Source organism: Eutrigla gurnardus (genome assembly GCF_963514095.1).
Source record: "Eutrigla gurnardus genome assembly, chromosome: 21".
NCBI classification, from domain to species: Eukaryota; Metazoa; Chordata; class Actinopteri; order Perciformes; family Triglidae; genus Eutrigla; species Eutrigla gurnardus.
Window position 1 is genome coordinate 6597155 of NC_139932.1, and position 68230 is coordinate 6665384.

At 43.2% G+C, this 68230-nt stretch overlaps 2 protein-coding genes, 1 long non-coding RNA gene and 2 pseudogenes across 7 annotated transcripts; 3 read left to right on the plus strand and 2 right to left on the minus strand.

The window, feature by feature from the left end:
• The first annotated feature begins 8374 nt into the window (after positions 1–8374).
• Positions 8375–9550, plus strand: LOC311032200 (4-galactosyl-N-acetylglucosaminide 3-alpha-L-fucosyltransferase 9 pseudogene; annotated as a pseudogene). Its single transcript has one exon. The product of its transcript is annotated as a 4-galactosyl-N-acetylglucosaminide 3-alpha-L-fucosyltransferase 9 pseudogene (transcript).
• Positions 9551–21984: 12434 nt separating this feature from the next.
• LOC311032174 (4-galactosyl-N-acetylglucosaminide 3-alpha-L-fucosyltransferase 9 pseudogene) lies at positions 21985–23160 on the plus strand (annotated as a pseudogene). The gene has a single exon. The product of its transcript is annotated as a 4-galactosyl-N-acetylglucosaminide 3-alpha-L-fucosyltransferase 9 pseudogene (transcript).
• A 3609-nt stretch (positions 23161–26769) lies between these two features.
• Positions 26770–31164, plus strand: LOC311031811 (peroxisomal succinyl-coenzyme A thioesterase-like). 2 transcript variants are annotated; one of them, XM_084038319.1, is made up of 11 exons: positions 26770–26968; positions 27881–28086; positions 28161–28260; positions 28627–28817; positions 28959–29122; positions 29203–29322; positions 29479–29561; positions 29646–29739; positions 30058–30138; positions 30274–30415; positions 30706–31162. In XM_084038319.1, exons 2-11 carry the CDS (start codon positions 27894–27896, stop codon positions 30828–30830), a joined length of 1293 nt encoding a protein of 430 aa, XP_083894445.1. In that variant the 5' UTR covers positions 26770–26968; positions 27881–27893; the 3' UTR covers positions 30831–31162. The 2 variants fall into 2 exon arrangements, with proteins under 2 accessions (XP_083894445.1, XP_083894444.1); XM_084038318.1 differs by lacking the exon at positions 26770–26968 and adding an exon at positions 27141–27235 and having other exon boundaries at positions 30706–31164.
• A 140-nt stretch (positions 31165–31304) lies between these two features.
• Positions 31305–39490, minus strand: LOC311031810 (uncharacterized protein C12orf56-like). Of its 2 annotated transcripts, XM_084038316.1 has the most exons (14): positions 39093–39490; positions 37440–37632; positions 36702–36717; positions 35635–35836; positions 35383–35538; positions 34646–34731; positions 34113–34257; positions 33736–33830; positions 33417–33506; positions 33238–33325; positions 33092–33166; positions 32800–32877; positions 32331–32512; positions 31305–31970 (listed from the first exon to the last, which is right to left on the minus strand). In XM_084038316.1, exons 1-14 carry the CDS (start codon positions 39342–39344, stop codon positions 31859–31861), a joined length of 1770 nt encoding a protein of 589 aa, XP_083894442.1. In that variant the 5' UTR covers positions 39345–39490; the 3' UTR covers positions 31305–31858. The 2 variants fall into 2 exon arrangements, with proteins under 2 accessions (XP_083894442.1, XP_083894443.1); XM_084038317.1 differs by lacking the exons at positions 34646–34731; positions 35383–35538; positions 35635–35836 and having other exon boundaries at positions 31307–31970; positions 39093–39488.
• Positions 39491–40880: 1390 nt separating this feature from the next.
• LOC311032117 lies at positions 40881–42774 on the minus strand. Its single transcript, XR_014599159.1, has 3 exons — positions 42636–42774; positions 42344–42429; positions 40881–41150 (listed from the first exon to the last, which is right to left on the minus strand). It is a non-coding gene; the product is annotated as an uncharacterized lncRNA (long non-coding RNA).
• Positions 42775–68230: the final 25456 nt, after the last annotated feature.

A 68230-nucleotide genomic window follows, 5' to 3' on the forward strand; every position in this document is an offset into this window, starting at 1 on the left:
GGATTTAACTGCTTCCTTCATCTGACCACCAAGGTACCATTCTCCTTTTCCTCATGCCAGACGATTTACCAAGAACCTCCTCTGCTGACTCACACAATGTGTTTGTGATTATTGAATTTAACTCATCAACATCATAACTCATATCTGACCTTATTTCCATCAGCTTACTGTTTGCCTTCATGTTATATAGTCCCGAGTTTGCCTCTCATTTTCCATATTGGAAACCAGTTTTCCTCTAAACACAGACCTGTCTGATCTAGTAGTGTTCTTATGATGGGGCAGTCAAATTATACCACTATTAACTTACGCATTCACACAGTTCGGTCGGAGTTTTTGCGACTGGAGCAGATGTTCGTCACACGATGTTATTGATGAGAATTATTAATAACTGACCATTGGTCACTCAATATTTGTGATGTGACATATTGAGTTGTCTGGGGAGGGGTCATATTAATTCTGCCATGTTGATTGCATTGTCTTAAAATAAATAACGTACAGTCCCTAAATATATGTAATGTATGAACATAATGGGCCCTAGTTTCGTAGACCAGGCGCAGTCAGCTTTCAGCGCACCTGCGCCGCGCCGACGGGGTGTGTCCGCCTGGACTTTGCAAGTTTCGTGCACCGCGCAGCCTCGCGCAGGCACTCCTCCCGTCTCGCACACCGGCGCAAGTGGGAAAGAGGGAGGAGAAGAAGGCGTGTGTGGGAGACGAGGAGGAGACGAGGCGTGGACTGGTATTAATACAGCCGATTCAGATCTTCACCAATCAAATGAGCTCCTCTCCTCTCCTTTAATGCGTTAGGGGAGGTTCAGTGCAAGATCCGTCACTTGACAACCCAATGACAGAAGCAGCGCCGCCGCTCCCACCACGCGCATCACGCGCTGTGCGCGCGTATCATAATAATAGCAATGCCCATATTATAAAAAACAGGAGAGAGAGAGGGAGATGTTTTGGTCCGAGAGGCTGAGTTTCCGTTACGTGTGCCATCCGCCTTTGATCTGACGTCAGATGTGACGGGACAATCTATATAGATATAAATTCACGTGTTGATTCAATCAGTTGCATTAAATAGTGTTTGTTGTGATTATTTATTGCATTTAAATGTGCCTGGAACTGTGGAAACCTGCCTGTGAGGTCTCGGTGACGTGTGCGCACTGCGCGCCGGTCCGCCAAACTTCCGATCCGCCAGCTGTGATTCGCATTGAATCAATGGACTTTATTTACGCCTTGCGCCTTGCGCCGAAAGTAGACCAGGTCGGAGCTGGCGAGCTTTCAGCGCAGTCTCGGCGAGGCTTTTTGCCACGAAACTTCCGCTACGCCAAGCTGAATCTGTGACGCCTCCCCCTGCTGCGCCGCCACACCCATCTTGGCGCAGGCGATCTACCAAACTGCCAAACTGACGGTGCGCAAGGCTGCGCGGGTCGAAACTTGCACTGCGCCGGCTGCGCCACCCTGCGCCGCCCTGCGATGGTCTACGAAACTAGGGCCCAATGTATGTATAAAACACTATACGGAAAAGTAGTTTATCTGCTGTTGAGGTAGCAGTATCATAATCTGGTGCACATAAGTAATGTTTGACAGGTTTTATTGTACTATATAAAACGTGTGTGTGCTTCTGACAGGTTTTTTATTTTATGGCATGACGATAACCCACACCATCCCCATAACCATATTCCATTATTGTTCCCCTTTCAAAAAATAACCACCTGCAACAGGCCAAACACGAGAAAGGGCATCAGCAAAAACATTATCAGCGCCTTTCTTATGGCGGATTACTAAATTATAATTTTGCATAACCAGAGACCACCGCATTAAACGGCGGTTGTGGTTATACATTTGATGCAGGAAAACCAGTGGGTTGTGGTCTGTGTATACAACCACAGGCGACACACTAGACCCCACATATACCTCAAAGAACTGTAGTGCAAGCAGTAAGGCCAACGTCTCCTGCTCTATTGTAGAGTAGCGTGTCTGGCTGCTGTTGAACTTCTTTGAGAAGTACCCTACAGGATGGACCAAACCGTCGGAACCCATCTGGGTTAGAACTGCACCTGCCCCAATACAACTAGCATCAACTTCAATAGAAAAGGGTGCATCAAAATTAGGAGCGCTAAGGACTGGGGCATTGCACAAAAGGGCTTTACAGCTTTCAAAAGCTGTCTGAAACCTATCTGACCACACAAACGAGACTAAGGGACTGATCAGGTCAGTCAGAGGGGCTGCAACCGAGGAGAAGTTCCTACAGAACCCTCTGTAGTAACCGGTCATCCCGAGAAATCGGCGCAGCTCCCGCCGTGTGGTTGGTACTGGGAAAGATGTGATGGCTTCCACCTTGGCCTCAAGGAGACGCACTTTTCCACCGCCGACCTGTTTTCCCAAGTAGGTCACTGTTGCTTTCCCAAACTCACATTTGGCCAAGTTCAAGGTCAGAGAAGCGCTGCCAACCGCTGGAACACTGTTCTCAGTGAGCCCATGTGATCAGACCACTCTCTTGAGTGTACCACCACATCGTCAAGGTACGCTGTACAGTTGGGCACATCTCCCAGCACTATAGTTACTAGCCGTTGGAATGTTGCCGGAGCATTTCGCATTCCAAACGCCATAACTGAATATTGGAGGAAGGTATCAGGTGTAGCAAAGGCAGATATTTCTGAGGCTCTAGGTGAAAGTGGCACCTGCCAATAACCTTTTAAAAGATCCAGCTTGGTAACATAGGAGGCGGACCCAATGGTATCTATGCAGTCATCAATACGCGGCATGGGAAAAGAGTCAGGAACCGTGACCGCATTTACCTTGCGATAATCCGTGCAGAAACGGGGCGTGCTATCAGGCTTTGGAACCAACAGACATGGGGAGCTCCATGGACTTGAACTGTGGTGTGCCAAGTGATGCTCCAACAAATATGCAACCTCCTGCTTCATCAGTGATCTCTTCACTGTGTTCACTTGATAGGGATGCTGCTTTATCGGCTTTGCATCACCTACATCTATGTCATGTTGCAAAACAGTAGTGCGAGTTGGAACATCTCCAAATAGACAAGGAAAATTATGAATGAGCCCCACCATGTCAGCTTCCTGCTCTTTACTCAAGTGTGGCATTAAGGAAGGAAGGTTCAACAACATCTCAGAGTTGGATAACCGAGGAGTTTGTTGTTGGACCTTGCGACCGTTCAGCCCATCCTCATCACTCACTGTGAGCATAGAAGGACTAGAACTCACAGCTGCTGGCACCGCAGCTCCCACAGCGGCCACAGGGGGAGCACTGCGTATCTCAGCCTGCATGTCGCCTCTAGGATGGTACCGTTTTAACATGTTTATGTGACACACTCGTGTTTTCCTTCGCCTATCAGGGGTCCTGACAACATAGTCAGTATCACTTAACCTCCTCACAATAGAATAAGGACCAGAAAACCAAGCACACATAGAAGAGCCAGGGATGGGGAGTAAAACTAAAACCATATCATCTGACTGGAAAGAACATTGAAGTGCCTTTCTATCAAACTGACGTTTCATAGAGATCTGTGCAGCAGAGAGACTCTCCTTAGCGACACTGCAAGCCTCATGCAGCCGCTCTTTAAACCTGCTCACATAGGACAACACGTTTCGTTTGGCACGTGGAGACTCTTCCATAAGCTGCTCCTTTAACACCCTCAACGGGCCTCTTACTGCATGGCCAAACACCAGTTCAGCTGGGCTAAAACCCAGTGACTCTTGAACTGTTTCTCGGACTGCGAATAGAGCTAGGGGAACACCTTCATCCCAGTCTCTACCGTTCTCCAGACAGTACTTGCGCAAAACAGATTTGAAGGTCTGATGCCACCTTTCAAGGGCGCCCTGCGACTCAGGGTGATAAGCACTTGAGATTCTGTGCGAGATGGACAATGATTTTAACACCTGTTCGAATATACCTGAAAGGAAGTTAGTACCTTGATCGGTTTGTACTATCTTAGGCAGTCCAAACGTAGAGAAAAACTTGATCAGGGCTTTTACTACAGACTGAGATGTTATCTTCCTAAGAGGAATAGCCTCAGGGTACCGTGTAGCTACACACATAATCGTCAACAGGAACTGGTTACCAGACTTTGTTTTTGGCAGGGGACCAACACAATCTACCAGCACGTGCTCAAACGGCTCCCCCATAGCTGGAATCAGGTGAAGTGGGGCAGGTTTAATAACCTGGTTAGGCTTCCCTGTAACTTGGCACACATGACAGGTGCGACAAAACCTTTAAAGAAGTGCTTTCAAACTCGGTCATAGGTTTTTGTGATCCCTAAATGTCCAGACCAGGGATAATCATGAGCTAGAGATAAAACAGACTGTCGATATGAGGTAGGCACGACAACCTGAACCACATAACTCCACTCATTCTCGAAATCCACCCGAGATTTCCACCTGCGCATCAGGACATCATTATCCACAAAATATGACACTTCCTTGTTTCTAACCATCTCTGGAGCAAGAGCAGAGGCAAAACATCGGGCTAGACTAGCATCTTCCTTCTGAGCCATGATAAGATTATTATGAGACATAGGAAACTTAGATGTTGTCTCAGAGGTAAGCTTATCCCGCTGGAGCGTTACTGGGTCACTCGTTTCATCAGTAGGCTGATTGGAGACAAGTGGGAAAGCAGGTGTATCAGACAACTCTGTCACAAACAGTCTCTGACAGATCAACTACCTCCCCCAAACTACGTGCTTGAGCACGGGTGACTGCACAAACTGAAAACACTTCAGGAAACTTCTGAGCTAATACATCAGGCTGCAAAACCTCAGGGTGTTCCAAAACCTCTAAAACTGGCATAACTCTGCCACCAGCAATGTCATTCCCCAACAGAAAAGTGACACCTCTCACTGGTAATGATGGGCGCACGCCCACTTTGAACACTCCCTGTGCTAAACCGCAGTTTAAGTGTATCTGATGGAGAGGCACAGACATAAAACCCATCTCAATGCCTTGCACCAACACACTAGAACCAAGTGATGACTCATCAGAGAAAGGTAACACGTCTGACAATATAAAAGACTGTGCTGCCCCCGTATCTCTCAGTATGCGCACTGGACACTGGTCCAACTCACTGCCACTGAGAGAAACCCGACCATGCAACATGAATGGTTCATAACTGGAGTCTAGTTTGTCACTTACCTTGTCCGGAACCATTGACGTTGGATCAATGTCTGGACCAAACCAACCTCTTTTGGTTGATTAGTTGGCTGTGACTGCTTGCGTTTTAACAAAAAACAGTCATTCTTAATGTGCCCCATCTTATGACAATAGTAACACTCCCGTTCCTCATTGTAGCGTGGAGCTAACGGGCGGGGCGGACTAGCCTGCGTTTTAGGTGGAGTCTGAGCAAAGGAAAGAACAAGTCGACTATCATTTCAGGGAGTACCAAACGTTTGCATATGAGTTAACACAAACTCGTCAGCGAGCACCGCAGCCTGTACCAACGTCGCAACTTTTTGCTCATTGAGATACGTTACCAAGCGGTCAGACAGGCTATTTTTTAACTCTTCGAGTAACATCAACTCAGACAGAGAATTAAAATCCAACACGTTACTTGCTTTACACCAACGCTTAAACAAAGTCTCCTTCTCACTGGCGAACTCCACAAAAGTTTTGCCTGACAACTTTTTGTGAGCTCTAAACTTCTGTCTATAAGCCTCTGGCACTAGCTCGTAGGCTCGAAGCACAGCCGTCCTTGATAGCCTCATAAGACAAGCTGTCTTCTAGAGAGAGAGAGGATAAAACATCCTGGGCTTTCCCAGTCAACTTACATTGGAGCAATATAGCCCAGACCTCTGAAGGCCAGTCCAAAGAGGTAGCAACTCGCTCAAAAGCGCTAAAATAAGAGTCTACCTCAGCCTCACGAAACTGCGGTACTAGAGCTACATTCCTGCTCACCTCAAAACCTCTCATAGGCATGGGAGAAGGTTGAGTAGGACTCACAGCTTTAGCAGCAGCCTCTAGTTCTAGTTGCTTTATTTTAACCTCATTCGCCATCCGGCGGTTGGTTGGAGATCTCAGCCTCCATTTCCAGCTCCATCTCCGAACAGCCAGCCGATGACTGTATTCAGCATCTCTCTCCTTCGCCTCTGCCTCGAACTGCAACCGTGCTAGACGTACCCCAAGGCGGACATCCTCACTACTTCTACCAGGGGAGAGTGGAGTAAATTTGGGCACTGTACGAGGAGTCTTAAACTCTATCTCCGAGGTCCTAACCATAACTGACTCACCCCCTACAACCTCTTCAACCTCATCTTGGTCTTTCCCTTGGTAATAATGACATTTACATTTAGGTCATTTAGCAGACGCTTTTGTCCAAAGCGACTTACAATAAGTACATTTGTCAAAAGAAGGAAACAAGGAAACCACAACGAATCATTGCCGATAAAGTAAGAGCTAAAAGTAGAACAAGTGTTAGGTCCTCATCTGAGTAAACTAGTAGTTCAAGAGCAACAGTGCTACGATCAGAATAATGAGGGGAAGGGGGAGAAACAACAGATTCACCGTCACCCGTTATGAGCACATTCTTGTCCACCAACATACGCACCACAGCTTCTTTCAACTCAGCCTTTGCCATGCTTTTGGAAAAGCTCACACCAAAATGTGCCGCAATAGCAATCAGATCATCTTTCCTATAATGGTCAAGACGCTCAACCGAAGGATCACCAAGAAACTCCTCAATAGCAAAAACAGCCATATTTACTGAGGTAAAGAAACGACACAACCAACCTAACTAAATTAACACAACTAGCAGCCTATTTGACGTGCACCCTGCACACCAACACTCATATGTCTGTTGCTTAAATGGATTATTATACCGGACGAGCCCCCATTTATGTTACGCCCCTTGGTGGTGACTCGATAGAAGGGCGCAACATAAGGCAACAGACGTATGGTGAGGGTGCAATGACACAAAACCGAGAAGCAATCAAGTGGCAAACGGTAGTATTTATTGACTCAAAAAGACAAGCAGCACAGGGGGCAAGGAGGACTTAGTGTGGCACCAAAGTAAACAAAGGAAACAATAACCAACCCCCCCCCCCCCCCCCCGACAGGTGCTAAGCGCCATAAATACAGTGGGTGGTGCACACTCTAACCTAGGGTTTGTAACAGCAGGTAAACCTACGTGATGCAAGATGTATACTCCAGAGTATCTACCTGTCCTCGCTTGCTCCCCAAAAACAGCCGCCCCTGAACTCAACACAAAGGGGACTATATAAGGTGAGGGGAAGCTTGATTGCTGACTCGGAACAGGTGGGGTGAATGATGATGAGCCCAGGAGTAGATCTATGAAAAGTGACAGGAGGGAGACAAAAACACCACAGAACAGAACCAAACAAGACATGTCTGCAAAAGAGACATCATACTTAACCCCAGACGTAACAGGCAGATATAAATAACCTATTTTATTGTCTTTATTATGATTATTATCAACCACATGAGATATGTCTGTTAACAGACACACAATATGAGCCCACAGTCAAGGGTTAATATTCAACACATAATCTCTTTTACATTCTCCCACCTGAAGATCGTGAGCGACCAAAAACACAGTAAGACACTTTATTTGGTGGACATTTTTACATTTGATCCTTTTAGTTTGTGAAAAAATACATTGTATATATATATATATATAATCAGTAAGAGACACCGTGTTGATTTCACACAATTGTGAAATGTGAAACCCTCTGTCTAAACCCGAGAGCCAGTGGAATATCTCGGCCTCATGTAAAAAAATACAATCAAAAGTCTTAGTGGCAGGAATAGGGATATATATATATATATATATATATATATATATATATATATATATATGTGTGTGTGTGTGTATATATATAATTTATCTGCTTTTGTAAATCAGTCACTGGTTTGTGATGGGCTACAGGTTTAGCTGTAAATAAGGTGTGTCGAGGCTTTTAGTTATTCTGCTTGAGTAGAAGTTTATATTGTGTTATTACGGCACAGTTTGCTTGACCTTGACCAGAGTCTGAATCATGTGAGGCTGAACCATCCACATCCACACAGCAAAGTAGTGCCTGTCAGTCAGATTTGAGGGGAGCAAACGTCTCTTACTGCTGCAACACAATTAATGTATAGTTCACCGTCTTCATCTGATGGAATGAGTAGCAGGGTTAAGGGAACCCTCATTGTAGAACCACAGTTATTATAAAGAAACACGATGCGTTGTAAACACATTTATAAACATGTTCTTCACTCCACCCCGTGACCCGGCACCGGATAAGCGTTTGAAGATGCTATGCTATACTTCACTCCATAAATGCACTGGTAATTTAACATTGTGTCAATGCATTGTCCAGTCAAATGTTGTGTCCCAATAAAATGGCTCTATTTTCTCTCCAAAGGTGAGCCATGACCTGCTCAGCCTGCCACCGGACGTCTCTGCGGCTATTTCTCTTCAGCAGCCTGATGGTGTTGTGCTTGTTCATCATTTTTAATACGTACAACACCGACACGAAGTACCCCAATTTGGGCATTAACACGGAGAGAGGTCGCCAGTTCTGTCCTAAATTCCTGTGTGCAGAGAGAGCAGAGAACCAGGATTCAAACGCCAACAGTTCTACAGAGCTGCACATTGACCCACATCCCAGTCCCACCCAGAAGATCCAGGCGGCAGCAGAAGTGGACGCTGAGCCTGACACCATTTTACTGATCTGGATGTGGCCTTTTGGCTACAAATATGATCTCAGCTGCAGTGATTTCAATATCACAAGATGCCACTTGACGGACGACAAGGCACTTTTCCATAAAGCCCACGGAGTTCTCTTCCACCACAGGGACTTACATGGAGATCCATCAAACTTGCCGACTGTGCCGCGTCCTTTTTTTCAGAAATGGGTGTGGTTAAATATGGAGTCACCTGCAAACTCGGGTCGAATCCCTCAACTTGATGACGTATTCAACTTGACGTGCAATTATCGCCTTGATTCAAGTATTCCCGTGCCTTATGGGTATCTGTTGCCAGTGAAGTCTGAAGACCGAAGCTTCAAATTGCCAGCAAAGGACAAGTTGGTGTGTTGGATTGTGAGCAACTGGAAGTTGCAACATAGGAGAGTTCAGTTTTACAATAAACTGAAGGATCACATCAAGATTGATGCTTATGGAAACGCCTTTGGCCAACATATAAGTGACCAAGACTATTTAAAGATAGTTTCTAGTTGTAAATTCTACCTCTCCTTTGAAAACTCTGTCTACAAAGACTACATCACAGAGAAGTTATACAGCCCTATGATGGGAGGAAGTGTACCAATAGTTCTGGGCCCTCCAAGACAAAATTACGAGGACCATATCCCAGCTGACTCCTTCATTCATGTGGATGACTTTTCCACTCCAAAGCAGCTGGCTGAGAGGCTTCTCTACCTTGACCGAAATACTTCAGAGTACATGAGGTACTTTGACTGGAGAAGCAGATTTGAAGTCAAATTGTCTCACTTTGGATGGGAACATGCCTGCAAAACATGTAAATACTTACAAAACCACAGGGAGCACCAAGCTTTTCATGATCTCAACAAATGGTACTGGGGTTAAGTTGTTGTGATCGCTCACATCAAAATTCTACACATTGTGTCTTTAATTATTTCTTTGCTGAAGTTGTTAGGGGCGGCTGTGGCTCAACGCCAAATTGCCCCCGATGCTGAGCAATCGGGTGTGAATGTATGAGTTTGATCCTGACGTACATGTTTTCTGTAAGAAAAAAATCATGTAAAGACTTCCAATACAGCCAATAACATTTGCACCAAATTATATGTAATTATATGTAATAAACTGTCAAAATATGAAGTTGTATATATATATCCTATATGTCATCCTCAAGCTCGGGTCCTCTACCAGAGGCCTGGGAGTTTGAGGGTTCTGCGCAGTATCTTGGCTGTTCCTAGGACTGCACTCTTCTGGACTGATGTTGTTCCTGGGATCTGTTGGAGCCACTCTCCCAGTTTGGGGGTTACTGCCCCGAGTGCCCACGAGGACCACGCTAGCCTTGACCTTCCACATCTGTTCCAGCTGCTCTTTCAACCCTTGGTACTTCTCATTTTTCTCGTGTTCCTTCTTCCTGATGTTGGCGTCAGCTGGGATCGCCACATCTATCACCACCACTGTCTTCTGCTCTTTGTCCACCACCACTATGTCCGGTTGGTTAGCCAGGAGCTGTTTAGTCTGGAAGCTGAAGTCCCACAGAACCTTGGCCCTGTAGTTCTTATATAGATACACTCAACAAAAATATAAACGCAACACTTTTGTTTTTGCTCCCATTTTTCATGAGATGGACTTAAAGATCTAAAATTCATTCCAGATACACAATATTACCATTTCTCTCAAACATTGTTCACAAATCTGTCTAAATGTGTGATAGTGAGCACTTCTGCTTTGCTGAGATAATCCATCCCACCTCACAGGTGTACCTTATACTGCCCACAATAAAAGGCCACTCTGAAATGTGCAGTTTTGTCTCACAGCAAAATGCCACAGATGCCACAAGCATTGAGGGAGTGTGCAATTGGCATGCTGACAGCAGGAATGTCAACCAGATCTGTTGCTCGTGCATTGAATGTTCATTTCTCCACCATAAGCCGTCTCCAAAGGCTTTTCAGAGAATATGGCAGTACATCCAACCGGCCTTACAACCGCAGACCACGTGTAACCACACCAGCCCAGGACCTCCACATCCAGCAGGTTCACCTCCAAGATCGTCTGAGGCCAGCCACTCAGACAGCTGCTGAAACAATTGGTTTGCATAACCAAACAATTTCTGCACAAACTGTCAGAAACCGTCTCAGGGAAGCTCAACTGCATGCTCGTTGTCCACATCGGGGTCTTGACCTGACTCCAGCTCGTCGCCGTAACAGACTTGAGTGGGCAAATGCTCACATTCGATGGCGTCTGGCACGTTGGAGAGGTGTTCTCTTCACGGATGAATCTCGGTTTACATTGTTCAGGGCAGATGGCAGACAGCGTGTGTGGCGTCGTGTGGGTGAGCGCTTTGCTGATGTCAATGTTGTGGATTGAGTGGCCCATGGTGGTGGTGGGGTTATGGTATGGGCAGGCATCTGTTATGGACGAAGAACACAGGTGCATTTTATTGATGGCATTTTGAATGCACAGAGATACCGTGATGAGATCCTGAGGCCCATTGTTGTGCCATACATCCATGAACATCACCTCATGTTTCAGCAAGATAATGCACGGCCCCATGTTGCAAGGATCTGTACACAATTCTTGGAAGCTGAAAATGTCCCAGTTCTTGCATGGCCAGCATACTCACCGGACATGTCACCCATTGATGCCCAGGAAGCACCTGTTAATAAGCAAAGATAGTTTCAGTTTTAAATAGACTTGTGTATTGCAGGCAGCATTTATCAAGGTGTTCATCTGTGCTTTTTTCCATATCAAACCCTAATAGACTTAATGTTAAAATAATTTTCCCGTAAACGAATAAATTCACCCAAGGAGGAGATCGGAGACATAAGTAAAGTCGACGTCTGACTTTAATCTTGTACAAGAGGAGCAGTTACAATGCAACAACGTGTGAGGATGCTACAGAGGAAGTGCTCAAATCACTGTTGTGACTTGAGTCTTTTAAAGGCACAGGAGATAACGCGTCACTGACAGTTAACCTTCCAGTAGAACAAGACATCATGACTACCAGGCCTCTGATAACATTTAGGTCAGCCATGGGGATACTAAAGTAATAAACAGTTCAACACATAAAGCTGTAACCTGAACAAAGAAAACTTTAAGACATGAGGTTATACAAAATTCTTAGAACATTGGTAAACAGTATTCCTGCCCAATAATTGAAAAAGTCACAAGCAAAGACAGATCGCTCTTATTTACATAGATGTCAGCTAGCCAGCATTATCTATTAGCCGAAGAAGTCCGGACGGAGAAGCAATGTTCTGAACTAGCTCTGGTTACTGTACGACCAACAAAGTCAAACGCAAGCCCGGAGTTTTAATAGAACGGGCTTAATGACAACTTCCCAATAAACACCGAGGCTGATGCTAACGCTGAAGCTAACGTCGCCAGTAGTGTAAACAAACAGACTTGACACAGCACTCCCACAACGGGCATAATGCCCGACTACCCCCCCCAACACCCAGAAAAAAACACTGAACAAGCCACTAACTAACTAACAAAAACTAAACACTAAATAGATCACATACAAATAACGAGAAAATATAGAAATCACAGTCACTCAGAGAGAGCATGCAACAATACCACTGCATGAAAAGTCGGAATTTCGTCCCTGTAAACGCCCGGAAATGTCCCTAATTTTCGAGAGTTAACGACAGTATACAGGCTGCGAACGCCGCGTTCGTCTGTGCCGAAAATTGTCGAAAACGAACCACAGCGAAGGCTCTAATTAGCATATGAATAGCAGCGAAACCGCGCCTGGCCAGAGATGGCTTGAATTAGAGTCCTTAAGAGAGATATTAAAAACGGTTTCCCCATCTGCTCCAAGATTCCTGAAGAGAGTCCTTCTCTGACTGGAGTATATTTTGCACTGGAGTAGTACATGTTTCACTGTCTCACTATCTCCACACTCACATTTGCCATCAGGATGCTTACCAATCAGAGCCAACCCACTCCTCAGCCCACAGTGTCCAAGTCTCAATCTCGAGATTACTACAGAGTCTTTCCTACTGCACCTGTAAATGCACTTGTCTTTATTTACAGTTTCCTGCACTGAAAAATATGCCCTTCCTTTCCTTTCCTTCTCCCAAGACTTTTGCCACTTTTCTTTTAGATACCTGTTTATTATTTCACTATACTCTGGTGCCCCATATTGCAACTGAATTTGCACAATTTCCTCCATCACCGCCTGCTTTGCCATCTCATCCGCCTCCTCATTCCCTTTCACACCCATATGTGCCGGAACCCAAAGAAACCCCACCTCATACCCTGCCTTGTGGATTCTAAACAAAGATTGTAAAATTTCTACAACTAAATCAGGTCTGGACTTGGATTTAGCTTCTTTTATTGTAGTTAATGTTGCTGCTGAATCACTGCATATGATTGCATTTTCCTGTTTATTGTCCTCAACCCATCTTACTGCCAACAGAACTGCCACCATTTCTGCTGTGAAGACTGACATATGATTTGATATTCTGTATCTTTTTTATACCCGATTTCAGGTATGCTGATACCAACTGCCACTTTCCCACTCTCATGATCTTTTGACCCATTTGTATAAATTTGTAGGTGGTTTCCCCATTTTAGTTGCTGCCAGACTTTTACCTCCTTTACTACAACCTCTGACGTCCTTGATTTGCTTTTATTCAAAAGCTTTAGGTCAACAATGGGATCTGGAACCAACCATGAGGCCACAGCTGGACGACACACTGGAGGACACACACTTATATCCACAATTCCAATTTCCTGTGCCACAGATTTTAATTTTTCTGCAAGATTTGTTTTAGTCCTTTTTGATGTTCCCATAAACTCCCAATGTTCACTCAGAAGGTTCTTTGTTGGTAACATTTCTTTTTGTCCTTTGAGCTTCATTAAATATCTCAAACCAAGTTTATGTCTCCTGATTTCTAACGGCATCTCCCCCATTTCTATCAGTAATGCTGGTATTGGAGTTGTTCTGAATGCTCCACAGCACACTCTTAGGGCTTTTGCTTGGACGATGTCTAGTTTCCTGATCACTGACGGAGCTGCTGATCCATAAACCATACTTCCATAGTCAATAGCTGATCTTATCATTGCTCTGTAGATCATCATCATTGATTCTCTATCAGCCCCCCAGTCTGACCCAGCCACACACCTAAGGACATTAATTATTTTCCCACACTTCAATGAAACCATTTCAACTTGTTTTTTCCCTGTCATCCTTTCGTCCAGCCATATTCCTAAAAACTTAAAATACTTGACTTTTTCAAGATTCCAACACGGGTCCGACAAACCTACCGGAAGTCTTTGATCTTCTTCTTCTGTGATGTTTTTTTGGCAGTTTACAAGCAAGGTGTATTACCGCCATCTACTGGACAGACGTGAAATTCGATGGATATTTTCCAAAGAAGAATGACTCAAATCAAATAAAACATAAACAAATATATAGAAAACCAAATAAACAAACAAACAAATCAAAACAAAACAAAGAATACTAAATCCTGTTTGCTAACTGTGAGTCTTTGATAAAGGTTATTATGGAACTCGTGATATTTCCTGATCTAGGCTCATCCAACAACGTTTCCAGGGAAAAAACTCACTCACTGCCCTTTTCAGTTTTTCTCTTTGTCTAGAGAATCTTTCACAATTCAGCAAAACATGCTCCACATCTTCTCTCACTCCACAAAACTTGCATGTTCCAGATGTTTGTTCATGATTCATAAATACTGTTAAAACCAGTATGACCTATTCTCATTCGAGAGAACCAGACCTCCTCCTGTCTATTTATATAACTTGTTTTACTTCTTGACATATTTGGCTGTATTTTGTAAAGATGCCTGCCCCTTTTCTCCTTATCCCACTCAGTCTGCCACATTTTATTAACTTTCTGTTTGATGATAACCTTGATCTCTGATTAACTGATTATCCTCTTTTGCCAGCTTGTCTGCTTCCTTATTCCTCTCAACACCTTTATGCGCAGGGACCCACACGAATATCTCGCTCTCTACAGATTAGTTACTGCCTCCGCATCATTGTCTTCAATTACAGGTAAGAAAACTCCCTTCTAATGCCTCAATCTCTGTCTATAATGTAATGTCTAGTCCATACTGTATATATTCTGGAAATTGTCTATTATGTACACTATACATTCTACTCTATTTAACTCTCTTTATATAGTCTTAGTGTTAATCTTTTTTTTATATTGTACTTTTCTTGTTAGTGCATGTTTATTATATATAAAGGACTATCTTATCCCATCTTCTTAATCATATTCCAAACATCACCCACTTTTACTTCTGCAACTATCGTACTACAAGTCACGCCAATATTTCCTTTAAGCTTCTCTTACGACTCTTTTAACCTTTGACTAAGATTTTTTATATTCCATTAAATTGATATTTGATTTAACCTTTCTGAAAGCTTTATTTCTGGATTTAACTGCTTCCTTACAATCATCTGACCACCAAGGTAGCCTACCATTCTCCTTTTCCTCATGCCAGACGATTTACCAAGAACCTCCTCTGCTGACTCACACAATACGTTTGTGATTATTGAATTTAACTCATCAACATCATAACTCATATCTGACCTTATTTCCATCAGCTTACGGTTTGCCTACATGTTATATAGTCCCGAGTTTGCCTCTCATTTTCCATATTGGAAACCAGTTTTCCTCTAAACACAGACCTGTCAGATCTAGTAGTGTTCTTATGATGGGGCAGTCAAATTATACCACTATTAACTTAGGCATTCACACAGTTCGGTCGGAGTTTTTGCGACTGGAGCAGTTGTTCGTCACACGATGTTATTGATGAGAATTATTAATAACTGACCATTGGTCACTCAATATTTGTGATGTGACATATTGAGTTGTCTGGGGAGGGGTCATATTAATTCTGCCATGTTGATTGCATTGTCTTCAAATAAATAACGTACAGTCCCTAAATATATGTAATGTATGAACATAATGTATGTATAAAACACTATACGGAAAAGTAGTTTATCTGCTGTTGAGGTAGCAGTATCATAATCTGGTGCACATAAGTAATGTTTGACAGGTTTTATTGTATGATATAAAACGTGTGTGTGCTTCTGACAGGTTTTTTATTTTATGGCATGACGATAACCCACACCATCCCCATAACCATATTCCATTATTGTTCCCCTTTCAAAAAATAACCACCTGCAACAGGCCAAACACGAGAAAGGGCATCAGCAAAAACATTATCAGCGCCTTTCTTATGGCGGATTACTAAATTATAATTTTGCATAACCAGAGACCACCGCATTAAACGGCGGTTGTGGTTTTACATTTGATGCAGGAAAACCAGTGGGTTGTGGTCTGTGTATACAACCACAGGCTCCACACTAGACCCCACATATACCTCAAAGAACTGTAGTGCAAGCAGTAAGGCCAACGTCTCCTGCTCTATTGTAGAGTAGCGTGTCTGGCTGCTGTTGAACTTCTTTGAGAAGTACCCTACAGGATGGACCAAACCGTCGGAACCCATCTGGGTTAGAACTGCACCTGCCCCAATACAACTAGCATCAACTTCAATAGAAAAGGGTGCATCAAAATTAGGAGCGCTAAGGACTGGGGCATTGCACAAAAGGGCTTTACAGCTTTCAAAAGCTGTCTGAAACCTATCTGACCACACAAACGACACTAAGGGACTGATCAGGTCAGTCAGAGGGGCTGCAACCGAGGAGAAGTTCCTACAGAACCCTCTGTAGTAACCGGTCATCCCGAGAAATCGGCGCAGCTCCCGCCGTGTGGTTGGTACTGGGAAAGATGTGATGGCTTCCACCTTGGCCTCAAGGGGACGCACTTTTCCACCGCCAACCTGTTTTCCCAAGTAGGTCACTGTTGCTTTCCCAAACTCACATTTGGCCAAGTTCAAGGTCAGTGAAGCGCTGCTAACCGCTGGAACACTGTTCTCAGTGAGCCCATGTGATCAGACCACTCTCTTGAGTGTACCACCACATCGTCAAGGTACGCTGTACAGTTGGGCACATCTCCCAGCACTATAGTTACTAGCCGTTGGAATGTTGCCGGAGCATTTCGCATTCCAAACGCCATAACTGAATATTGGAGGAAGGTATCAGGTGTAGCAAAGGCAGATATTTCTGAGGTACTAGGTGAAAGTGGCACCTGCCAATAACCTTTTAAAAGATCCAGCTTGGTAACATAGGAGGCGGACCCAATGGTATCTATGCAGTCATCAATACGCGGCATGGGAAAAGAGTCAGGAACCGTGACCGCATTTACCTTGCGATAATCCGTGCAGAAACGGGGCGTGCTATCAGGCTTTGGAACCAACAGACATGGGGAGCTCCATGGACTTGAACTGTGGTGTGCCAAGTGATGCTCCAACAAATATGCAACCTCCTGCTTCATCAGTGATCTCTTCACTGTGTTCACTTGATAGGGATGCTGCTTTATCGGCTTTGCATCACCTACATCTATGTCATGTTGCAAAACAGTAGTGCGAGTTGGAACATCTCCAAATAGACAAGGAAAATTATGAATGAGCCCCACCATGTCAGCTTCCTGCTCTTTAGTCAAGTGTGGCATTAAGGAAGGAAGGTTCAACAACATCTCAGAGTTGGATAACCGAGGAGTTTGTTGTTGGACCTTGCGACCGTTCAGCCCATCCTCATCACTCACTGTGAGCATAGAAGGACTAGAACTCACAGCTGCTGGCACCGCAACTCCCACAGCGGCCACAGGGGGAGCACTGTGTATCTCAGCCTGCATGTCGCCTCTAGGATGGTACCGTTTTAACATGTTTATGTGACACACTCGTGTTTTCCTTCGCCTATCAGGGGTCCTGACAACATAGTCAGTATCACTTAACCTCCTCACAATAGAATAAGGACCAGAAAACCAAGCACACATAGAAGAGCCAGGGATGGGGAGTAAAACTAAAACCATATCATCTGACTGGAAAGAACATTGAAGTGCCTTTCTATCAAACTGACGTTTCATAGAGATCTGTGCAGCAGAGAGACTCTCCTTAGCGACACTGCAAGCCTCATGCAGCCGCTCTTTAAACCTGCTCACATAGGACAACACGTTTCGTTTGGCACGTGGAGACTCTTCCATAAGCTGCTCCTTTAACACCCTCAACGGGCCTCTTACTGCATGGCCAAACACCAGTTCAGCTGGGCTAAAACCCAGTGACTCTTGAACTGTTTCTCGGACTGCGAATAGAGCTAGGGGAACACCTTCATCCCAGTCTCTACCGCTCTCCAGACAGTACTTGCGCAAAACAGATTTGAAGGTCTGATGCCACCTTTCAAGGGCGCCCTGCGACTCAGGGTGATAAGCACTTGAGATTCTGTGCGAGATGGACAATGATTTTAACACCTGTTCGAATATACCTGAAAGGAAGTTAGTACCTTGATCGGTTTGTACTATCTTAGGCAGTCCAAACGTAGAGAAAAACTTGATCAGGGCTTTTACTACAGACTGAGATGTTATCTTCCTAAGAGGAATAGCCTCAGGGTACCGTGTAGCTACACACATAATCGTCAACAGGAACTGGTTACCAGACTTTGTTTTTGGCAGGGGACCAACACAATCTACCAGCATGTGCTCAAACGGCTCCCCCATAGCTGGAATCAGGTGAAGTGGGGCAGGTTTAATAACCTGGTTAGGCTTCCCTGTAACTTGGCACACATGACAGGTGCGACAAAACCTTTAAAGAAGTGCTTTCAAACTCGGTCATAGGTTTTTGTGATCCCTAAATGTCCAGACCAGGGATGATCATGAGCTAGAGACAAAACAGACTGTCGATATGAGGTAGGCACGACAACCTGAACCACATAACTCCACTCATTCTCGAAATCCCCCCGAGATTTCCACCTGCGCATCAGGACATCATTATCCACAAAATATGACACTTCCTTGTTTCTAACCATCTCTGGAGCAAGAGCAGAGGCAAAACATCGGGCTAGACTAGCATCTTCCTTCTGAGCCATGATAAGATTATTATGAGACATAGGCAACTTAGATGTTGTCTCAGAGGTAAGCTTATCCCGCTGGAGCGTTACTGGGTCACTCGTTTCATCAGTAGGCTGATTGGAGACAAGTGGGAAAGCAGGTGTATCAGACAACTCCGTCATAACTGGAGTCTAGTTTGTCACTTACCTTGTCCGGAACCATTGACGTTGGAGCTATCAATGTCTGGACCAAACCAACCTCTTTTGGTTGATTAGTTGGCTGTGACTGCTTGCGTTTTAACAAAAAACAGTCATTCTTAATGTGCCCCATCTTATGACAATAGTAACACTCCCGTTCCTCATTGTAGCGTGGAGCTAACGGGCGGGGCTGACTAGCCTGCGCAAAGGAAAGAACAAGTCGACTATCATTTCAGGGAGTACCAAACGTTTGCATATGAGTTAACACAAACTCGTCAGCGAGCACCGCAGCCTGTGCCAACGTCGCAACTTTTTGCTCATTGAGATACGTTACCAAGCGGTCAGACAGGCTATTTTTTAACTCTTCGAGTAACATCAACTCAGACAGAGAATTAAAATCCAACACGTTACTTGCTTTGCACCAACGCTTAAACAAAGTCTCCTTCTCACTGGCGAACTCCACAAAAGTTTTGCCTGACAACTTTTTGTGAGCTCTAAACTTCTGTCTATAAGCCTCTGGCACTAGCTCGTAGGCTCGAAGCACAGCCGTCCTTGATAGCCTCATAAGACAAGCTGTCTTCTAGAGAGAGAGAGGATAAAACATCCTGGGCTTTCCCAGTCAACTTACATTGGAGCAATATAGCCCAGACCTCTGAAGGCCAGTCCAAAGAGGTAGCAACTCGCTCAAAAGCGCTAAAATAAGAGTCTACCTCAGCCTCACGAAACTGCGGTACTAGAGCTACATTCCTGCTCACCTCAAAACCTCTCATAGGCATGGGAGAAGGTTGAGTAGGACTCACAGCTTTAGCAGCAGCCTCTAGTTCTAGTTGCTTTATTTTAACCTCATTCGCCATCCGGCGGTTGGTTGGAGATCTCAGCCTCCATTTCCAGCTCCATCTCCGAACAGCCAGCCGATGACTGTATTCAGCATCTCTCTCCTTCGCCTCTGCCTCGAACTGCAACCGTGCTAGACGTACCCTAAGGCGGACATCCTCACTACTTCTACCAGGGGAGAGTGGAGTAAATTTGGGCACTGTACGAGGAGTCTTAAACTCTATCTCGGAGGTCCTAACCATAACTGACTCACCCCCTACAACCTCTTCAACCTCATCTTGGTCTTTCCCTTGGTAATAATGACATTTACATTTAGGTCATTTTGCAGACGCTTTTGTCCAAAGCGACTTACAATAAGTACATTTGTCAAAAGAAGGAAACAAGGAAACTACAACGAATCATTGCCGATAAAGTAAGAGCTAAAAGAAGAACAAGTGTTAGGTCCTCATCTGAGTAAACTAGTAGTTCAAGAGCAACAGTGCTACGATCAGAATAATGAGGGGAAGGGGGAGAAACAACAGATTCACCGTCACCCGTTATGAGCACATTCTTGTCCACCAACATACGCACCACAGCTTCTTTCAACTCAGCCTTTGCCATGCTTTTGGAAAAGCTCACACCAAAATGTGCCGCAATAGCAATCAGATCATCTTTCCTATAATGGTCAAGACGCTCAACCGAAGGATCACCAAGAAACTCCTCAATAGCAAAAACAGCCATATTTACTGAGGTAAAGAAACGACACAACCAACCTAACTAAATTAACACAACTAGCAGCCTATTTGACGTGCACCCTGCACACCAACACTCATATGTCTGTTGCTTAAATGGATTATTATACCGGACGAGCCCCCATTTATGTTACGCCCCTTGGTGGTGACTCGATAGAAGGGCGCAACATAAGGCAACAGACGTATGGTGAGGGTGCAATGACACAAAACCGAGAAGCAATCAAGTGGCAAACGGTAGTATTTATTGACTCAAAAAGACAAGCAGCACAGGGGGCAAGGAGGACTTAGTGTGGCACCAAAGTAAACAAAGGAAACAATAACCAACCCCCCCCCCCCCCCCCCCCGACAGGTGCTAAGCGCCATAAATACAGTGGGTGGTGCACACTCTAACCTAGGGTTTGTAACAGCAGGTAAACCTACGTGATGCAAGATGTATACTCCAGAGTATCTACCTGTCCTCGCTTGCTCCCCAAAAACAGCCGCCCCTGAACTCAACACAAAGGGGACTATATAAGGTGAGGGGAAGCTTGATTGCTGACTCGGAACAGGTGGGGTGAATGATGATGAGCCCAGGAGTAGATCTATGAAAAGTGACAGGAGGGAGACAAAAACACCACAGAACAGAACCAAACAAGACATGTCTGCAAAAGAGACATCATACTTAACCCCAGACGTAACAGGCAGATATAAATAACCTATTTTATTGTCTTTATTATGATTATTATCAACCACATGAGATATGTCTGTTAACAGACACACAATATGAGCCCACAGTCCAAGGGTTAATATTCAACACATAATCTCTTTTACATTCTCCCACCTGAAGATCGTGAGCGACCAAAAACACAGTAAGACACTTTATTTGGTGGACATTTTTACATTTGATCCTTTTAGTTTTTGAAAAAATACATTGTATATATATATATATACAGTATAAATCAGTAAGAGACACCGTGTTGATTTCACACAATTGTGAAATGTGAAACCCTCTGTCTAAACCCGAGAGCCAGTGGAATATCTCGGCCTCATATAAAAAAATACAATCAAAAGTCTTAGTGGCAGGAATAGGGATATATATATATATATGTGTGTGTGTGTGTATATATATAATTGATCTGCTTTTGTAAATCAGTCACTGGTTTGTGATGGGCTACAGGTTTAGCTGTAAACATAAGGTGTGTCGAGGCTTTTAGTTATTCTGCTTGAGTAGAAGTTTATATTGTGTTATTACGGCACAGTTTGCTTGACCTTGACCAGAGTCTGAATCATGTGAGGCTGAACCATCCACATCCACACAGCAAAGTAGTGCCTGTCAGTCAGATTTGAGGGGAGCAAACGTCTCTTACTGCTGCAACACAATTAATGTAGTTCACCTTCTTCATCTGATGGAATGAGTAGTAGGGTTAAGGGAACCCTTATTGTAGAACCACAGTTATTATAAAGAAACACGATGCGTTGTAAACACATTTATAAACATGTTCTTCACTCCACCCCGTGACCCGGCACCGGATAAGCGTTTGAAGATGCTATGCTATACTTCACTCCATAAATGCACTGGTAATTTAACATTGTGTCAATGCATTGTCCAGTCAAATGTTGTGTCCCAATAAAATGGCTCTATTTTCTCTCCAAAGGTGAGCCATGACCTGCTCAGCCTGCCACCGGACGTCTCTGCGGCTATTTCTCTTCAGCAGCCTGATGGTGTTGTGCTTGTTCATCATTTTTAATACGTACAACACCGACACGAAGTACCCCAATTTGGGCATTAACACGGAGAGAGGTCGCCAGTTCTGTCCTAAATTCCTGTGTGCAGAGAGAGCAGAGAACCAGGATTCAAACGCCAACAGTTCTACAGAGCTGCACATTGACCCACATCCCAGTCCCACCCAGAAGATCCAGGCGGCAGCAGAAGTGGACGCTGAGCCTGACACCATTTTACTGATCTGGATGTGGCCTTTTGGCTACAAATATGATCTCAGCTGCAGTGATTTCAATATCACAAGATGCCACTTGACGGACGACAAGGCACTTTTCCATAAAGCCCACGGAGTTCTCTTCCACCACAGGGACTTACATGGAGATCCATCAAACTTGCCGACTGTGCCGCGTCCTTTTTTTCAGAAATGGGTGTGGTTAAATATGGAGTCACCTGCAAACTCGGGTCGAATCCCTCAACTTGATGACGTATTCAACTTGACGTGCAATTATCGCCTTGATTCAAGTATTCCCGTGCCTTATGGGTATCTGTTGCCAGTGAAGTCTGAAGACCGAAGCTTCAAATTGCCAGCAAAGGACAAGTTGGTGTGTTGGATTGTGAGCAACTGGAAGTTGCAACATAGGAGAGTTCAGTTTTACAATAAACTGAAGGATCACATCAAGATTGATGCTTATGGAAACGCCTTTGGCCAACAAACAAGTGACCAAGACTATTCAAAGATAATTTCTAGTTGTAAATTCTACCTCTCCTTTGAAAACTCTGTCTACAAAGACTACATCACAGAGAAGTTATACAGCCCTATGATGGGAGGAAGTGTACCAATAGTTCTGGGCCCTCCAAGACAAAATTACGAGGACCATATCCCAGCTGACTCCTTCATTCATGTGGATGACTTTTCCACTCCAAAGCAGCTGGCTGAGAGGCTTCTCTACCTTGACCGAAATACTTCAGAGTACATGAGGTACTTTGACTGGAGAAGCAGATTTGAAGTCAAATTGTCTCACTTTGGATGGGAACATGCCTGCAAAACATGTAAATACTTACAAAACCACAGGGAGCACCAAGCTTTTCATGGTCTCAACAAATGGTACTGGGGTTAAGTTGTTGTGATCGCTCACATCAAAATTCTACACATTGTGTCTTTAATTATTTCTTTGCTGAAGTTGTTAGGGGCGGCTGTGGCTCAACGCCAAATTGCCCCCGATGCTGAGCAATCGGGTGTGAATGTATGAGTTTGATCCTGACGTACATGTTTTCTGTAAGAAAAAAATAATGTAAAGACTTCCAATACAGCCAATAACATTTGCACCAAATTATATGTATTTATATGTAATAAACTGTCAAAATATGAAGTTGTATATATATATCCTATATGTCATCCTCAAGCTCGGGTCCTCTACCAGAGGCCTGGGAGTTTGAGGGTTCTGCGCAGTATCTTGGCTGTTCCTAGGACTGCACTCTTCTGGACTGATGTTGTTCCTGGGATCTGTTGGAGCCACTCTCCCAGTTTGGGGGTTACTGCCCCGAGTGCCCACGGGGACCACGCTAGCCTTGACCTTCCACATCTGTTCCAGCTGCTCTTTCAACCCTTGGTACTTCTCATTTTTCTCGTGTTCCTTCTTCCTGATGTTGGCGTCAGCTGGGATCGCCACATCTATCACCACCACTGTCTTCTGCTCTTTGTCCACCACCACTATGTCCGGTTGGTTAGCCAGGAGCTGTTTAGTCTGGAAGCTGAAGTCCCACAGAACCTTGGCCCTGTTGTTGTTTTATATAAATATATATTGCTGTCATAGTCCTGTATACAGTGTGATTTTAGCCTTACAAACATTTTAATTATAATTCAATTAATAACGAAGTGTATACATATATTATATTTAATTTAAACGTTTTATTTTTATTTGCTGACATCACACGTGCAGCAAATCTTGGAGGACCTTGCCCACAGACCTCTGACCAAGTGACAATCCCCACCTTGTTTCTTTTCCAAAGTAAAAGGCTACATTTACCAGTGATAGCCTACAGGTGCCAAGAATGGTTAGGATGTTAATTCCTTTTTATATATGTGACAATGTTACATGACTACAACAAATTGTACCAAGAAAATATGATCTTGGTTACTGTAATTGCCTTAAAATAAATCATAATGCAATTCAGTACCACCCAGAGATAAGTAACACACAATAGGGTGGGCTTAAGCATGTGTAGAAGGGTTCAAAGTCCACCAGAGAGTTCACGTGCATTTGTAGATTACTCTGAGCTGTTGTGGATGTGTTGGGAACCTGCCTCAATCTCTGTGAGTCCTTTTGGTTTAAAAGACCGCTTCAAACACGTGTTTGTATGTATACTTGATTTAAAGAGTGGATGTCTTGAAGCTACGCTGACTTTTAATTCATTCATCAGCTGCAGTGATAGCAGGATGCAATGCTTAATGTGGAGGAGTTTAAATACTGCACACAATCATGGGCAGAGGAAATATATAAGAGCCAAATGTGACATCTATGGATTATTTTTCATTGTTTATTTAAGAAAGTCTGCTCATGTAAAAAAAGTAATTAGTACTTTGCTTAAGTCAGTAATCACTGTGTGCACAGTTAAGTTAATATTGGAAGATACAGAGGTGTGTTAATGATGTTGTTCTTTATATCATGATTTACATCACATATTGTGTGGGAGTCACAGTCATGTTGGGCATATTAATGGACAATGGACAGTGTCAGCTTATGTACTCAGTTACTGTACAATAAAAATGATACTGTATGATACTGTAGCTGTTTAATACTGTAACATCTTCCTTCTGCTGCATGTGAAATCTTTTACAACCTGTGGTGGGTCAAACAAACTGCACTTTCAACCATTATGATTTATTCAGTTTTTTTTTACATTGTTTTATTACATTTTTTTTGTACAGTTTTAGCTCTTATGTCAGTTACATTTCACTTAGTTTACGTACTAATTGAAGCCAGACTACTGTGTTTTCCCTAAACCTAACTTACTCTAAAGACATGATAATCTCGATGGCTGTGTCCTTGAAAACTTGAGGTCGACCTCTGCCATTGCAATTTCATCTTTGAGTGATTTGCTTTGCTCAAGTTAGTCAACCTTAATTACCTCAATTCAGTTTTATTCATACAGCCACATATCCCAACACCTCCTGTGTCTCTGGAGTCTCACATTGGATGAGGAGAAGCTCCCTAACAAAACAACTTTAACAGGGAAACATAATATAGAAGCCATTAACATCTCTGGAATCGCCATTTTCTTCAATTATATAATTATCTAGCTAGAGCCAGATGAAGGCCAGCTGCCACAGCACACATGATCTGCTTCACTGTGAGCCAGGAGAAACCTGATGGATCAGGCTTGTGACCTTCCCACAGCAGGGGGTCTGGGTCGTCACTGAGACCAGCATACTTTCATCATAGCCCGAATGGTGCTGAAGAATCACCCTCATTTAGAAAGTGTGGGGAAATCCTCAAAATGTAGCATCCTACTAAATGGACATCTGGACAAAATCCTTTATTTCGGTAAAATGTGTCTGCATGCTAACTCGCTCTGTTTGGGGGCTTATGATGCTCTTCTATTTTTTTATTTTTGAAGTAGATTTTTGTGAATGCTTTTTTGGCATTAAAAATGATTCCTGAGATTACACATGCTGTTATGGATAGAAATTAAATTTGCATGCAATGTTGGTAATATGTGTAATTAAGTTGACGGCGTTGCCAGTAACAATTACTTTACAACTGGAGTATGTGGCACTATGTGGCAGAATAAAACTCTGCCTGTCACACACCGAAGGCCTTCCCAGTCTTCTCTGGTTCACAATCGTCTGTATGTAAACGTAACCATCACTGCACAGACCCAGACTGAATATAACCTCCAGCTTCATCATTTATATTCAAAGTGTGAATATTTTTGTGTTTAACAGGACAGCAGGGTTATTTTTAAAAGTGATCTGATTTGACCAGGGCTCATTATGGTCACCAGATTATTCTGGTTTAATATTGGTGAGGTCCAATTATTAACCAGGGTTGTGCTCCTGCCAAGAAGGGCTGCGGTAGAATAGTCTATTTTTTTAGGGAAGGTTCCTAACTAAAGAAGTGACCCGGAAGTAAACAAGTCACCGCCATGATAAGAGCCGTTTGAATTCTCTACATTTAAATAAAAGGAGTTCCAATGCTTCCTTTCAGAGCTCCTTTAGCATAGGATGCAACGGACCTTCCTATGCGAAAGGAAAGGAGATTACACCGACCCACAATTCTTTGCGAGAGCAACATTTAAAGTGCCGCACACCTCGTTCATGAAAACAAACTATGCGTATTTGCATATTTAACAATTCCTTTCATGCAGACATATAGTCATTGGAACTGTGTTGATAAATGTGTGGACAGCGATAATAATTTAATGGTATTTTTATTTATTTCAATCATGTTACAAATGTTTGACCTAAACGAAACTAAAACCACAAATGAAATGTAAATACAGCAAACGGTCAAACAGGAAGGAGGAGCTGCTGGACCTGAAGCCGGTCAGTGAACCAGCTGTTTATAAAACCAACATGTGGAGAAGTGGACGACGCCTTTTTTGTAGTCCATTATTGTAGTTTCTCCAGCGCAGACGCACGTCAATCGCCGGCGCCGATCATCAGCTGTCAATCATCAGCGGCGCGTTATAATGACGTAGCTTAGTGAAAGTCCGGTCGGATTCTCTGAGCACCGCGGTCGTCTTTTCCTGAATCCCTTTGAGTTCTCCTATCGCCTTTCCTTGACCCTTTGACGTTTCCTCCAGAGGTCAAGGAATAGGAGTTAGGAATAGGAGTTAGGACCTTATTTTTGGACTATTGGACTGCAACCCATGGTGTTTGAGCTTCACATACATACTGCAGGACGAGTATCTGACCTGCCTCAGGTTGCTACTACACTAATAACTCCGTCACTTTTACACTTTAATGTTGTCATTGGTCAATGTGAAACTAATTCTAACACTTTGTGGTTATTAATCATTCTGTGATAATGCATAGTTCAATCTTTATTAGGTGATGAGATGTTTTGTAAGTCTTTGTCTGAAAAGTAGTTAGTAGTGTTAATGTGGGGGAGAACAGTGACATGGAAATAAACCTAACAACACTATGATAAAGCTATCAGAGTGGAAGCAGATACTAGCTGTTAACTTACGGTACAGTACAACTGTCAAACCTTACTGAAACTGCATCTTCTTATCATACTACTACCACAATACTACAGACTGATACTTCTACTTCAACAGCAAATACACAAATGCATCCATTGTATATGCACAACTTATATTTGGTGTCATTATTTATATTTTTTTATACTTATTTGACTTTACATGTGTATGACTTGTCACATTATGTTTACGATGTGTATTGGCTCATTATTTATTATGAACACAACTCTTTCTTCTTAACACTTAGCATTTGCAGCTGTACAATTTCCTGAAGGGTCTAAAAAGTATTCTGATTCTGTTCACAAAGTACTTCAAAATATACTTAGTATGGGTTACGTGGAGGGTTTTCGAATATTGATCAAGAATCATTTAATCGTTAACTTTTGTGATGCATGCCTGCTGCCTCCCACAATCAATGACAAAGTTGTCATAACAAAGTCATCCTGTCATCTTGCTCTAAACCTTGAGAACATCCGTGACATTCACACACGCTCACAGCCTTCAATCAAACTCTTTTTATGCTTCTCAGTAATACAGAACATGGTTTATCAATTACTAACCCCCTTCTTTTTTTGGGAGGATCTCCCTTCTATAACTATAACTCCTCTCATGCACGTCTGCATTCGTCCACAGGCGACCCTCCACCATGTCCCACGCCGCCCCTCCGCTTCTCTTCGTTGCCCCCTCTCGAGCTCTGGTGGATGAGGAGTTCAAGGTGTTGGTGGAGAATCTGCCTCCAGGATGTCCGGTGACGCTCCACTCCCTCCACCCCTCTGAGGACAAGGACCTCTGGGAGGCCTACGGACACTACATCAGTGACAACCAAGGAACCGTGTCTCGTGGGTTTCACTTCTTTTCACCTGATTGGCTATTTTGTATATTTTGTTTTGTTGACACTTGATTGCTTTTGCAGTTGCAGAGGATTTGAGTTTTGGGGGAACGTACACGGGAAAAGAAGCCATGGGTCTGCTGTGGAGCATGCGTCCTGTCCCAGGCAGCCGCAAAGGTCTCAGGTAGTAAACGTTCAGTGGTGTGAAGCTGCAGAGAAATCAATAACACAAATTAGTGTCATATTTACTACTTGATCTCAGATCTCACAGATAACATAATGCCACCATTAATTAAGTTAACAACCTCAGAAATATTAGAAAATATGGAAATAGACCAGATCATTTTTTTCATCTTTTTTTCTGATCCACAGTCCGAAACTTCAAAATGATAATATTAATATTGCATTAAACAAAGAAAAGCAACAAATCCTCACAATAAGTTGATTATTATGAAAATAGTAATGGTCAGAAAGAAGAGAGCTTGGCAGAGCTCTGTAGCTCCGCCCCCTCACCTCAGCATAACACACCTTGAATCTCTTTACCTGCCAGGCTGAGGAAGCTGAACGTCTGCTGCCCCCTGCTGGTCAAGATCTCAGTCTACAGTGGACACGTGTCGGAGGGCTTCAGGGAGCGGGCTCCTCTGGCCTCCTCGCTCATTGAGAGATGGTACATGGCTCCGGGGGCCCAGAGGATCGAAATCAGGGAGAAAGGAGTGCGAGGGACCCTGTTTATACCTCCAGGTCCACACGCATCACCTCAAAAACACATTTCCTCCTCTTACCTTCCTTTTTATTTGTCTTTAAAGAGTTTTGTGTATGCTGTGACCTATATTTTCTGTTAGATGATTAAAGATGATTCAAATCAGTTCATCCTTGCCTCAGGTCCAGGACCGTTCCCAGCTCTGCTGGATCTATGGGGAGGCAGTGGAGGGCTGGTGGAGTATCGTTCAGCCCTGCTGGCAGCTCACGGTTATGTTTCTTTGGCATTGGAATATTTCAAAGCAGGTGAGCTGGGGACAGCAGGCTTGGAGGCCAAATACTTTGAGGTTTGTCATTATCATACTGAGTTATTCATGTTCAAGGAGCCGGTCGACCTTGTGTGTTTCATAACTCCCCTTCTGCACAGACGGCGTATGACATCGTCAGGGACCATCCTCAAGTGATCCCCGACAACGTTGGAATGTTTGGCCTTTCCCTCGGAGCGATTATCACCATCTTGTTGGCAGCGGAGAGCAGCGTCATCAAGGCAAGGACCAAATGCAAAATATCTTGGAGATGCTTTGACCTAGAATACGTGGCTTAATGCACAAGAGCCACAGAGGGCTGAGTTTGCAGTACGTTGGGCCCTGATAGCACACAGAGGACAACCAGTGTCTTATGGTGCGCCGCTGTTCTGTTCCAGCCTCGGTGTTGCGTTTGTGTCAGCGGTAACCACTATTATCCACGTGGGTTGACCCTCGCAGAACTCAATCGGGCGTTGGTCTCGTAGGTATTCTGTCAGCAGCATTCATACAGTAAACAGTGTTTCTGTGCTGGACTGGTGTCATGGTCGTTTACTTGTGACGGCAGGAAATTACAGAACGCACATGTGGACGAGAACAACCATGAGATATGGCGAGGTGTGGCTCTACCGGTTCCCAGTGATCCCTCACAGAAAGTGGATGTAAGTACGCGTTGCACTAATGACACACAGGATTGAGACTTTATAGTTTTCTTAAACAGATATCAGCCTTTCATTAAAGAACCACAACTCAGGTTCAAAGTTGACGCATAAACACATTTTTAAAGTCGACCTGGAATGAAAAAGCCTTTTTAACCCTTTTAGATCACATCCCCGGTCATAGCGTTCACCTGTTGAGCAGTGTATGCCGATGAAATCACACAAAAAATGAGTAGCACAGAGCTAGAGAAGGTCACGAGGTTATCTTTTAATCCATGAAGCACACGTTCAACTTGTTCTTTGTGGTGAATTCGCTTTGAGGTGGGGAGAATAAACTGTCCAGTGTTGTTGGTCAACGGCCATGATGATCAGAACTGGCCCACGGTGGAGTATGGTGAGGATGTGAGTACACACACACACACACACACACACAAATCTAATAACTAAGTAATTAGTAACAAAGCAACAAATAAAAATTGCATCATCTGTAGCACCAGAGACAATTTGTGCAGTTTTGATGTGACCTTTGACCCTCAGATGGCCCAGATGATGAGGTTAACAGGGAAGGAGCACTTGCTGACCAGACTTGATTACCCGGATGCAGGACATCTGATTGAGCCGCCCTTCTCACCTCACTTCAGAGCTTCTAATTTTTTAAAGGGCGACAGCAGAGACAAAGGTGAGTCTTGCTCAGGCTTTGTTTTTGTTTTGTTGGTTCAGGATTATTGAAGACAAGGACCAAATATGTTAATCAGTCCCAAAATAAGGTCCCATGGTGGTCCACAGGAAGGGTCGGGACTTTGAAATCTCCAAATCTAGGCAACTCACACCAAAACAATCTAGATTGATGAAAAGCACTAGAAGTAAGAGGGGAAATATGTATTATAGATTTTGGGGTCAACTGTCCCTTAAAGGATAGTGTATGTCGATGCACTCTCATCTTGTCTCAAACACAACACTGTGTTTCAGTGATGCTACTGTGGGGAGGACAAACCAAACCCCATTCGGACGCTCAGGAAGACTCCTGGACGAAGATCTTGGCCTTTCTGCAGCAGCATTTGTACTCCAGCCACACTCCCACAGCCAAGATGTGAAAACTGACCACACAGCAGCACAGATCGCCCATCAGTCACTGCTGGGAAACGTAGTGTTGTGTCACTAACTTTGCTCTTTCAAAAATAAATGATTTCCCTTTTCGGGGGAGCTGATAGATAATAGGAGAATGGTTAAATTTTTTTCTGGGACATTTAACTCCATGACTTGAAAGTTGGTGAAGAAAAATAGACAAGAAATTGAACCCCAAATTCCTGCTGAAAGGTTTGTGAGTGTGTGAATGAGCATTAGATTAGATCTTGATGGGCAGGTGGCAGCTTGTATGCAGCGTCTTCCATCACCGTTTAATGAGTGTGTGTGTGTGTGTTGGCACTTTGATGGTTACAACCCTAGAAAGGAGGTTTATGAATCCAAGTGCCTCTTTGGGATTTAGTGAGCATACCACACTGATTAAATTCATCTTTACAAACGTTTCTGTCTTTTTTTATTTCTGGTAACATTTGAAGATCTTTAATGCACCACCTGCCGACAGTAGCCTAAACCTCAGACTGACTGGGTATTATTACCACTCGCTTCTTCAGTCTAACTGTTGTTTATCTTCTTTTGTCTATCGGGTGATAGACAGACATAATCTACCATGAATACATGCATTTGATTGGCCACTGTGTGTTGCCACAAAACATGAGCCAGGCAAAAAAACTTCACCTTCAAATAACCTTTATTTACAGCGCACCTCACCTGAGGACTCAGCACATTTACAAATCTACATGTTCAAAATATTCACAAAGGCAGAATCCAGGAATACAGGGAAGAATGTTCATACAGCAGAAATGTTTGGTTTTAGTGTCTGTTAGCAGATGGTTGGTTGCTAACGTGCTAAGCTACGATGGTGAACATGGTGAACACGATGCTACACATGTTAGAAAGCTGCTATCGCTCCTGCTGGGATCATTTGCTCCACCTGTGTTAGTGGCAGATTAACTGAGCATCAACTCACTCAGACGTTGGTAAAGGCACACACTGTCACAGCCCTGTTTGTAGGCGTGAGAGCACATGTGTTGGTGTGCGATCATCTGTGCAGATAAACAGCCAGGATATGCTCCACCAGTCGTACAGTCGGTTGGCTGATCGGGTAGTGAGGCGGCAGCTTCTCCTCGGCACGCGACAGCTTCACGAAGTACCTGGAGGGGAAAAACACAGATCCTTAGATAAAACCCAAGGAAGCCCACTACATCTCAGAGGAAAACATCCTACTAGTTACTGCACTTCTACTTACTCTACACATTTAAAAAAACACTATTTGCAAAACGAATGGACCCGGTAGTGTGAACATTTCACATCACTATTATCCTGGCCAAAATAATTACACAATATTATCCACAATATATTATAAAATATGCTTAAAACTCTTAAAGCCACAAAAACATACTGGAACCACTTGATCACTTGTTTATTGTGTCACAGATAAGACACACATCTTCTTAACGTGTAAAATAATCAAATCATCTTAAAAATAAGACTGTTTTCAGAGCAGCACAAACCTGAACTCCACTCTGAAGTGGGAGCTGAGGTGCTGGGCCAACTGGTTGTTGTACTGCAGGCAGGCCAGCAGGAGGCGACAGCGCTGGAAGAGCAGAACAGACTGAACCGGACTCAGAAAGGACTCCTGCAGGTCTGACAAAACCAGCACCACCTGCTGGACCTGGTGACCAATGAAGGACAACTGCAGAGACACAAGGAGACCAGCTTCATTTCAGTTTTGACTCCACACCACACTTTATAGATCAATATTATTCAAAAGTGTTACTTGGTGACTCAACACTTTATAGAAGAAAAGGCAACATTTGAATGGAGGCATTTCAGGCAGTTCAGGAGGAGAGTAACTCCCTCTACACTTTGACTCTTAAGTCAAGTTTGAAGCTTCACGTATCTGACCAAGCTTCCTTATTTGGAGAGTTCATGTGAGAATATGTTTCCCATCTCTACTAAAGTGCCAGTGAGGAACGTTACCAGGTGAGGATGTGGCTGCAGGACTCCGAGCATCCAACCGACAGACAGGGAGTTGTCCGCTGAAGAACATCTGCTGGCCTAAATAAAGTCAATAAAGTGTAAATTCACAGGCTGAGTGCAAATGATTGGACTTCCCCACACTTGCAAACAAGACATTTTACACCTATATGTATGATATATTTTGATTTGTTTATTATAGACAAGCAAAGATTGTTTTGTATCCAAACCTTTGTCTCCCCCTTTGGCAGTGAGAGTAATTAAAATAGTATTCCATGGTATAGTTGTCACTCACCTCGTGGCCTAAAAGCAGCAGTTCAAAGAGCAGGGAGCAGGCAGCGTCCAGATACTCAGCTAGGAAGTCCTGAGGCTGACAGAGAAGGACAGCTGTGACATTTAAAACGGATTAAATACATAATGACATTAATGTGAGCAGCTCACCTCACAGCCAACCTGGGATCTTTGGTTCTGTGTTTGAAGCTCTGCAGCACAAATCAAGGCAAGCAGCATTCTGGAGGCCAGGGCACCTCTGCAGGGAGGGAGGGGGGGAAGGGTGTTAATAACAGAGACAGGATTATTATTCCATAAAGGTCAAGTCAAGAGGATGGTGAGATGTTTACTTTTTGGCAGAGAGCAGGTTGAGTCTGGCTGGTTCGACATCCGTCTCTCTGAACATGACGGCGAGCGTCTGGACGATCAGAGTGCTCAGTCTGAACAGAAGCATCGAGCTGGCGTTAAATCAGAGCCTTTATGGCATGAGGTCCATTAACAGTACATAACTGGTGAAATCTAAATTACCTTTTACAGGTTTCTGTGTAACACACACACACACACACACACACACACACACACACACACACACACACACACACACACACACACACACACACACACACACACTCACACTCACACTCACACTCACACACACCCTGAGCTTACAGTAGTTGATCTGCTGTGTAGACTCCACTGAGACTCTGGCAGCTGTGCAGAGATTCCTCCAGAGTCTGAACCATGAAGACGCAGAGCTCACTGGACTGAAACACAGCAAAATATACACTTTTTTATTAACAAAAGTACATTTACTTGAAGTACTGCACTAAGGTACTTGCACTGAAGTAAGGTGCCAATATACTTGTACTTTATGTTCAAGTTCTGCTACTTTGCTTCTACTCTGGGAGGCTGTTATTGTATCGTTGACTCCACTACGTTTATGTGACAGTATTTACTCATTACTTGATAGAAATGTAAAAAGTGGTGAGCGTGTCGTTGTGATGGTCACTGTTGGGGACGAGACATCGTGTGTTGGGACATCTCACCCTCCAGAAGAGTTGCCGCAGGGTGACGTTGCGGTGTGCAGCCGTTCTCAGCTCCTGCAGCAGCAGGTAGAGACTCTCCACACTCAGACCCTCCTGCAGGAGCTCAGAGCTCAGCTGACCAAACAGGTGAGCTGTCCGCTCCGAGCTGCTCACACACACACACACACACACACACACACACACACACACACCATCAGTGATGGAAATAACGGCGTTTTAAGTAGCAGCGTTATAAGTAGCGGCGTTACTTTTTTCAGTAACGAGTAATCTAATTGATTACTCATCTCATTATTATAACGCTGAGATGGGCTCCAAATTATTTGACACATCAGTATTTAAAAATTGTTTGAAAGTAACGCAATAGTTACTTTCCAAAGTAACTAGTTACTTTTAGAATTTGTAACTCAGTAACTACTTTAGTTACTTTCTGGGAGAAGTAACTAGTACTTTAACTAGTTACTTTTTTAGAGTAACTTGCCCAACACTGCAGGTCATACACAATGATGCTGCCTCTGTTACAAAGAGTGTTGTACCTGATGGCAGGAAGCTTTCCAGGAGAGGAGTCAGAGGAGGCACTGAACTTCCCTCTGTAGAGCGGGTCTAACAACAGAGTGGACCCCTAAACACACACACACACACACACACACACACACACACACACTGAAGTCGATGTAAAGGCAGTTTACACTCAAATCAAGATGAAACCTTGTTGACTGTTCACTGTATGAACACAACAAGGAATACTCTATGGAATCATTTCAATATGTGTTACTGTAAGGGTATTATTCTTAATGATAACAGTTTCTTGGTTGCTAAATCAACCCTATATAATTGAGCAATGCACTAAAAGACTGACAGGTGTTCATAATGAATCATTGCACAGCGGCAAATGAAAAAAATAAAAAGAGTGTATCTGTTGAAAGGAAGAATACATACATTTGGATTCATTTATTTTTCTTGCTTTTCCTTTTCTCCTCCAGTTGGTTTGCAAACTTCGTGACCGACTATTTTAGGAAACTACTACTGTAAGCCTCTTTTTTTAAATGACATGATATATTAGTGAGTTGTTTTTAAAGACTGGAGTCTACTGGGAGCTGAGAAAAAGGTTGAGAGACGGACGAATACATTGTTGGTTTTGGCCTTTTTTATGGGATGTTTGGAAATATCAATGCTTTCATGCTATGGATATTAAATGCAGAGCTACTAAGAAGACTAACACTACATTCTGTAGTAGAACAGAAAGACACACTGTGTCTCCGTCATCACTCACAATAATGAAGCTGTTCCAGGAGCTCTGCAGATGGAGGTAAAGTCTGGACATGTGTGATACGGCATAAAGATGCAGCTCAGCCGTCCTCTCCTCTCCGCGGCTCACAAAGCCTCTCCTCAGCAGGCGAGACTGAACTGCACCGATCATCCTCGGGACCTGGAGCATCACATCATCAACACACAACGGCTTTTCATCTTTCCACATATTGTATCCCCAAATATTTCAAACCAGGAAGCGTAACGGCGTCTGTACCTGGCCAGTGTCCGGGCCGCTCCGTCTGGGACTGGAGGGTGACAGAGGAGAGGTGGGGGAGCCGGTGGGGGAGTAGAGGGAGGGTGCTGTGGAGGGAGGGTGGGGGACCCTGAGGAGACCCAGAGTCTCCGGGTTTGGACAGGAGGCAGAACGTGTGGGTGCTAATATGGGAACCTCCTCTATCCCCCTTTCACTGGGGCTCCTGGTGAAAAGGGAGATGAACATTAAATATTAAAGAATATTAAAAAAACAATAATCTGCAAACAAACAATGAAAATAATCGCTGGTTGCAGCCCTACATTTATTCTGTGTTGTTCAGAGCCTTTAAGTAAATTTCTGGAGCAAATAAACAATATACATTTGGATCTCGGTCAGAAGGTCAATCGTGGTACCTCTTCAAATTCCCCATTGAAGAAGAATAATGAGAGCAGGTAAACTAAGCTCTCTCTTTATGAAGTCATGAGCTACCTGAGACTGTGGAGAGGATCTCTACAGAGCGAGGCAGAGTGAAGGAGCTTTCACTTCATGCATTATTCAGTTGTTTTCCAAACAAAACCAGCAGAGAACTTTTTGTGAACTGTTTGGCGTTTTAGTGAGAACGCTGCCTTCTAGAGATCGCCACACATACCGTGTACACACACACACACACACACACACACACACACACACACACACACATATACATGCAGGTATTTAACCATATCAAGTTGAACCCTCCTCCTCACTTGTAGCCCTGCAGACAAACACAGCTGTAAAGGTTTTATAGCTCAAAAGGTTTGTCTGTCTCCCTGACGCCCAGACAGAATCTATGCAGCACACTTTGCAGGGGAAAATGCAAAACTAGACACATAAAGCAACACCAAGCAGGGCAGCTCAGAGTCTGAAGTGTCAAATCATTCCTTTAGTTGTGAATAAAAATAGTGATCGATGGGGGAAAATCCATTTGTTTCAAAGCAGAATTAAATTACATTTAAGAAGCTTTTTGGACCTATTTTATAGACCGTTTGGTACTAAAAAGTAAGAGCAACCAGAGTGTGTGTGTGTGTGTGTGTGTGTGTGATTCTTACCTCTGTGCAGGATATCCTGTCAGGGAAAAAAGACACAGGAGGGTTAAAGTTGCATTTAAAGGGAAAGAAACCAAGACATAAAATATATACGCCATCTTCACTGCTGTTACAGATTTTCACTAAATACCCAGAGTAGATTAACACATATTTTAACCAAAGACTGTAGAGTAGAAGCAGGCGTAGTCATGGTGATGTCACCCATTGGTTCGTGGACTACGGTTTTAGAGTCTCGAGTTCAGCTCTTTGGCCGTCGCCAATCTTGGATTTTGGGCTTCTGTTGTGAAGCTGTTTACAACGTTAGCTTCCATTATTGAAGGTAAACTTTACAGCTAAGTGCTAAAGTCCTCTGATTGCATTGGTAGCGTGGTTGCAACGGTGCCTTGCAGGTCATAGTTTCATCCATCTCTCACACCACTGGTGGCAAAACAGCCATGCAAGGCGCTGGCCTGGATATCAGGAGCTATTTGGGATCTTTCTCAAGGACACGAGCTGGAAACACTAACTGGGTGATGAGTGTGAGACCTGCTCTTCCTCCTGAGTCACAGCCGCTCTTATAAACCTTGGCCTGTAAGTGATCTAAGCTGCAACCTTGGCATTAATAGTCTCAATTAATTAATGAATTAGCAAATCCAACGTGCTGGTCTGCAAAGCCAAAACACCAGTTAATGTGCCACTGATCTTATTCTTAAGACTTTGTTGGACGATGACACTTGTTTGTAAAAAGTTTTGTTTTTTTACCCTCTGAGGTGCGTGGTGTTGGGCAGTGGCTGGGTCTGCGAGAGGGCGAGGATGCAGGAGGAAGTCCCACCCTCCTGTCTCTCCTCATCCAATCACGGCCCCTCACAGCAGGCTTGTGGGTGACGTAGGTGATTCGGATGTGCTGGCAGAGTTCCCGGTCCTTCCCGTGGAGGAAATCTGGGAGGTCATTGACCTGAAGAGATGAAAGGGAGAGAAAATTCTGTTAAAAATGTCCATATTAATTCATTCCCCGTACTTATGAATTGTATTTTTTATTATTTATTTAGTTGTTATGTGGAGGGACTGTATTTCCTGACTGGACCGGACAGCGATGTCTGAAGGTGCAGAGGTCACAGTGAGTTCAACACAGGCGTTAATGTGACAGTTTAATGCAGACAGGATTAACTCTGAGGAGGAATTTAAACCTTTCACCTCTGACCTACGTGGCGTAACAAGGTGGTAATTAGAGGTATTCAGCTCCACAGACTCGGCTTCTCTTTTTAGATACAAGAGCAAAATCTCATGTAGTCCTGACAAAGCCTCACTTTAGGTATTCAACAGTCAAAATACTACATTACTGAAAGGAAGGTCAGCTCATTATGTACAGTAAATAGTACAGTCCAAGTAAGTAAATATAAAGGAACATATAGAGCCATTGTTAAGTTTAAGTTTGAATTTGTATTATTGGATCAGACACACAATGTTGCTATTTATTTTTATATTGTATGTATTCTTTATTTCTAAAGGGAGACTTTATGATTACCTACTTTAAAGGCAGAGTAATTTGGCTAAATTAAGAAGCTGGAATTAGAGACAGCTGTAACACATACTATGTAGCATATGTATGTGATTTCAGATGTTGAAAGTCAGTGTACTGTACTTTTGTGTGAATAAACACTAGTATACTGTATATCTCCTTCAGACACACTTGACTGTAAATGCCACGTCACTTCCTGAGATGCCTCCTTGCCGGTTGGAGACACTGTAACAAACTTGAATCCTTACACATTGAAGCATGTCCTCACTACCGTATTGGATTGTGGGATATTAATGCCGGCGTAGTGCCCAGCGATGCATACTGTAATGTATCACCGGAAATGCAATTCATATACTATTGATTTCATACTACATTTTCAGACAAACTAAAAAATCCCACTGTTTTAGCGTACTAAAAGCATGTTAGTACAAAATTACGTGCAACCAAGTTTGCCACTTTTGCTTGAAAAATGTCCTGTAAATGAACTTTTATTGTCACACACTGTACTTAGCTTCTGCATATAATCTTAGTATTAGGAGCAGCAGCTCCTAGGGAGCAGTTTGGGGGGTTCAGCAGTGCCTGGGAGGTGAACTGGCACCTCTCCTGCCACCAGGCCACATAAAGTCCCCATGGAGTGTGCTCATGCAATCAAGTAGTTGCAGACAATTAATCAATTAGTTGGTGGAGAGATAAATAACTATGTAAGTTTGTCCAATAGAATTCTCAATGGTGGGTCCACTTGTTATCTCCATGACAACTAGAAGGAAGAGATGTGACTGAAGGCCGGTGGTTCAATTGTAACTTGAAGATGTCAGTTACAGTTCATTATTTTCAAGATTTAATAACAATATTGTTTCCACTAGTAAAAAAAGGAAAACGTGATTCCGTAAACTCACCAACTCAATGTCACGCACGCGCCTGAAGCTAAAGGCTTCGGTGAGCGTGCGCGGCGGGTACTCGGTTAGGTACACGCGCTCGCCGCTCAGCACCACGTGCATGTACATCTTGTTGAGGGTCTCCGATATCACCACGCACGGTTCGCAGACTCGGATCCGCTCGTACACCGTCCGCTCCGCGTTCCGCTTCAGGAAGGAGTCCAGCTTGACGTTCCGGCGGGAGAGGAGGCCACCGGAGCCGGTCCGAGCCATCGCGGCACTTTGGGAAGTTAACCTCCACTTTGGCGCGAGGCAGGTTATCCGGTGTCACTTTCCATCCATAGGTTTTAACTTCACGGAGATGAAAACAACCGGGCGCTCCTCCTCCCGTCCCGTTAACGTGCACTGAGCACGGGGAGAGCAGGTAAACCGCTGCTGTCTCGCTCCATCAGCCGCACAGCCCTGTGATTGGTCTGAAGCGAGGAGTGAGGCTGCTGATTGGCCAGAAGATGACGGTCTATTTCATATAGACGCAGACCTGACCAGCGGACACTCACCGCGAGCACAACTTTTGGCTGGAGATACAAGTTTATTGCTTTTATGTGAGAGTTTATCGATGCATGTGCTGTGTAGAGGACTCAAGCTGCCCCATTGTAGTCTCAGTTATCAAATAAATGTGCAAGTTAATGTGAAAATAAAATGTATGCACATACATGAAAAAATAAATAAAATATTGAATTTTTTTATGTTCATTTATTTAGTATTTAATATTTCCCAATATAATATTATTTTATATTTATATCAGCTGTTGTCCCTATCTGTATTTCCCTTTTTTATTTAGGCCTACCCATATAAATGGCCTTATGTTGATTATCAAAAGTGACGCCTTCAAGGCACACCTTCATTTACATATGGGTGAAAAATACATGGTTACCTGTCTGTCTCTACATGTCAGCCCTGTGATAGACTGGTTACCTGTCTGTCTCTACATGTATTACTTATTATACTTTTTACTGTATACTTTATGACAGAAACAGTACTGAGCAGAATCACACTGTTTGAACCAATCTACAGTCCATTCTTTAGACCTGCAGCTTATCTAATGTAGAATTAGATACGCTATCACTTTAAGACACATTTACATGATCAGGTTCTAAGCATGCAGCTTTAATGTGTCTAAAAGTTAACATGACAGTAACTCTTGTTCAACAGAAGAGAACGGAAGAAGACAATGTCTGTTTGTTTTTAACTGGTTACTAGCTGGACTTCTTCCCTGGTTGTCGTTCTAATACAGTACTAACAAGACGCTTCTCCTGGGGGCTAAGCCCCCCCTGCCTTTAAATCCTAGTGACGTCCCAGGGTTGAAGCACAGGAGGGTAGCTAGTTACATTTTGTTCCTCATGTTGCTCATTTTGTGTGATAACACTTTTGTGTGGAGATTTTCAGCGTGGGTTTTCTCCGGCGTCCTCCCACAGTCCAAAGACGTGCACGTTTGGTTAGTTGAAAACTTGAAGTTGCCTGTTGCTGTGAATGTGAGCATCAATGGTTGTCTCTCTCTGTGTCAGGCCTGTGATAGGCTGGCAACCTGTCCAGCATATACCTTCACCCTGCCTGGGATCGGCTGTTACCATGGTTACAGATGATGCAAAGATGGATGTTGGTATTTTTGCTGGAGCCTCTTGAGTGTGTTACGAGTAAAGATCCACTATTTGTGGTGCTTGAGTGATTGCTTTCAGGATTTAAAGAGAATTTTGACAAATATATAAATACTGTATATTAAAACATTTCATTTCAAGAAAATGGAAATAATTAGATTTTTTAGAATGCTTATTTATTCATGACACCATTCTCACCAACCACTTCAAAATTCCTTATTTACCAAGTAAGCACATTTTTATTTTCAACAAAAGGTTGCTGCAGTTGACATTTCTGATGTTGAACAGCGAGAAGCAGGAATTTTCAGTGAAGTGGCTCCTTCAGTCTAGTCAGAAGGAGTCGGCTCCGGGTCGTAATCAACTGAACGCTTGTCCAGCTGCTCTTGCTGATCTTCAGCACCAAACCCATTGTGCTGATGGTGCCCTTCAATCCTGGTGGACGAAGAGAGAAGATTCAGCAGCAGAAAATAATATTGTGAGAAGAGAAGAAGTTGGAGTAGTATTGTTTGTACTAGTAGTATTAGTTGTATCACATTTACTTCCACAATTACATGAATGTCGCATTGAGTTTAGTATTTATAGTAACAATAGTAGTTTCTTAGTTGAAAAGGACAATAACAATGGTAGAAACAGAAGTACTTACCCAATGTGTGTGTTACCAAAGTAGAGAAGAGAACAAAAAGATTTTGTTATCTCTTCATGTTTAATCACAGAAAAACAGTAACAATGTCCCTGTAACATTTCTGTTTGTAGTGCAGAGTAATCAGTATGATCACATGGTGGAGGTTAATAGACATTTATTACTAATGCACAAAGTCACATAACGGTACATTCATTTGAGATTAACAATGTACATTTTTAGGATGATCACTTTAAGTTGACAAAAAAAAAAATACACATTAATAATACTAAAAATGGATACCCTGATGCATTTTCTCATAGACTTCTATATAATCTGACTTCTTTTTGCAACCAGAGGAGTTGCCCCCTGCTGGTCGTTTGAGAGAATGCTCTTCTGCTTTGGCTTTACTTTTCAGACCCAGATGTTACCTCCTGCTATAGACACACCTCTGCCTCCACTCTTAAACCCTTAGATTCAGTTCATCAGTCTGCCCTATGATGTATTACTGGTGACAGTTATTCCACTCATTGTGTCAACACTTTCTATTTATTTATGAAGCCCTTGATGGCAACATGCCATCATGTATCACTTCCTTATTAAATTGGTTGGTAATTCAAGTTATCGGCTAATGCTTGCAGTCCTGCGTTCAAACACTACATTTGGAAAGTGCTTTTAGTTTGTGTGCTCAAACTGGAAACATTTTACAACACACATTACACAGTTGTACCTCAAGTCAATTTAAAACTGTGATTACTAACTACTCAGCTCTATAATGTAACTGTTTTTAATGTTCCCTCTGTGTGTGTGTTCTCTTTTATTGCACTCTTGACATCATTGAAAATGATTCCTCGAGATTTAAATGAAGATTGATTGAATGAAAATGGTAAACCGGCCAACAATTTGATGTCAGGGTAACCCATTATTTGACCAACATGAACTTTTCTAGATGTTTTGTGTCAAAATATTTTCTAATAATATAGATTCTACAACTGTACCTCCTATGTGGAAAAGGAACCCCTCTCCGGGTTCAGCCATCAGGAAGACCATGGACAACACGAGAAAGAGCGCGATGCACTTCATCCTGGAAAACAAGAACAAACACAGAGGCCACAGTTAATGACTTTAATGAACAAAGTTGTTCATTTTTAATGACTTTAATGAACAAAGTTGTTCATTTTTACTACTGTTATCATACAGGTTTTAGGCCAGAATACATATTAATTTAACAGATGTCTAACTGTCCTGATCATACTGTCAGTAAATGAGGAATACATATTTAGTTCTTACCTTTCTTTGAGTCGAAGTATACAGGAGGCTTTCAAAGAGAACTTGAGTGAGCAATGTGATGCAAATCTGTGTGATGGTCCAGTACATCAATGTCTCTTTTTATAGCAATGGATGAACTCCTCTACTCATTGTTTGCCCAGAATTTGGCAATCCAGGAAGGTAAACCAAACGCAGTCTCATTGCATGTTGCAATGTGGTGGCAAATGTCTGATCTGTCATCTTTCCAAAGAAACTGAAAAAGACTGCCTTCTGACTTTTTTTTCTAAGTTCATAACAGTTTTTCAGTGTTTCCTTTTCCTGCTTGCATAGTTTTGTCTTTGTTCTGAATCAGAAGTTTAAAAGAATGAAAAACTGTAAAAGACTTGAGGCCAAAATACAGCATGAGGTGAAATGGACAGGTGGAGTTCTACAACTATGATTAGTTACTGTAGTTAGAGTTATTGTAGATCGACCTGCTAATCTGACCGGTTCAGGAATCTAATTAGTAGTTGCAGCAGAAGCTGAGACACACGGCTAATGGAGGCAGTTAATATAAGATAAAGCCATTTGTTGCCATATTGCTGCAACTTAAATTCATAGTCCTCAGAATCATAATCAATCAAATTCAAACACACAGGCATGATACAAATACTTTTACGCCATAATTGAAATTTGATTTCAGACACAGAACTGTTGACAATTTATTATATAATGGAAATAATCTGCATTGTTATTCCTTTGAGAATTTGAGGTGGAAAAGACGCGGTGCCATCCAAACAGAATCATTTGATGCTCTATTATTGTGCTTCAGGAGGGAGAAGAACTGGAATATGGCTATTTGAAGGAATTCATTATTAAAAAAAAGAATGGATCATAATATGATAACTGAATTTCTATTAAATCATTTTTAGGGCCATTTGCTCCCATATTGCTGCAATTTAAATGTGTGGTCCTTCCCAGAGTCATAATTTAGTCAAATCCAAAAACACAGGCATGATACAACTATTTTTTATTTAGTGTGACTCCGTTTCCGAGGAGATCATTGTGACATGGATTTATGACTAAAGGGGCCGACCTGGCAGAGGCCCAGGGGCCCAAATTGTCAGGGGCCCCCTGGCCTTCACCTACAAAACGTGACTCAAAGAGGCACATACCAACCAGGAAGAGGATTGAAATGGCCACAAGAAAACAACAAAGAGATGAAAAACAACTAAAAACGGGGCAAACTGCCAAAGACAAAGATGAACTACAAAAGTGACACTAACCCATGACAAAGACACAAAATGACCACAAAGAGACAAAAAGAAACTGAAAATAAACTCAAAATGACCACAAAGATACACAGAGTGACCACAAAGAGAAACACAATAAATACAAAGAGTCTCAAAAAACTGGCAAACATTCACAGACAAAAATAACTACAAACACAATTCAAAACTGACAACAGAAAGCAATTGCACCATCGACCAAAAAAACCTGCTCTAAAGTCAATGGTGCAGTTTTTTCCCTGCTATTTAAAGGGCACTTTAATGATGTAGTAATCTGCATGGGCAGGTGGATATCTTCAGCACCAAACATTTCATTTCCTGCATTCTGGTGATTTGTTTATGAATGTCAAGGAAAACACAAAATCCTCCGACACACACTCGGAGGTTTTCACCCACACGTTTATTTCGAATGAATTGTGTCAGGATGATGGTTTTCTTATCTTTTTCGGTTGACAATCATCTGACACAAGTTCAGGTGTGTATACTTCTGTGAATGAAACCCCTTCATGTTATTTCTGCAGTTTCCATTGGTTTTGGTATTGATTCAGGATTCAAAAAGACGACTTGTTGCTAACAGCTTTGGGTTCCACATACCAAAGTAAACTGAGCATTTCTCAGGAAAGTGGTGCGTTTGCTTGTAACTGGAACGGCCCCTCTTTTTTTACATTAATATAAAATTATAACTTGCATCTTGGGATTTTAAGATAGCATTGTAAAAACAAAACAAAAACAAAATAGTACTTCTATGTTCTTACCTATAGCACTTTGATCATAGCACTGTTGTTCTTACGGTATGTTTGCTGAACAGCTACTATTGTTGTCATAGAAACTTTAAAAGAGCCATCCACATTTTAGAGTGCAGCCTGGGTAGCCTTAGCCTTAATAATATTTGCACGGAACAACCAGCATGTGATTAAGCTAATAGCAAGACATGGATTACAGTTCTGGGTGAAATGTCTGAAAGGAGGCTTGCATATTGAAAACAATAGTGCATCAAGAATGGAACCTTGAGGAACACACCAATTAAATTGAACTACAGAGGATTTCCTACAGAAGTACAGTAGGTCATTAGCATTTAACAAGGGCTAAAACCTGATTGAAAAATGTCTCATAAAAGGATTCGACTTGTGGAATAATACTCACTTCATGCTGATTTAAACTGGAGTTCAAATTTTTTTTTTTAAAAGAAGAAAAGATCTATTGTATGAACTTTGTTGTGAAATTGTTGTTTTTCAGGAGCTGGGCTTGGCCCCTTAGTTCCAGTGAAAGGAACTCTGAATGCTTCAGCATACCAAGAGATGTTGGACAATTCCATGATCCCAACTTTGTAGGAACAGTTTGGGGATGGCCCCTTCCTGTTCCAACATGACTGTGCACCAGTGCACAAAGCTAGGTCAAACAACTTTGGAAGAATGGTCAAAAAGTCCCATAAACACACTCCTAAACCTAATAGAGGTTATAGCTGCAAAATGACCGACGTCATATTAAACCCTATGGGCCCTAGTTTCTTAGACCAGGCGCAGTCAATACGCAGCGCACTTGCGACACACCGACGGGGTGTGTCCACCTGGACTTTGGCTAGCGCAGGCACTCCTCCCGTCCCGCCCACCCGCGCAAGTGGGAAAGAGGGAGGAGAAGAAGGCGTGAGTGGGAGACGAGGAGGAGACGAGGCGTGGACTGGGATTAATACAGCCAATTCAGATCTTCACCAATCAAATGAGCTCCTCTCCTCACCTTTAATGGTTAGGGGAGGTTCAGTGCAAGTTCCGTCACTTGACAACCCGATGACAGAAGCAGCGCCGCCGCTCCCACCACGCTCTTCACGCGCTGTGCGCGCGTATCATAATAATAACAATGCAGATATTATAAAAAACAGGAGAGAGAGAGGGAGATGTTTTGATCCGAGAGGCTGAGTTTCCGTTACGCGTGCCATCCGCCTTTGATCTGACATCAGATGTGACGGGACAATCTATATAGATATAAATCCACGAGTTGATTCGATTAGTTGCATTAAATAGTGTTTGTTGTGATTATTTATTGCATTTAAATGTGCCTGGAACTGTGGAAACCTGCCTGTGAGGTCTCGGTGACGTGTGCGCACTGCGGGCCGTCAGCCAAACTTCCACTCCGCCAGCTGTAATTCGCCTTGAATGAATGGACTTAATTTGCGCCTTTCGCCAAGAGTAGACTAGGTTGGAGCTGGCAGGCTTTCAGCAAAGTCTTGGCGAGGCTTTTTGCCACGAAACTTCCGCTACGCCAAGCTGAATCTGTGACGCCTCCCCCTGCTGCGCCGCCACACCCATCTTGGCGCAGGCGATCCTCCAAACTGCCAAACTGACCGTGCGCAAGGCTGCGCGGGTCGAAACTTGCATTACGCCGGCTCCGCCACCCTGCGCCGCCCTGCGCTGCGCCACGAAAATAGGGCCCAAGGCGTGGAGTGGGATTAACACAGCCGATTCAGATCTTCACCAATCAAATGAGCTCCTCTCCTCACCTTTAGTGCGCCATGCGAGGTTCAGTGCAAGTTTTGTCACTTGACAACCCGATGACAGAAGCAGCACCGACGCTCCCATCACGCGCATCACGCACTGTGCGTGCGTATAGTCATAATAATTATAATGCCGATATTATATCACTATAGAAATTGTAAGCACATTTTAGGCATGTCTAGCACAAAGCAGGGTCAGGGCGCACAGCAGTAGACATAATAGTGGCGAGAACCCGGTGCCTGCACGAGCCGGCTGGGCCATTCATCACCGTCTTCATCATCTGCGCTCCACAGCTGCACCGGATTCCCCGTCCAACACCAGAACGGCGGGACACCGGGACCTCACATGCCGCTCAGACCAGCTGCAGCCCCAACTCCGGTTCCAGCTCGCGGCAATGTTTCCACGGACACGGACAACAGGCTGCCGAGGCGCGAGACCAGGCGAGCTGCTGTATTATTTAAAGATTTTTTCAGGCATAGATGCATTTTATTAGCAGTGGATAGATGTAGCTGCCATCAAAGTCAGTTATACTATTTAAGTTCATTTAAACAATTAATAAATAATTGGTAGTTAAATATGAATAAAATGTGAATAATTTAAGTTTAAATAAGGGAATATATTTTTGTTATTTTACATGGATGTAATTGTGTGTAAAAGGAACTGTTTATTGTAGCGGAACCAATGTCCGCCGGTGTCAGTGCTCTCATGTCGTTTTGTGTTGACGCACTTTACCTTCACCATGCTTGAGGCGAGCAGCGGTCAATAAGTCCGGTATGAAAGAAGCAGATGAAAGAAGAAGAATAAAGTGTCCTTAACTCCGTTTAGTTAAGAAGGCCAATGAGTTCTTACGACATTCGTCGACCTGTGAACTTTTCTTGACAATTCCTCGACTGAAGAGAATAAATGCCTGTGAGAGGAACACCTTGTGTCATGATTGACTGAACGGGAGTTACAGTAAGAACTCAGCCTGTCCGACGTGAGGTGGAAAGACGATGTGTGCGCCCGCCGTGGACGGAGCTGCAAGAGAGTTGCAACGCACGCTAGCGCCGAGAAAATAAGACTGTGCACATGCCGGTAACTCAAGCAAGCAGCAAGCAGAGTCCAAGAGCACCAAGTGATCAAGCTTACAACAAGTAATGCATTCAAAACAAGTTGGATGTTAAGAGGTAAAGCTTATCAACTGCTTATAAGGGGCTCTATAAGTGCTGAAAGGTTAAGTTTTCTGATGTTATGTACATGATAACAAGCAAGTCATTTCTGATTTCATCATATTCGTTTATTATTTAACCATTGGAAGTGTTTTGACATTTAAAGAGTCATTCTTTGCTGCTGCTAAAGTTAAAAATAAGTGATATAATTAATTGCAAGTGGAAATAAGTTCATTTGTATTGTGAAAGCGATTTTGAAACATTAAGACACTGTAAAAAATTGTTGGTTAAATTTAAAGGTTAAAAAGGGTTAGGTTAGTTGAAATTTGTATCTTTATTGCAATTTAACAGCTATACTAACTTGTAATCTTCAAGCTAAGCTAGTCAACGTAACTAGTTTCAGTTACATTTAAAGGGTAACTAAATCAAAAATTATAAGTAAGGTTAACTCAAACAATTCTGAACATGGCTGTGTATCATGGTAATATTGAAGCTATAGAAGTAGAACAGCAGTCTATACATCTTATTGAAGCAAATTTAAACACAATTTCATTACAAGATAGTGAGGTTGGTGTTGAGAAACAAGCTGCTGCACAAGAAGGACCAAGAAGAAGTCAGAGAAACAGAACACTGACTGAAAAGGGTCAAGAACTCCAAGACAACAAATCTAAAAGGCTTTTGAACAGTTTCACAACTACTTACAAGAAATGGAAATCTCTTGTGAGGGAGGCTAAAAGAGCACATGACGGATCCCTTCCCAATGAGATACTGCAAGACCACATGACTAAAGTTGACCATGCTTCAACAGATGTAAAACAAGCCTATGAAGACTTACGTCAACACAAGGCACCTGATGGAGAGACTCGCCGTCGAGTAGACACATGTGATGCTCTCACAAAAAAAGATCTTGCAATGGGATCTGAACAAAGAGACAGATAAAGGACAAGACTCTAAAGGTGATCAAGCATACTGGGTTGAGACTGGCTCAGTGTTTTTATCTGCAGCATCCCAGAGATCTAATGTGGACTCTCAAGGAGTTAAGTCTACAAAGAGTTCAAGCTTAAGTTCAAAATGTTCAAGTCTGTCCTCTGCAAAGGTAAAAGAAGCTGCAGCGGAGTTAGCTGCAACTCAAGCCACTTTGGAAGTTTTACAAGAAATGGAACGTGAGAAACAAGAGCTTGAAACACTTGAAAATGAGAACAGACAGAGACTTGCATTACAGGAAGCTGAAAACGCTGCAAGGCAAAATGCTTTAGAAGAGAAGCGCATGCAGATAGAGCGCTTAAGGACAGTCAAGAAGTTGAATGCTGCAAAGGCAAGACTGCAAGTCTATCAACAAGAAGTAGACTCAGATCAAGAGATATCAGATTTGCTCCACGACTGCAAGCCCAAGCAAGAGAAACCTGTATCTAAACCAAGAAGTCACCCAGTGCATCATATAACACAAACTGGTGCACATGTACAACCTGCTGTGTTAACACAAACTGCCACAAGGGAGCAGCCTGCTATTAACGCCCATCAAGAGCATAGCACTACATCACTTGCCAGTGCAATAGCAGAGTCAATCAATGCAAGCCGTCTGCCTGTACCAGAGCCTTCTGTCTTCAGTGGAGACCCGCTAAGGTATAAGGACTGGAAGATGTCTTTTCAAACTCTGATAGGAAGGAATCACATTCCAGTGAATGAGAAGGTCTACTACCTCCGTAAGTATGTCGGCGGACCTGCAAAGAAAGCCATTGAGAGTTATTTTCTGATAGGCACGGATGCAGCTTACCATTCAGCGTGGAACGTCCTGGAAGAAAGATACGGAAGCTCATTCATGATCGCTAAAGCTTTCAGAGATAAGCTCACCTCATGGCCAAAGATAGGACCCAAGGATAGTGTTGAACTCAGAGAGTTCTCAGACTTTCTTCGAGGCTGTGAAGCAGCAATGTCTGAGATTAAAGGTCTCCAAGTCTTAAATGACTGTGGTGAAAACCAAAGGATACTTACCAAACTTCCTGATTGGTTGATAGCCAGATGGAACAGAAAGGTAATTGAGATTGAAGAAGAAGCCAAGACATTCCCCAGCTTCAGTCAGTTTTTTGGGTTTGTCGCAAAGGAAGCTAAGATAGCCTGTAGCCCTGTGACCTCTCTTCATGCTCTGAAGTCTAATGATGTTGAAAAGATGAAGACACCAAAGACACGAAGCGTCGGTGTAAAAGTGCTAGCAAGCAGCTCTGAAGAAAACTCAGATGGTAAAGGTTGTGTATTTTGTGAGAAGGCAAACCATAGCATTCATACATGTCGAAGGTTCATGGACAAGTCAATTACAGAAAGAGTCAAATTTGTGCAAACAAATAAAATGTGTTTTGGATGTTTGAAAACAGGACACCTTTCAAAGAACTGTGAAAAGAGGAGTGTCTGCGACACATGCAAAAGGAAGCATCCAACATGCTTACACGAAGATCGAGCTAAGGAGGACAGAAAGAAAGAATATTGGGACGACGAAAGAAAAGACAGTGTGAAACACTCAAAAGAGAAAGAAAGGTCAAAAGAAAGAACAGAGTCTAAACCAACTGATGCAACATTGAGGGAGGCAACTTCTCACCGAGTCGTACAAGATATGAAGAGCACCCATACCTCCTCGGTTATGCCAGTATGGTTATCCACAACAAGTAACCCAGACAGTGAAGTTCTCTTATATGCACTTTTGGACAATCAAAGTGATACCACCTTTGTTTTGCAAGAAAAGGCTGACATTCTGGATGTTCCAAGGGAGCCTGTGCAATTGAAACTGTCAACGCTTGCATCCAGAAGTACAGTCATTCCAAGTCAGAAGCTAACTGGTTTGCAAGTTAGAGGCTTTTATTCATCAAAGAAAATCCCTCTCCCAGTAACTTACACAAGAGAGTTTATTCCTGTCAATCTAAGTCATATTCCTACACCTAAGACAGCAAGAGCATGGCCTCACCTAGAGCACCTTGCTGAAGAGATTGCTCCTTTAATTGAATGTGATGTTGGCCTGCTTATAGGTTACAATTGTTCTCAAACCCTGCTACCAAGAGAGGTTGTGGATGGCAAAGACAATGAGCCATTTGCCCAAAGAATGGACCTTGGCTGGAGTATCGTCGGCGGTGTGAATCCCTGTGTCGACTACGGTGATGCGTTCGGAAGCAGCCACACAGTTGTTGTGAGACAAGTGACACCTTATCAGCAGTCGCCTGCTAATCTGACAAGTGAAGTCCGGTACATATGCCGAACACAAGTAAAAGAAGTCATCACTCCACCAGATGTGATAAAAGCACTTGAGTCTGACTTCAACGAAAGAGGTGTAGAAGATGCTCACATCTCTCAAGAGGATCTCCGCTTCCTATCAATAATGGAGGAAGGAATCAGGATCAAAGCAGACGGTCACTGTGAAATGCCCTTGCCATTTAAAGAAGGCAGGCCGAATCTTCCAGACAATAGGAAATGTGCAGAGCATCGTCTGAAATGTTTGAGAAGAAGATTTGAAAGGGACAAACAATACCATAAGGACTACGTAGCCTTCATGAGTGAAACAATATCTCGCGGAGACGCTGAGAAGGTTTCAATGGAAGATGTAAATAATAGCCCTGCTTGGTACATCCCGCACCATGGGGTGTACCACCCACAGAAACCAGGGAAGATAAGAGTCGTGTTTGACTGTTCAGCGAAGTTTGAAGGCGTATCATTGAACGACCATCTGCTTACTGGGCCAGAACTGACGAACAATTTGGTTGGTGTCCTCTGCCGGTTTCGCAAGGGTCCTGTAGCAGTGATGTGCGATATTGAACGTATGTTCCATCAGTTTCATGTCAGAACAGAAGACCAGGACTATTTGAGATTCCTATGGTGGGAAGATGGAAACTTTCAAGCCCAACCATCAGTCTATCGTATGCGAGTGCACCTGTTTGGGGCCGCCTCATCGCCAGGCTGTGCAAACTACGGCCTCAAGCACATTGCAGCTCAAGGACAGGGTCGTTACAGTGAAGCAAGCATCCGCTTTGTAGAAAGGAACTTTTATGTGGATGACGGTCTGACGAGTGTGTCATCAGATAACGAAGCGATACAGCTGATTAGAGAGGCCAGGCAGCAGCTACGCATCCACAAGTTCGTTTCCAATCGTCAGGAGGTACTTGCATCACTTCCCAGAGAAGAGTGTGCAGAAAAGGCACGACATCAAGACTTAGCCTTGAGTGAGCCACTGATTGAGAGAGCCCTAGGTGTTAAGTGGTGCATCTCTTCAGATCAGTTCCTCTTCAGAGTAGTGGTGAGTGAACGCCCGCTTTCTAGAAGAGGCGTCTTGTCAACGGTAGCATCTGTTTACGACCCACTCGGCTTCGTAGCGCCTTTCATTCTTGTCGGGAAGCAAATACTCCAGCAGATGTGCCGAGAGAAAACCGGATGGGATGAACCACTATCTGACGATCTTCGGTCACAGTGGGAATCTTGGTTGTTGGACCTACAGAATCTAGCTGATGTTAAGACTCAAAGATGTTATCTCCCAGCAAGCTTCGGTGAAGTCCAAAGACACGAACTCCATCATTTCTCGGACGCGAGTGTCACCGGATATGGAGAATGCACTTACCTGAGAGCAGTTAGTGCAAGAGGACAAATCCACTGTTCGCTGGTCATGGGTAAGGCCAGAGTGGCCCCCACGAAGGTCACTACAGTACCAAGACTCGAGCTTTCAGCAGCTGTTGTTGCTGTTCGCACCAGTGACTTGCTCAGAAAAGAGTTGGAGCTCGAAGGAGCCCAGGAAATCTTCTGGACGGACTCAAGAGTCGTACTTGGATATGTCAACAACGAGGCCAGAAGATTCCACGTATTTGTGGCAAATCGCATTCAGCGAATAAAGGAAAGTACCGATCCAAGTCAATGGAGATATGTGGCCTCTGAAGAAAATCCCGCAGACCACGCATCTCGGGGTCTTAAGTCAAAGGAGCTCATTGCTTCCAACTGGTTCACTGGTCCAAGCTTTCTCTGGTGTGACGAGCTTCCCAGTGGAGATACTAAGGTGGGAGAAATTGCAGTTGAAGACCCAGAAGTGCGTAAAGCTTTTGTGTACAAGACCTTAACAACAGAAGATTCACTGCTCGATCGCTTCCTTAAGTTCTCCAGCTGGACAAGGTTAGTCCAAGCCATCGCCAGGCTTGTGCGGTGGATCAAAGAGCTTAAAGGGTTGGTATCCAGAACCAATGAAGCCACAAGTCTCGAAGAGAGAAAAGAGGCAGAACTTACCATCATTGGTATTGTCCAACAGTCAACCTTCTCAGAGGAAATCCAAAATCTTCAATCTAAGAAGGAGATCACAGCTAAGAATAAGACCAGCAAGCTGCACCGATTGAATCCTTTCTTGGATGAACGGGGCATCCTCAGAGTGGGAGGTCGACTTGAACATGCAGCTTTACATCCTCACATCAAGCATCCAGCAGTCGTGCCGAAGTCTAGCCACATATCAACCTTACTGATCAAGCATTATCATCAGCAAGTGCACCACCAAGGGCGTGGCATAACAATGAATGCACTACGGTCAAACGGCATCTGGATAATTGGATGTAATCATGCTGTGTCGTCCTACATTTACAAATGTGTGAACTGTAGAAAATTCAGACGTTCTACAGAAGAACAGAAAATGTCAGATTTACCTCGTGAACGCATGGAAACAACTCCACCCTTTACTCATTGTGGGATGGACTGTTTTGGTCCATTCTATGTCAAGGAGGGTCGGAGAGAGCTGAAGCGCTACGGTTTGCTGTTCACTTGTATGTGTTCTCGTGCTGTGCACATTGACCTACTTGATGACATGACAACAGACGCCTTTATTAATGCACTTCGGACCTTCATCGCTGTACGTGGAAATGTGCGACAACTTCGATCCGACCAAGGAACCAATTTTATTGGTGCGAAACGTGAGTTCCTGGAAGCTGTGAAGGAGATGAAGCAAGAGTGCTTCAAGCAACTGGGCTGCGAGTTTGTCATGAATCCTCCCTCCGCCAGCCATATGGGGGGAGCCTGGGAAAGGCAAATCAGGACAATACGAAGTGTGTTGACATCCATTTTGGATCAGTCCTCCCAAAGACTTGACAGTTCGTCTTTGAGAACTTATCTATATGAAGTCATGGCGATTATAAATAGCCGACCTTTAACAGCACATTTACTCAATGATCCAACTGGGCCGCAGCCTCTCACGCCCAATCACATCCTGACGATGAAGTCTTCCATAATCCTGCCAGCACCTGGAGAGTTTGTGAAAGAAGACCTTTATCTTCGCAAAAGATGGCGGAGAGTGCAACATTTGGCCAATGAGTTCTGGTCGAGATGGAAAAAAGATTACCTGTTAAACCTGCAACAGAGACAAAAATGGAACAAGACACATCGGAATGCAAGAGTCAACGATGAAGTGATAATACAAGATGACCTTGCACCACGAAATGAGTGGAAACTGGCCAAGGTCACTGAAGTGTACCCTGGTGAAGATGGATGTGTGAGGAAGCTGCAGTTGCTTATCAGTGACTCAACTTTGGATGACCAAGGAAAGCGACTCAACAAGCCAGTTTACCTCGTTAGACCAATCCACAAGACAGTCACCCTGCTGGAAGCTGAGTATTGCAGCCTTGTTGTCTCACTGCCTTTCCTCACACCAAATATCATAAACATTATCTGAATTATTATTTGAATCTTTATCTTAAGTTCATTAGAGAAATCACCAGTGATTTGGTGGGAGTGTAGCTGCCATCAAAGTCAGTTATACTATTTAAGTTCATTTAAACAATTAATAAATAATTGGTAGTTAAATATGAATAAAATGTGAATAATTTAAGTTTAAATAAGGGAATATATTTTTGTTATTTTACATGGATGTAATTGTGTGTAAAAGGAACTGTTTATTGTAGCGGAACCAATGTCCGCCGGTGTCAGTGCTCTCACGTCGTTTTGTGTTGACGCACTTTACCTTCACCATGCTTGAGGCGAGCAGCGGTCAATAAGTCCGGTATGAAAGAAGCAGATGAAAGAAGAAGAATAAAGTGTCCTTAACTCCGTTTAGTTAAGAAGGCCAATGAGTTCTTACGACATTCGTCGACCTGTGAACTTTTCTTGACAATTCCTCGACTGAAGAGAATAAATGCCTGTGAGAGGAACACCTTGTGTCATGATTGACTGAACGGGAGTTACAATAGATATGAAAAACAGGAGAGAGAGAGGGAGATGTTTTTTTCAGCTGTGTTAATTCATTCAGGCTCAGTTTCCATTACCCGTGCAATCCGCCTTTGATCTGACGTCAGATGTGACGGGACAATCTATATAGATATAAATTCACGTCTTGATTCAGTTAGTTGCATTAAATAGTGCTTGTTGTGATTATTTATTGCATTTAAATGTGCCTGGAACTGTGGAAGCCTGCCTGTGAGGTCTTGGTGACGTGTGCGCACTGCGCGCTGGTGAGCCAAACTGCCACTCCGCCAGCTGTAATTCGCCTTACGCCAAGAGTAAACCAGGTTGGAGCTGGCGGGCTTTCGGCACAGTCAGAGGGCCCTAGTTTCGTAGACCAGGCGCAGTCAGCTTTCAGCGCACCTGCGCCGCGCCGACGGGGTGTGTCCACCTGGACTTTGCAAGTTTCGTACACCGCGCAGGCTCGCGCAGGCTCGCCTCGCGCAGGCACACCTCCCGTCTCGCCCACCGCCGCAAGTGGGAAAGAGGGAGGAGAAGAAGGCATGAGTGGGAGACGAGGAGGAGACGAGGCGTGGACTGGGATTAATACAGCCGATTCAGATCTTCACCAATCAAATGAGCTCCTCTCCTTTAATGCGTTAGGGGAGGTTCAGTGCAAGTTCCGTCACTTGACAACCCGATGACAGAAGCAGCGCCGCCGCTCCCACCACGCTCATCACGCGCTGTGCGCGCGTATCATAATAATAACAATGCCGATATTATAAAAAACAGGAGAGAGAGAGAGAGAGAGATGTTTTGATCCGAGAGGCTGAGTTTCCGTTACGCGTGCCATCCGCCTTTGATCTGACGTCAGATGTGACGGGACAATCTATATACCGTAGATATACATTCACGTGTTGATTCAATTAGTTGCATGAAATAGTGCTTGTTGTGATTATTTATTGCATTTAAATGTGCCTGGAACTGTGGAAACCTGCCTGTGAGGTCTCGGTGACGTGTGCGCACTGCGTGCAGTCAGCCAAACTTCCACTCCGCCAGCTGTGATTCACATTGAATGAATGGACTTTATTTACGCCTTGCACCTTGCGCCGAAAGTAGACCAGGTTGGAGCTGGCGAGCTTTCAGCGCAGTCTCGCCGAGGCTTTTTGCCACGAAACTTCCGCTACGCCAAGCTGAATCTGTGACGCCTCCCCCTGCTGCGCCGCCACACCCATCTTGGCGCAGGCGATCCACCAAACTGCCAAACTGACCGTGCGCAAGGCTGCGCGGGTCGAAACTTGCATTGCGCCGGCTCCGCCACCCTGCGCCGCCCTCCGCTGCGCCACGAAACTATGGAGCTAGAACAGTCTCATAATTCATAAATGCACACAGAAATTCATAAATGCACAAAAAAGATTTACAAATATATTTGGGGATTTGTATATACATGTGACTCAAAACGTATGGAGCTAGAATAGTCTCATAATTCACAAATGCACACAGAAATTCACAAATGCACACAGAAATTCACAAATGCACAAAAAAGATTTACAAATGTATTTGGGGATTTGTATATACATGTGACTCAAAACACAAATACATTTTCAATGCACACACAAATATGTTTCATTTCATATGTAAGTAAAAAATATTCACATATAAAAAACAAGATTCATAAACATATTTCCAATGCACACACAAATCTAAAAAAAAATCACAAATACATGAATGTTAAAGTATTTGCAATCTTCATCAAATACGCATTTGGGGCTTGTTACATTCATACATGAACTGTTGGACCTGTATTTACAAAGTGCTTTTAATTTGTAAACCTCCCTGCATTTGTGTGTGAAACTTTTGAGACTCCCCTGACGTGACTCTGATCCACAAATGCGTTTTTTCTAAGAGGAGGTTGTCTGTAGCCAATCAGATGTCTCCCTCCTTTACAGCCGTGATTAAAAGTCCGTGAAGTGCACCCGTGTCCGACTTGACGTGGTGGGAACTTGGCGTGTTTATGACGAGTTCCGGCGGATCCTCTCAAGTCTCGTTCATGCATCGGCGCAAATGCATGCGATCCGAAACGCGCCCAATGATATCTGCGACATTTCTCTACACAAAAACACCAGTGTACCCTTCTTAATTACACAAAAGTGACAGGTTAATTGTATGGACATTATTGTTTTTGTTTTCCCCTTCGATTTTGAGAAACAAGGAGTTTTTTCTCCGTTTTGGATAAATGAAGTCACTACATTACCCATGATCCTTAGCGGCCGTTGCTTGACAAAACAGTAGGCGAATTCGACTTGATGTAGCCGCCTGCAGCGCGCTACCTAACGTGATGTATTGTGGGTTGAAAGCGATGCATGATGGCTAGAATTGTGTCCGACTTAGCAGCCGACTGCAAAGACGTCACAGGGTCGCGACCATATCACGTGACGCAAAACATCGCGGGAACAAGTTTTTAAGAGCCGCTTCTTGCAGCGCTTGGCAGCGCGGTCTATGGTGGCTGCAACCGGCTTGTCCACACCTCCGCTACAGCGGAATGGTTCTCATTGGTTAAAAGTTCAATGACGTGTGTTCAGGTCCGCACTCGGCGGCCACCTTGTGGTGAAATTATACTTTTTATTTTGGTCACATTGATCTCATGGCTTGATCTAAAGTTCCGTGCATTGTGTTGTGAGTAGGCCTATTATATGTGAGGTCTGGTTAATACAAACATAGAATGATAATACAAATATACTGGGAAAAAATAATGCCTTCCACATGTTGCCTTGCGTGTGTGTGTGTGTATGTATGTATATATGTATGTGTGTGTGTGTGTGTGTAATATATATATATATATATATAAACATATCCTCTTTGGTTTGCTGCTGTGTTCTATCGCTTGAGCACTATAGTCACGTTGACTTTGTTGTCCGACTTGACGGCGTTGGCTGCCGTCTCTTTTAGAGCCCACCCCCTCAGACACCTGCAGCTCTCGTCGGCGTGGTAAGTCAAGTCAAGTCAAGCCAAGACCATCCCGAACAAGCCTAGTTTTAAAGTATATTTTTTCAAAATGAACTAGAATATGAATGTGAACTGATTAAAATTGATTAAACAGCGACACCTAGTACTGTTGCACACCACAGTCTATTTCCCACATCGGCTGAATCCTACAATATGAACTCCCAAAAAAAACATGATGTTAAGATTTTCTTACTGACGCCATATGATAGCAGACAATTGGCTTTTATAATATTTATTTCTGTATCGCAGTGTTATATTTAGTATTTTTATTAATACATATTTTATTCCAAAAACGTGCCATATAACGCGCTTGATTGACGTCATCGTGTGCGACGATCCCAAGATGCGCAGATGCCGTCTTCCATTTAAGCAGGTAAGAACATCGACTTTATGTTAGAGAAAATACTAAAATATAAGCCACTATAATGAATGAAAAATTATAAAATCATGTTGTTGTTGTTGTTAGCACCTCTAGAAGTGCTGGGTAGTAATTTAATTAAAACTGCTGTGCATTTGAGGTTCCGTGTAATTTTATTTGAAGGGAAACTGCATAAAATTGAAAAGACAGTTGCCATGAATATGAAATAGTTTTCAGAAATGTTGTCGCTCATGATGTAATTTTAATGTGGTTAGCGTGGTTAGTGATAAGGCCTTCTGCCGTGCGGTAACGTTACGTCACTATCGCAAGTCGGACGCCATTAGTCAAACTTTAGTTTTACACTATTTTACATGAAAACATTAAACCATTATTTATATTTGTATCTTAAACATAAGGTTTGATAGAATTTAGCCAAAAACTACCCGCCTCTATGCTTGAGGGTTCCAGTGGAAACTTAAGTTACATTAGCTCACAATTGTTGGTTAGTAGCCAAATAGTAATGTTGTAAGTAAATAAATAAAAACACTGGTGTGAAATTTAGGTTGTTCAGTTTTGAGTTCCTCAATTATGTTCTCTTCTCTCAACAGGTCCTCTAAAAAACAACCCTTTTTGTTTTTCTAAAAACAAAACAACCCAAAGGCACTTTTAAGAGCCACGTCTGTCTTGTTAACCTGTCCTTGCTGTGTTTTACCTCTTAGCCTTTCTTTATCTGTCTGTTTCTCTCTCTGTGTCACTGTGCTTTCCTTTGTGTTTGTCTTATCTGTCCAACTCTCTGTTGCCAGTCTTTTTGTCTCTCTGTCTGTCTGTGTCTCTCTGCCCTTCATCATGAGTGATTCAGAGCTCGAGGATCTGCTCATGAGTGTGGATAACCTGGTTGATCAGTAAGAGCTCAGTGATGACCTTCAAATGATTGATGCCTTTCTGCAGAAAGAGCAGGCAGCTGCCCAGGTGGCACCCGTGGCACCCATGCCAACGGTGAGGTGGAAGGAGAGAGACAGTGACGGTAACTTAATCCATGCAAGACCACGATCAATCAGGAATCAGTCGAATGAGGGTCAGTATTGTTTTTGCATTCATGATATGTTAAAGATCCGATTTGGCATCAATGTCTGTCGGTTGTAGGGACATTGTCTTTAATTCATGTCAAAAGTTATGGCTCTGCACTTCGAACAAATATGGTAGCATAGTTACCTCTATATCAAGGCTTTACAATTTTCAATTGAAGTTTGTTATTATACAACACAAGATTGTGAAAATAAATGTCTATTTGTTCTATACAAACATGCATATGCAAACAAACTAATTAATAAATGATTACGTTGCAAAAATACGGAGGTACGAAAGATGACTTTAGGAGTCACCACTTTAAGTCTTGTGTTACGTTAACTGATGTTGTGTATCATTTGTTTGATTTAATGGTATAAACGATTGTTGCTGTATTGTATTCTGGTACAGCTGGTTGCAGTCAGAAGACTTGTCCCGCTGTCGATGCTCCCAACATTCACTCTGAGGTGGCCTCTGCTCCAGAGACTGTTGGTATGTACCTAATTTGGTTTCTATTAGCCCAAAGCATAATGTTCAGAAATTCTTACTTGTATCTATGGTGTATTTGATACAGTGTTAATATATAAACTCCATCTTTGTATTTTAATATGCGTTTTTAATAATTATTATATTATAGTAGTTACACCTTTCACTGCCACTCCATACAGTGACACTTTAAAATAAAAAACGATTTGTGCTTTCGATGTTTTTGTACCATTTTAACAGAGGGTTTTCTGCGAGATCTCCAGCAATCCTTGAGCGATGCCACAGGAGATGAGGTGGAAGCACCAACGGCAAGAGCATCTCTTCTGGCTTCTACAAACTGGAGCACAAGAAAAAGTCTATTTTCAGAGAGCTGGAGGGCAGCAAGATCAAGTGTGGTTAATACCACAGTGGCACAAGAAGATGTAGAAATGCACATCTGCCAACAGTGCAGGAGCAATTGCGCTGTTGTCCGTTGTCGTGACTGTAGACCGTGTCCCTTCTTCTGTGCTGAATGTGATGTTGGAATGCACACCAGACACCCCCTCCACAACCGAGATGCCAGTGCTGCAGGATTCTTCCAGCCGTTGCCTCCAACAACATTTGTGCTGGATAAGGCCCTTTGCTCCTGTGGTAAGTTCTGGTTTGCGAGTGTACAAAATATAGTTTCTTGCTTGACCTTTTGAGTACATCATGTTGAAAATTTTAGCTTCTTCAAGATCTCTTTAATACTTGTCAGCAGTGTGGTTAATTTCCATTAAGTCTTTTTTAATTTTCTTATGTTAAGTTCAGTGATTTTTTTTTATTGGATTCAGAATTCACCAAACATTTGATCTTGGCACTAAGAGTTCTCTTAAGGAGCACTAAAAGTTCTTAGTTCAGAGTAATTTCTTCAAACCTATTCCCAAAGCCTCTGAGACCCACTTTTCCTAAGGAGTGGGAGGGACTCCTAAGATAAGACTAGAGGGCGGGGTTGACCTCGTTCCTATGGATGACATCATGTTCATCCCTTCTATGCCCACAGTGATTGTCTGAGAGGGAATGAGTCCCTAAGAGTGAATTTATGATAGAAACACTTCACTGGGGAAGTGAATGAACTGCAGCACTATGTGGGGTCTGGATAGGGCATTTATCGTCTGGAGTAAGATCCTCCTGACCGACAGCTGAGAGACGCCAAGAACTGCACAGCTGCATTTTTCCCGTGGTCAAACAGCGGAGAGTTGTACCAACTTTAATCTGTGGTGATATTAGGTGTTTTTTATTCGTTGGTGATGCGATGGCATCCCTGACCAACTCTACCACGTTCATAATGCCATCTCCATTAAGGCCATACCTTTTTAAAAGCTCACTATGATTTAATCTCTTCAAAATGTTGACTGCAGCAGCCATGTTAGGTCCTTCCTGATTTACTCTTAGTGACTATCCTCTCCTCTAGTCCTCCTAAGTTTTTATAGATTTAGGAGCTACTTTTAGCACTAAAATGCTTTGTGGATTACACTTATCTTAAAAAGTTAGGAGTCCTAAACTTAGGAGTGAAACGCCCCTCATTTTTAAGAGTTACTCCTAAATCAGCAAGTTAGGACTACTACTATTCTACTCTTAGCCTTAAGATATTTTGTTAATACGGCCCCTGAAATCTGTCGGTAAAAATTATTCTTAATTCCCTTTTTTTTTCAGTGCGGTATGTACCTGTGGAGATCCCTGACAGAATCCGTGGTTGTCCAGCCGAGTCATTGAGGCTCAAACCAGGAAAAGCTGTGGCTTTGGTAACAATGAATGGTAAGAACTCTTGTCCTGTTTGAACAGTTTATTTTTAATAATACCTAATACCTAGCCACATATGTTTGTGATAGCTTTGTATATGAAATCGTAATAAGACTATACAATAATGTCTATTGTTTATTGTTTATTTATTAGGATCCCCATTAGCCATCACTCTGTTGTGGGAGTAATGGCTATTCTTCCTGGGGTCTTTACACAAAATTAAATACATAATAAAAACATACATAGTAACAACTAGAATCCTCCTATGGTAGTTACAATGGAGAAAGAAAAAAATATATATACAAAATTGAATTCAATAATTTACCACCAAGTGGACTACTCATTTCAATTGGAAGAAATTACTAAAAACAATTTAAAATTTTGCAAACACCGAACAATACCAAAGTTTACAAAACAAAAGCAAACAAAAAAATTAACCAACATAACAAAAAAAAAAAAAAAAAACAAGAAGTCAGATTTTATACTATCAACTTTCTAACACCATCTTTTTTAGTTTGTTTTTAAAAGTACTTCTGCTTTCCAGTGATACTAGCTCCAATGGTAGCTTGTTCCACTCTGCAACCGCTCTGTACATAACTGTTCTTCTAAGTGTGTTGGTTCTCGGCAGAGGTAATGTGAATCTGTTTACTGCTTGTCTTGTCTCATGGTTATGTCTGTTTTTAGTTGGCATTAGCTGTAAATATAAGCAGTTAGGTTTACCAACTGTATATATATACTTTAAAAACAAAATGAGACGGCATGTCAGTCTGTCTCTTACCATTAGCCACGACAATCTGTCATGCATTTCTAAAACATTCTCCCTTATGGAGCACTGCAGTACAAGGCGAGCTGCTCTATTTTGAGTTAACTGAAGTTTTGACATATCTTTTTATGATGCACAAGACCAGACTGTCGGACAATAGTCCAGATGTGAGAGGACAAGAGACTGAGTAACAATTTTCAAAGATGACTCATCTAAGAGACTGGTACTTTTTTAAATAATGGAGATACACCTACTCATCCTTGTGACTATGTTGCCAACATGAGATGTCCATGACAATGTTTCATCTATCGTAACCCCGAGCAGTTTAGCCTCCCTGACCTGTTCAATCTCAGTATCATTCAGGGAGAGAGATAGTTTGTGATCCTATATATATATATATATATATATATATATATATATATATATTATAGGTATATATGTCATATATACCTATAATGCAGAACTTGCGTGCCAAGTAGAGCAGCTTCTACTTTCTTCCTCTTTCTCTGTTATGAAATTCAGTGGGTTTGAAGAAGAAGAAGGTGACTCACGATGATCAAGGCAACATACTTGTCTTGACTAGAGTGAATCTTGATCAAGACCAGATTATAATCATGGTGGTCATAGTGTATAGTGCTGATCTGACTGTGCGGTGGCCAGACAACACAGTCTGACACCCAGCACGTCAAAAACCGACGCTTGGTCAGGGGCCTTTGGCGTTAGTTACTGACTAAAAGGGTCTCCTTCAACGTACAAACCCGACGCCTTTCAACTCATTCCAATGTAATCCCATCCGCGGCGATATTTGAAGCTCAGAGCGAGTGCCCGAGCCGTCCATTCATTCAGTATTAACCCGACCACGGCGCACACAGACGCAGTGAGCATCCGTCCCATTGGCTAACGGAGGGCCTGAATCCCGGAAGTATTCACCTTACTGTCAGTTTTAACGTTAACCAGTGTACCCTTCTTAATTACACAAAAGTGACGGGTTAATTGTATGGGCATTATTGTTTTTGTTTTCCCCTTCGATTTTGAGAAACAAGGAGTTTTTCCCATTCCTAATCTGGGGTATAGTTGCTCTTTAAATTGGCAGTTCACATGTATAAGTGTTTATCTCTGAAGTTTGGAGACTCCGTTTCCAGCCATCAGATGAAGGGTGATAAATACAATATTTGCCGTTACCGTGCTTTTGAATCCCATTAAAACTCTTCCTCCTGGTTTCCAAAGCAGCGGCTGGTCTGGCTCCACAGAACATCTCAGACATGAGTGTGAATTGAGTTTTTGTGTCCCATGCAACGAGAAGTAGGGTTGGGCATCGTTTGGATTTTACCGATCCCGATCCCGATCCTCTGTTTCGGTTCCTGTTCTAAACGATTCTCGATTCTGATTCTTTGAGGTGCAGGTCAACAGGTCCAGTGTTGCCACAGTTACTTTGAAAAAGTAATCTGACTACTCCTTTAAAAAGTAACTTAGTTAAGTTACTGACTACTTGATTTTAAAAGTAACTAAGTTAGATTACAAGTTACTTTATTAGTTACATTCAACAGCTGCCGACTACCGATTTGGCCAATACTCACTTTATTTATGTGCTTTTTTAACAGTAACATCAACCATGTATCCACTGACATTTTAAGTTGCACTTGAAAACTATGTCCAGATAGAAAATACATGTTTTTATATTTAAAAAAAAATAAAGGACAGTCTTTCTTGACTTCACTTAACTTAAATAATTGTTTGCATATTGTAATGGCAGTAACATCATGAATGAACATTTTATGAATATTGAACCAGCATTAGAGCAGCAAGGATTGGTTTTATGAAAAAAATGAGCACAGTCCTCAAGTATGAGCGGCGTGATGATGAAGGGAGGGGGCGGGGCCAGCAAGCAGCGAGACATTTCTCCACTAAAAACTCAAGAGAGACTCCGCTCGCATTTCAGCACAGACTGAGTTAGCAGGAGCTCCGTGAAATTCAGAACTCGTCTTGTTTATTCACACGCTGCGCCTTTTCACCGTCACCGGGCGGGACCTGCTCTTTTAATGTGGTTGTGCCATGCTGTGACTCTAAATGTTTTTTCAAGTTTGACGTTGTATTCTTGAAAGTAGACAACACTTTGTTGTTAACACAGAGTGTACAACAAACCTTTATGTTGCCATCTTTTGCTGAGATGATGTCGAAATAATGCTTGTATTTCCAGCTGGAAAATGCGTATCTCTCCCCCTCCATTGTTTACGTTTCTGCTGGTATAGCGACTACACGCGACCGTCCGTGAAGGTGTCGGCTAACATACGTCACCCCCCTGAGACGCAAGAAGAAAGCAAATCTTTTTTTTTTACTGACAAAAATAGTAACGCGCCGTGTATTTGGATAAGTAACTTTAATCTGACTACTGGTTTGGCTAGTAGCGCGTTAGACTACTCGTTACTGAAAAAAGTAGTCCGACTACACTAACGCGTTACTAAGTAGCGCGTAGTTTTCCACATATGTTGCACTGTGCTAATCCATCTTTGTTCAAATTAAAATGAAGCCAGACTTTCGAGCGGCGTCTTCTTCTGCCATCCATGTTGAGTGAGTGACATTCTTCGTTCTATCGCGGAGTCTCCGCACGCCGGGCGGAGTAATACAAACAAACTAGTGCGGACGTTTAAGAACCGAAAAAAAAGGATCGCAATTCCGACAGCTTCTTTCCGGTTCCGCAACCGGAGGTTAGGAACCGGTTCCTATTTGGAACCGGATCTCGATGCCCAACCCTACGCACCAGCTTTCCCTCTCTCAACACAAAGCACTCTTTCCCACACAAAGCAGCCCCAGAGATGTCCTCTTCACTCTTCACTCTATTGAAATAGGCACTCAATGAAGTGTCATCTTTCTGAGCCTGTCCAAAGTCAGTAATTTCAACCACATCAACATCTACTGGCGGTAGGGGAAGCTGCTCCTGGACTGGAGTTCCTAAAACTTTTTCCCTCCTTTTAACTGACTTGGGTTTCTTATCTTTTCCCCCTGCGGAACCTTCAGAAAAGGGTAACTCCAATAAATCAGCGTCAGTGGGGTTATCCTTAGCTTGGGCTCTGGTCAATACAAAACTCTTTGCTTGGGGTAAGTGACGTTGTAATAACTCAGCCAACACCGGCACGTCCTGACCTAACACAACAGGATAGGGACAATTATCCACTATGCCAACATTGAGTACATATGCCTGTCCTTCAATTTCTACTTGGACATCGGCTGTCTGGTGCTCACTCTCATCACCATGTATACAACGCACTTTGACACTATCCACTCCTGTTAACCCATCTGGACCCAGACATGCTCCTTGGATAAACGTCTGGCTACTGCCTGAATCTATTAGGGCTTTCCACACTTTCCCTCTGATTCTGACGGACACTAAAGCATCCATAGAGCTAGGGGTTGCCTTAGAGGAACCATTACATGGGGTGTAACATAATCTGGCATCCCTAGTGGCTGCTAAAGGGCACTCAGGTTTATTATGGCCGGGCTGTCCACAGTTATGGCAGATTATTTTAGATTTAGGCTTAGATGGCTGATAAGGCTGGTTGGGCTTGCTATTGGGGCTACTAGATCTCCTGAACTCACGACCACCACCCACAGACTTACCAGAAGGCTTTCTGTCAAAGTCCCGCTGAGCGCCTTGGGTGCGTCGGTTGGATGCCTCTTGATTCCCGAGCTGGTAGCCTTTCCTGTGACGTCGGGCAGCGATGAAGGCCTCCGCCAGGTCAGCTGCTTGCTTGGATGACTGTGGATTATGTTCCTTAATCCACACCCTCAGCTCCAGGTTCAGCATACGGAGAAACTGCTCCAGAACAATAGTATCTCCTATCTGCTCTTTAGTCTTCTCCGAGGGGCATATCCACTTTTGGTAGAGGTCAGCAAGCCTTGATTGAAGCTCCTTCGCCGTTTCATCTCCCAGGACAGTCATGGAACGGAATCTGTGGCGATAGGCCTCTGGGTCAATTTCATATTTTGTCAATATCGCTTGCTTTACTTTGACATAGTCTCTGGCATCTAGGATGTCCATTGCCACATAGGCGGCACGGGCCTTCCCTGACAGCAGGGGGACGAGATACAGGGCCCAACTGTCCATTGGCCACTCATTTGCGAAAGCAATCCTCTCGAACGTGGTCAAGTAATGTTCGACGTCCTCATCTTCCTTGTATGGGGTCATCTTGGGTGGACTCCATCTGAACAGTGCTGGTGGTAGGTAGGGCCCTAGAGCGTCTGAGCGAGGGCTAGACGAATGTGACACGTTGTCCGGTCTGGGCACGTTGCTAGCGGGAAGTGATGCCGTCTGCCGTGTGTCAGGATGAGGGTTTGGCAATGGAGCGAAGCCTGGCGAGTGGCGTGCGTCTTCATCCTCCTCTGGGGACTGACGATCAAGGCTTTGAGTGCTCACCAGCGACTGCAGTTGACAGAACTGGTGATGCAGTGCCTTCCATCTCTGGTTTTGCTGCTGTGCCTCCCGCTCCCATCGCTCCTCGCTAGTTTGCTGGGACTGGATGAAAGATCTTACTGCAGACTCAAGCCTGTATATGCGGTCATCTGTGGGCGCTGACTGCGGCCTGGGCTGGGCGGTGTCGTCTGGGGCTGAAGCGGCTTCCGACGTTGTACCTCCGGTGGCTCCTCTCCGTGCCGCAGCAGTGGCTTGATGCGTCTGTAGTGACATTGTTGCTCTTGAGTGCCTGACCCTTATGGACCACTGGATCCCACCACTGCCACCAAATGTTAAAAGGTGGTGTGTCGACGGTCTCAAGGGTTGGCACAAAAATCAGCAGTGAGGCAAAAGTTATGTTTATGCTGCAATTTATTGTTCACCACCAGGTGTATTAGGACATCCATACAAAACATTATGCAAAAATGGGGGGGGAAAAGCAAAAAAGAAAATAACAAGAAAAAAATACTTTTTATACAAAGACTAGAGCTATGATAAGCTAAACCAAAGCACTTCTATCACTTCAGCTTTAAGTGACAAAACACCTCACTTATCGGAGGGTGCAGGAAAGCACAGCTTTGCTTCCTCCATCAAGAGAGCCACCTTCACCACTAAAACACATCCCTTTTATAAGGTAGACGGAACATTTCCAATTGGTTCATACCACTATACTCATTTCAGACAGGGGTGTTTACGTTTTATCAAACCAATATGCATTAAACAGAGTTAAAAAGGTACCTACAATAAATATCACTAGATCAGGCCTTACAGTTAATATACATGCGTGGACACATGCCACTACATTCACAGTTCCTATTTAAATACCGATAATTGATTTAGCGCAGATGCGCGTGCTTCATTCATGAACGCGCCCGAACCATAAAACCGTCCCAGCACGGGCACCCGCTTCCTAACGCAGCAGGAAGAGAACGACTCATACAGCGGTAAGGCGGCGTTGTACTTTTAACACAATGAATAAACAAAGGTAGTACAACAATCACATATTTTCTTACGCAGACGCGTGCCGACGGGGACACGAGCCGCGGCGTCACAAATTCCATAAATGTATAAAAAAAAAACCAAGCATTTACATTTTCCCCTGGAGCCAAGGTGTTGCAGCTTCCATACCTTGCCATACCCAATTGACGCCCTAGCTGTCACACCATGGTCCTGATGAAATACACATTTTAAAAAGGTCAACACTTGTTGACCTGATAATACAAGCACTTATAAAAATGTGTTGACCTGATAATACAAGCATTTATAAAAACTCAGCCAAACTTTTTCATACTCTCGCGTGAAACTCACGTCACGGCATCAGCTGGGTAAACACGGAAGTGGCGTCTACGCTGCGGTAGCATAGCAGCCGAGGATAGAAGCTATCAGGCAAGTGTTCTTTTAAATAAACTCCTGGTGTACTTACAAACTTTCAAATGCCTCGTTTTGTGAGTACAGACCCTATGTGTACTACTGCAGAAGTTTGGTAACATTCCATGTATTATTAGTGGGGTAATTTACGAGATATACCCACTGTACCATAGCGCTAGTACTAAGCCATTCGGCTGATAGCGGCTATCTTGACCAATGCTGACCATCGCTAAAAATGCTTCCGAGGGGGTATTTGGCTGGATGTCATGGTGGAAATGACCTCGAGTGCATTTTACTCCGAA

Bases quoted from the DNA above. Each gene is read 5' to 3' on its own strand.
- LOC311031811 (XM_084038318.1), top strand. From the start codon at position 27,189: ATGATAAAGCTATCAGAGTGGAAGCAGATACTAGCTGTTAACTTACG. The intron at 28,818-28,958 runs GTCCACACGCAT...TCCTTGCCTCAG, and splicing joins GACCCTGTTTATACCTCCAG to GTCCAGGACCGTTCCCAGCT. The intron at 30,416-30,705 runs GTGAGTCTTGCT...ACTGTGTTTCAG, and splicing joins GGGCGACAGCAGAGACAAAG to TGATGCTACTGTGGGGAGGA.
- LOC311031810 (XM_084038316.1), bottom strand. From the start codon at position 39,344: ATGGCTCGGACCGGCTCCGGTGGCCTCCTCTCCCGCCGGAACGTCAAG. The intron at 34,258-34,645 runs GTACAACACTCT...GTGTGTGAGCAG, and splicing joins GGAAAGCTTCCTGCCATCAG to CTCGGAGCGGACAGCTCACC. The intron at 33,167-33,237 runs GTGAGCTGCTCA...CTTCTCTGTCAG, and splicing joins GATCCCAGGTTGGCTGTGAG to CCTCAGGACTTCCTAGCTGA.